Below are 72,089 nucleotides of genomic sequence, written 5' to 3' on the forward strand. Positions count from 1 at the left end.
TTTTCAAAAGTAGCCAGTCTGTGGCATTCTGTCCCATCAGCACTACATGGACTAGGACCAGGGGAAGCCCAGGGTTGGACAGGGAAGGACAACACACCTACAGTCACTCTGGGTGGGATAAAGGTGGGGATGGGCCCACCCTGCCCTCTCCTTGGTATCCACCCAGTGAGAGTCTGAGAAATGAATGACTGAAAAGCAAGTAGTGACTTAGGACTCATCAAACCCAATGGCATGGGACATGTCCTCAGAGACTGTCTGGCCACCCCTCCAGTCCATCTAGCCACATGCATATGGCTTGCTGGGCTGTGCACTCACCTGGCAGATGTCTGCTGCCCACATTTCCTGTGCAGACCACATCTACTCCTTTCCTGTCTCTGCTGTGCCCTTCACCTCACTGCAGCCTCTGCAGCTGCTCCCACTCCCCAGGCACAGCCTCATTCCCAGCCCTGCCCCATCCTCGAGGGGCACCCGGCCTCAGTCTACCTGGGTCTGAGCTCTTCAGGGAAGATACAGCTCAGTATTCCCCACAGGATCTCCTCAGATGACCCAGGGGACCCCCAGAGGCTATGCTCCTCACACACACACAAACCCTCAGACACACATGGACACATGAGCCCACATGTACAGCCTGAAAGCACAATGGAGAACTCCGAAGGATCTCAAGGGTGGCAGGGATCCCTTTGTTATGGCTCACACCAAGCTCACTTCAATTGATCATTTGATTATCCAGCTTTATTTTTTATTACAGATGTGATTCTATCCCTGTGGAAAGTCCTGTCAGTCATCTCATAAATAAACATTACACACTGGGGCTTTCACATGACTTTCCTAACTGGATTTAGAAAGTACAGTGATTTTGATTAGACTTTTTAAAAAAAATGAGAAATAGAACAAAATAAGGTACTACTGAACAGGATGGAAATATAGAGTGTACCACATACAGGCAGGATTCCTATGCACCAGTTATGATGGAAAATATATTCCTTTCAGTGTCTTTTAGTAATAAAAAATAAGTTCAAAAATACACTTGCTAGGGCTCATCCTACTGAAAGTTAAAGGGGTAAGAGGCAGCTTTCCATTGCTGTGATAAAATACCTGAGAGAAAGAACTTGCAAGGAGGAAAGATTTCAAAGGTTTTAGTCCATGGTTATTTGACCCTGCTGCTCTGGCCTGTGGCACCACAGCATATCATGGCTGAAGTGTGTGGCAGAGGGGGCCTGTCCACCTCATGGCATCTGGGAGGCAAACAGTCAGAGCAAGGGCCAGGTCCCCAAAGACCTGGCCGCCTCACAACAGGCCCCACCTCCTGAGGATTCCACCACCTCCACCTCCCCAAAGCGCCACTAACTGGAACCAACCTTCAACCCAGGGGCCTCTGGTGGACACTTATCTAGACCACAGCAGGGTGCAGGTAGTCTCCAGAAGCAGAGTGTGGAACTGCAGGAGCCCAGTCGTGGTTCACTGGTGTGCTGGGCAGGCACTAGTCTCTGGCCTGGATCATGGGATCAAATATCCCAAGGCCAGAGAGAGTTCCCAGCACAAATCCAGCTGATGCCAGCCTGGGGTGGTGTCACTCCAACTGAACCCCTCTCCTGCCCTTTTATAGTCTGAATGTTTGCCTGACCCCAAATTCAAATGGACTCCTCAAACTTAATGTGATGTTATAAGGAGGGAGGCCTCCTGACCTGCCTAGGTTAGGAGAATGGACTCCTTCATAAGGGCCTTAGACACCAGGCACAGTCAGCTCCCTACCCAGTCCCCCAGGTGATGTACAGTGGGAAGAGCAGACTCAAGATGTGCTGTGCCTTGATCCTGGTCTGCCAGACTCCAGAATCCTGAGCATAAATTTCTGTTGTTTATGAGCTACCCAGTTTGGTTTTTTTGTTGGCAAAGCCTGAATGAACTAAGACAACTAGTACCGAGAGCAGACAGGCTGTAGCAAATACTGTTATGAATAACTAATTAGAAAATAAAATAAAAATTAAAAATTATATTTTAAAAATAAAAAACAGGACACTCTCTTAAAATTCTCATATTTTCCATCTCAAATTGTAATAAATAAATAGTAGTAAAGCTAAACCCACAACTTGCCTTAGCATCGCCGACCTGGCCCAGGAGGTTTCCTTCCTGAACCGTCTGTCCTCTGGCCTGCGAGGTTTCCTTCCCGACGGTTGGGGGCGCGCGCGAGGTTTCCTTCGGAACCTTTAGGGGGCGCTAGGCAGCGGGGACGCGGCCACCCACCTCCCTGCTCCCCTCTGGACGCCGCGGAGGGCTTTCTGCGGGCGCCCGCTCAGGCTTCACAACGAGGCTGGGGTGCAAAAGGTCTTGTGCCACCAGCAAGAGATGGTTTCCTGCTCCCTCCCCCAGGATTCAGTCCCAGCAGGGCCCTAGCTTGATGGAATGCCTCTGCTCTTGAGCATGATCCTCCTGGCCATGCTTCTGATCCCAGCCTACTGGGGGAGGGTGAAGCAGGAGGATCTCAAGTTCCGGCCAGCCTGTGCAACTAATTGAGACTCTCTTTCAAAATAAAAAGTGGCTCAGTGGTAGGGCACCCCTGTAGGGGGGACGCTCTCCAAGCCTCGTGGCACACCTGGCCAATTCTTTCCATCCAGGAACCGGCCTTACCCTTGGCCAACTGTGAATGGGGTTTGAGATTGCCAGCTCGCACTGCCTGGCCAGGGAGACTGCACTAGGGAGGAACGGGAACAGGGACTGTCCCGCTAGGAGGCACTAGTGGTTGCTAGGGCAGTGACTCCAGCAAATGTCCCAAAGCAGTGTTACCTTTGCCCATGCAGAGATTCAGAAACTTGGAAATTGAGGGAGGTAATGCCTACGAGGACAGCCAGCCGGCCAGTGGGCCAGCAGTGCTTGCTAAGATGCCCTACCCTTCAAAGGGACAGTGACACTGTGCAGGGGTTGACAGGCAGGGAGGATGTGTGTGAAGGTGGGGGAAACACAAAGTCCTGTGGTCCATTTTCCAGAATTTAGTATTTAGCTAGCTAGTCTGGTGTAAGAGCCAATTGCACCCATTTTAACTGCAGCCCTTCCCTTTTCCTGCTCCAGTTTCAAAGTCAATCACATAGATGGTAGGCCCTGAGCACGTCTTATCAGAGCAAGGGGCAGTGCTGCCTTAGGGATAAAAAGAGGCAGCCTGCCCACCCAGGTTGCTTTCTCACTGAACTGTTCCTTCTGCAGAAGTAATGTCTGCCTTGCTGAGTAACTTGAGCAGTGCCTGATTTCTTGCAGCACAGGGTATTTCCAACAAGGGGCTCACCAGCCTGAAGGCCCAATGCAGCTGCAAGGCAGGCACTGCAGGGAGACTGGAACATGGGGTGGAGACACTGTGACTGAACCTGGAGCGTTTCCAGCTCAGACTCTTGCCCCACTGGCTGCAGGTGCATCTGAATGTCAGCTGCCCGACCCTCACCATGCACTCAGCACCCTGGCCTGAGTAGGGTGACAGAGCTGGGTTTTTATTACTGTTTACACGTTGTCTTGGTCTAATCTTGAGACTCCAGCTGGAGCTGGCCAGTATGGTCCTTGAGCAGCAGTTAAGTTCAGTCCCTAACCACTTCCCTTTTCCTGCTAACAGGAAGCTCTGCCCTAATAGCCTCAGGGCCCAGTACAGGACAACTAGGGGAAGTCCTATGCCCCTTTGTCCACCCAAATTGTTCAAATTAACCAATCAACAGAGAGCAGGAAAAACCTAGCTACCCCTACCCTGTGAGCCATTTTCAGCTCCCTATAGTTCCAGAGGGCCGTCACCCAGCCCCAGGGACACCCCCTGTGACCCTACCTGGCAGCTTCCTCTTGGTTAGAGCTCTGCCTTCCATCTCCCCAGGGTCACTCTGGGAGTCCACATTGAAAGACCCTTTAAGTCTTCTGTAACAGGGCTCTGGGCAGCCTCTGGCCCCAGCCCCAGGAGGATGAGGCAGGGTGATCCACAGGAAGATGCCCTGAGTGTGAGAAATAGAAAGTCTGATGCCTCTTTTTTACAGTCTGATATTCAGCCTTTATTGGATCCTAGGCAGCCCTTCCCTTTTGGTGGCCCTAATTTTAAAATTAGCCAACCATGTAGATTGTAACCCAAACTCTTCTGATGGGAGTAAAGGGTGTTGCTGCCTTAGGTTGGAGACCAGCTGATTGCCCACCAAGGCACACTTGCTGACCAGGTTCCATAGCAGCCCTCCACGAGAAGCAAAGTTTGCCTTGCCTGCCTACTTTTTGAGCATGCATTTTACTTCTTGCAGCACCTTGGTATTTCTAACGATTTTGGCAGCCAATGTGGGGCTTCACACACCAGTTGGGGTTCATGGGGACCCTCCTCTTTGGAAAAGATATGTCCGCTGCATTGTTGGGGTGATATCAGAGCAGGAGAGAGGAAACTACCCTCCCTGAGGCTGACAAAGGACCCCAAACCCAACAAAAATTGAAAGTGCATCAGAGACACAGGCAAAGGGCCCAGGCAAGTGCCCAGGTGGCCAAGTAATTCTATGCATAGACTAAGGTAGGAAAATCTATTCTCAGTTTTTAGGGAGAAGTGCTCCTTGGTGGTTGGCCCATCCTCAGAAGTTTGTGAGTGTGTGTGACTCACAAACTCAAGATTGTTACCAAGAACTCAGTCCTTGTCCCCAATGTCAACCCAATACGGAGGATGTAGTTTGAGAAAAAGGCAAAGAAATTTTATTTCTTTGGTTAACAAAGGACAAACACAGGGGACTCCTATCCCAGAGGCTGTGATTCTGCCCAACAAGGAAAACAGAGGGCTTTTTAAAGAAGCTGTTCAGTGGGTCCCGGTGCACCCTGATGGTGAGTTGAAATTCACTTGTCAATTGGAGAGACAGTCACTTCCCAGTTCTTCAAGTGACATCTCCTTCCTATGGAGGACAGATGAGTCTTTTACTCCACCCCCAGGTTAGGGAGGGAGAGAAAGGAGAAGAGGAAAAGAAAAACACATCCTTCTTAAAATAAGCAGCCAGTGCTATATGAAGGTGAAGTGGATCACTGTTAGAAGATCACACACAGAAAATCAGTATGGGAGAGTATTCAAGAAATCCCTAAATGAGATGGAGCATACAGGGACCTAAAATATGGAAGAAATCCCCAGAATAGGGGTTTGAATACATGATGAGGTCACAGGGTATGTAAGAAATCCCCAGTAAGGGGGATTGAATGGGGAGAGGGAAGGAGAAATTAAATGCACAGGAGGTAAGCCAAAATAAACTAAACTGGAACAGATCTTAACAGATTAGCAAGCAGTCTTTGTTCAGCAACAGCAGAATATCTAATTTTCAGTGGAGAATATGGCAACTGGTTACATGAGGGGTCTTTTTTTATAGGGTTTAATGAGAGTTAATCATAGCAGAAAGTTTAATGTGACTTAATAATTAGGTGCCATTGAGCAATCAGGAAACTAGTTGTATAGGTTTAAAATCTAACTCAGGAAAACAGTTGTAAAAGCTTGAAACTCATTTTTACTGGGATGAAAGTCCAGAGTCCAGTGGCTGTTGTTTGCCTCCTCCACCAAAGACCCAATGCCACTCAATGGGAAAGGACGAGCTCAGGGACCCATAGTTTGCCTTTCCTCCTTCCCCCCAGGATCACACTGTCCTCCTTTTCTTCCTGGGGACTGTCATTCCCCTTTTCTATTTTCCATATCCTTCACAGGGGGAAATTTAATTACAGGAATCTAACAAAAACAAGGAATAAAAATTGTAGAGCTAAATACGGGTAAGAACAATGGAAAGAACCCATATGTACAAAATCTTTTTTTTTTTTTTTTGCCTTTAAAGAGTTCTGAGCAAGAACATGAACAGTGATAACATGGAATAAGAATATCTTAGTTTTTTTCAAACATGGGAAGTACACCCGGAGGAGGCTAAGTGTAGACGTATTAATGAGCACCATCAAGGCATATTTCAAATGTAAATGACCTTGAGGCTCCCCTGTGGGAACTAACATCTCTAAACAACTCCTTTCTCCCAGAGGTGGAAATCTGAAGATGGAGGTGAACCCAGATGGAAGTTACAGGAAGAAAGTGGGGTGAACCCAGGGGGAAAGTAAGACTATGGCCTTGATAAGATGACTGTTTAACATACCTTTTGCTCCATGCTCTACCCAGAACCATGTATAAATTCCTAAGCTGGCACACCAAAGTGGGTTTCTCTGCTGTCAGGGCCCCTCCCACATGGCAAGATTTATCCCTTCTCCCTTAAGTAAATCTTGCTCCTTGTACTCTTCTCTTCCATGATTGTCTGTGGATTTTACTCTTCAAAATTTGGGAGACAAGAACCCAGAAGAAATTGGCGAAGTCCTCCATGAGGCCACAGGAAGCCACGCTCCTCCTGGGCACTGGAACCACCAGCTGACTGCTATCTTGACACTTCTCAATCTCAAGGACCTTGACTTATATGTAAGTCTCAGAGAGGTTCCTTGTCTGCCACAAGCTGTGGACACAGGGAACTTTGTCATCATGGTAATTGCCATTCGCCACCAGAGGGCAGGGTGGCAACAGCTCTGATCTCCATGATCCTGAGGGCCTGGCCCTGCAAAGGCACAGTCACCCTGGAATTGAGGGAGGAAGCATACACACACATGCCAGGTGCACATTATATAGGACAGAAGAGGCTAGACACCTGAAGACTTTTCAAGAAGCAGGTTTACTGACTGAGGGGTCCAGAGGGCTATCACCTAAACGATTCTCTGGACCCTGAGTCTGGAAATTCTTTGAACTTTATACTCAGTGGGAGGAGGGGTTTGAAGGTTTCCATGACAAGTGCTTTTTGTTCCATTTTTTAAAGACTAGACAGAGGTTTTACAAGCTTTTTCTTCTTCTTCTGCAAAGCGGTTATTTAAGTAAGAGAAAAGTACCAACCACAGTGCCCCCTGCAGATGTTTGTCTGATATCCTGTGTAAAAAGCTTTCTGAAAAAAAAGAGGAAATTATGTTACAAATAGGATGGAAATTTCAGGTTAATTATAGTAGGGGTTGTCAGGGTGAGGGGCATTGTGGAATGCTTCCCGCACACACCTCCTTACATATCACACAACACACACACAACCCAACACACATGTCACACACATTCACTCAACACACAGTACTACAACTCATAAGCCACAAAACACACCATCCTGTACAATCAACACATGACATGCACAACACCCTACTATCCAACACAAACATAGCACACACAGGGCAGGTACACATCACACACACACTTCACACACACTTCACACACACCGCATGTGTACACATTACACTACACACTCACACCATTCTTTGAATGCTATTGAAGTGTTTTTGTGGCTCATTATATGGTCAGTGTATGGACATGTGTCCCTATGTCCTGAGGCTTCAGATCATGGTCCCTGTGTCATGTGGGGTGGCCATGGGGAAACTGGGGTCTGGAGGAGGGCCTCACACTCCCCTGGGGCTCATCCTCCTGGGCCCTGTTGACCCCCACCCCCCACTCCAGCTGCCTCTGGTGATACTAAGGGATCAGGGCCCAGCCCTCTCACTGACCATCAGCTCAGGCCATACCTGGGAGCCCACGGGTTAGCAGCCATACCACACAACCCAGCATCCTCATGCTCTAGAGCTGTGGGCTCCCTCCACCCCTCACCCTCATAGCCTTTCCTTCTGCTGGCCCAGATGCCAAGGGCTTCAGCTCATGCAAGTTGCATGGTATCCTCCATTTTCTCTAGTGGGATGGACTCCAGCTGCTGCTTCCTGGAATGCAGAATGGGAAGGGGGCTATTAATCAGGGGGTGTGGCTCCAGGGTGGGGCTCAGAGACCCTCCTCTCTGAACTTTCCCTCTAGTCCTAACTGTGTGTAGCGACATACCCTGAAGCCCAGGAGTAGCTTGGGGTGGTCTGGGCAGGTGGGGGCTCCATGCCCTTAGGAGAACTTGCTCTGGGGGCCTGGCACAGGGGGAAAAGGGAAGAAAGGTGGGGAGTCCAGGAGGGAACTGAGGGGACTCTGGAAGCTAGAACACCACAGGCCCAGGCTGGTCATGGCCACCAGCTGTGTAGGGGACATGGACAGTGCCTCAGTGAGCAGCCTAGATTCAGCAGGCTGTGGACCCTTGGGAGTCCCAGAAGGGGAGCAGGCATTGGGGAAAACCTTTTCTATTCTTGGGGCCCAACAATCTGGAGTCTCTGCTGACTGTATTGGGGCATTCACCAGCATCAGAAATAAGAGAAGGCAATGTAAGAAGGAAACATGGATTTAATCTCAATTTGGCCAAAATGGAAGAAGAAGCTGATCTGCCTCCACCCGACCATAGAAGCACTGCGGTCTTCAGGAATGAAGCCAGGAGACACCAGGGAGAAGCTGATCTGCCTCTTCTGTCCCACAGAAGCACTGCTATCTATGGGAACGAAGTTGGGAGATGCAAATATGTAGTTGGATGGGGGCAGGGGCCCTGCTAGGCATTGTGGTGAGATCCATCCAGCCCTGAATTTTCCTAAGCCAGGGCTTTGGCCTGGCCAAAGCTTCCATCCTGGGCATGGGACAGTTCATCCTCAGGGAACTGGGATGTTGGCAGGAAATGACAGGGCCTGAGAAAAAAAGAAATTTGGAGCTTCTTTGAAAATTTCTGAATTTATTTGTGCCCCATCACAATTCCCTGTATTGTCCATCCTGCAGTCTTGAGGGATATGGGGCTCTTTATTGTGAAATTGGTGGTGAGATCCCCTTAAGGGCACAGAGAGCCTGAGGGTAAAAAGAGCCAAGTGCAAAGATTCCCACTGGCCTGACCTAGTGGAGGACTTGGGAACCCTCTTCCTAAGCCTTGGCAATGCCCGCTTTGGGTAGGGTTAGCATGTGCCCATCTTCATTATGACAATTCCCCCATCTCTGAATAAGTTTTTCTGAAGACATCATTGATTGTCCCACCAAGTGGTCTGGGCCCATGTCATTGGGATGGACTTGTCCCATCTTTTGGTCTGACCTGGTCCCTCCCTCATCAGAGGGGAAGTAACAGATTATTAAGAGTCAATGTCAAAAGATCCTTTTTAAGGCAAGTTTGAGAAAGAAAACAGACTTAGAAAGAGTGGTTCCCAGGCTAAGCTTTTACCAGAAGTCCTGAAGCACCTGCTGCCAGGTGCAGCACCAAGTGGGCTTGCAGTGGAGGTGCAGCCCTGGTCGGCATCTGCCCTCCAGCCCAGCTCCAGACTCCAGGTTCCCTGGCTGCAGTCACTGTCCTGTGCAAGTTCCCAGGGCCCCCTTTCACAGCATAGGACTCTACTTCTCTCCAGGGGTCTGTGAGTATCTACCATGAAGTCAGTGGAAATGCCTCTAAGGACGTCGGCCTCTTGTTGAAGATGCTATCCTTCCTCCATTGCATGCTTTTAGCCCCTTTATCAAATATAAGATAGTTGTAGTTTTGTGGATTAGTCTCTGTGTCCTCTATTCTATACCATTGGTCCACCCGCCTGTTTTGGTACCAGTACCATGCTGTTTTTGTTACTATTGCTCTGTAGTACAGTTTGAAATCTGGTATTGCTATACCTCCTGCTTAGAATTGATTTTGCTATTCTGGGTCTTTTATTTTTCCATATGAATTTCATGATTGCTTTATCTATTTCTACAAGAAATGCCGTTGGGATTTTGATTGGCATTGCATTAAACCTATAGAGAACTTTTGGTAATATCGCCATTTTGATGATGTTAGTTCTGCCTATCCATGAACAGGGTATATTTTTCCATCTTCTAAGATCTTCTTCTACTTCTCTCTTTAGGGTTCTGTAGTTTTCATTGTATAAATCTTTCACGTCTTTTGTTAGGTTGATTCCCAAGTATTTTATTTTTTTTGAGGATATTGTGAATGGAGTGTTTTTCCTCATTTCCGTTTCAGAAGTTTTGTCGCTGATATACAGAAATGCCTTTGATTTATGCGTGTTGATTTTATATCCTGCCACTTTGCTGAATTGGGAAAACTGGAAATCCATATGCAACAAAATGAAACTGAATCCCCTCCTCTCACCATGCACAAAAGTTAACTCAAAATGGATCAAGGAGCTTGATATCAAATCAGAGACTCTGCGTCTGATAGAAGAAATAGTTGGCTCCGATCTACATATTGTAGGGTCGGGCTCCAAATTCCTTAATAGGACACCCATAGCACAAGAGTTAATAACAAGAATCAACAAATGGGACTTACTTAAACTAATAAGTTTTTTCTCAGCAAGAGAGGTAAATAGGGAGCCTACATCATGGGAACAAATTTTTACTCCTCACACTTCAGATAGAGCCCTAATATCCAGAGTATACAAAGAACTCAAAAAATTAGACAATAAGATAACAAATAACCCAATCAACAAATGGGCCAAGGACCTGAACAGACACTTCTCAGAGAAGGACATACAATCAATCAACAAGTACATGAAAAAATGCTCACCATCTCTAGCAGTCAGAGAAATGCAAATCAAAACCACCCTAAGATACCATCTCACTCTAGTAAGATTGGCAGCCATTCTGAAGTCAAACAACAACAAGTGCTGGCGAGGATGTGGGGAAAAGGGTACTATTGTACATTGTTGGTGGGACTGCAAATTGGTGCGGCCAATTTGGAAAGCAGTATGGAGATTCCTGGGAAAGCTGGGAATGGAACCACCATTTGACCCAGCTATTGCCCTTCTCGGACTATTCCCTGAAGACCTTAAAAGAGCATACTACAGGGATACTGCCACATTGATGTTCATAGCAGCACAATTCACATTAGCTAGACTGTGGAACCAACCCAGATGCCCTTCAATAGATGAATGGATAAAAAAATGTGGCATTTATACACCATGGAGTATAACGCAACACTAAAAAATGACAAAATCATGGAATTTGCAGGGAAATGGATGGCACTAGAGCAGATTATGCTTAGTGAAGCTAGCCAATCCCTAAAAAACAAATACCAAATGTCTTCTTTGATATAATGAGAGCAACTAAGAACAGAGCAGGGAGGAAGAGCAGGAAGAAAAGATTAACATTAAACAGAGACATGAGGTGTGAGGGAAAGGGAGAGAAAAGGAAAATTGCATGGAAATTGGAGGGAGACCCTCATTGCTATACAAAATTATATATAAGAGGTTGTGAGGGGAATGGGAAAATAAACAAGGTGAGAAATGAATTACAGTAGATGGGGTACAGAGAGAAGTTGGGAGGGCAGGGGAGTGGGGATAGTAGGGGATAGGAAAGGTAGCAGAATACAACAGTTACTAATAGGGCATTATGTAAAATTGTGGATGTGTAACCGACGTGATTCTGCAATCTGTATTTGGGGTAAAAATGGGAGTTCATAATCCACTTGAATCTAATGTATGAAATATGATATGTCAAGAGCTTTGTAATGTTTTGAATAACCAATAAAAAAAAGGACGTGGGCCTCACAGCACATGCTTAGACTGACCTCCCATCTTATTACCCATCCTCCCAACCCTGTGTGCATGGATAACTTTGCTATTTGAGCCCCCTACACTCCCCTCATTCACCCTTGGGGTACATGCACCTGAGTGTAGTCCCCAAACCCAGACCCTTTCTTCAGTGGTACAGATAGGAGCTCCCACATCTCCTCTGCCTCATCTTCCACCTTCAAAAGTGTGGATCCTGCACATCTATCTGGGAGTCCATCTCTGATAGAGGACAGGTTCCCAGAGGACCCAGTAGTGAAGTCAATGTGGCATCATCACAGTGACCAGGTGATCCTGGATGTTAACTCACACTCAGGGTGGTTGGGAAAACATTCTATCTGCAATTAAATCCTTTCTTCATTTTGTTACAAAACAGCACACAGTGCTGTGGAAATCTTGGGGAAGGTGGAGAAGATCAGAGCAGGAGGAAGCAATGGCCCACATGGAGGAGCACTCCAGACCTTTACCTCTGAACCTCGGTGGTGTCTGAGTTCTGTGAGCAGGGAAATGGAAGCCATCAGAATCAGGGAAGTGTTGCACATTTGGCTGCCATAGCTGACCTGGAAGGCACTTGGTAGGTGCCTCCACTCCACCTGACCAGGGCTGGATGTGGCCATTGCCTTCTCTCCACTTGGCACGTATGAGCAAGGCCATCATCACAGAGAGTTGGGGACATCTGTGGTCTGGGTTTTCCAAAAGAGCCAATGCTCCCTTTGCATCTGGGAGATAGCATATATTTTTATTTACCTTTCCCTACAACCACTTCTTCCGTGCAGGGGCACAAGTGCCTCTCAGGTCAGTGTCATTCCTCCAGCCACAAGGGGCAGGTCCTTTTTCTAGTTCTGGGTTGGACTTGTCCCATCTTTTGGTCTGTCCCTTTCATCTATAAACTGGACCCATCATCTCAGGCCTGGTCAGGAGCACAATCTGCAGCCACATTCCCAGCCAAAGACAAAAACTACCCCAGCCCCCAGGGGCTAAAGACTCAGGAGGCTCCTAGAACCTGTCAGAAGTTCACTCCAGATGAGACCTCAGGACTCTCCCTACAGTGTGTACCACCCTGAGTGTGGTCACTGGGTTAAAACATCCATAGAGCCTGGTGCAGTGGCCACACCTGCAATGCCAGCTACCAGGAGGCTGAGGCAAGAGGAACACACATTTGATGCCAGCCTGGATGACTTCCTAAGATCCTGTGTTTAAAAAAAAAATTCTGGCAGAGTGCCCCTGGGACCCACACCTAGTACCACAAATCAACAAATACATATATGTTCTTTAAACATTCACACACTGATGTAACAAGAGCCAGCATCAGGGCCTAGGATGATTCCAGACCTGCCTGTGGCAGAAACAAATACCCGGCACCACCACACCTAGCCCTGCTGCCTGTCATAGCTATCAGCTGAGCTTGGCTTAGATATGTATAGGAAGGGATTGCTCTGGTCATTATCTTGGCATTTGGCCTTGTCTTCATCTGCCTCAGCCCTGGGCTTGGTCTGGGCTTTGATTTTAGTCTTGAACTGACCCTTGGCCCTGCACCTTACTCTGTTCTATATACACAGGCTTCTGTGTGCTTCTAGATTTAACTTAAATCTAGATATGTCCAAGTATCTGAAAGAGCCCACTAACCCGTGGGTGTCCTTTGGGGACAATTGTTGGTAGATCACACCTGTCATTTCATTGGAATACTGAGACAGAACAGCCTTAAAGGCAACATGACAGGAGCCAGCCCCTCCTTGACCAGCTCCTGTCTGCAACTTTCCTTGGAGGGTGATGTTAGTACCACACAGAGGATGGGCTTGGAGGTAGCTGGGCCTGGGTTCTGGAACCTGCTCTGCTTCTTGCTGCTTGGAAAAGTCACATCAAGTCCCTGAGATTCCTTTGCCATTTGGAAACTGAGGCAATCACTGCTCCCTTAGACCGGAGGCAGATGGTCAAGACATCAAGTGTGTTGAGCATCCTGCTAGACTCAAGGAATAAAAGATGCTGTCACTACATAAAAGCTGTGCCCTCCCCAGTCTTAGCAGCAGGGTGGAGCCGGGAGCTCCTCCTTCCTTCACACCCTCAAGTCAGCACCCTCACTGGGAACCTCCTCCCCAGCAGCCTGCAGTTCCTGTCCCCACACCCCCTACTTGCTCTGTGCTCACATTCTCTCCCTCTTCCTTCCAACCTCCACTACCCAGCTTCCCCTGTAGCCTCCAGAACACCCATAAGGAGTCTCAGTCCCATTGCTTGGGCTGGGTGATTGTGCAGAGGCCAGTCCGTCTCCCAGCTCAGGGAGGGCCCAGTCTGGCTAGGAGGGTGATGGTGCCAGCTCTGTGGCCATCCCTGCTTGAGGTTGGCACACAGGCCTGGCCAGGGCACTGCTAGGGATGGAGTTTTGCCAAAGAATGCTTCAGGGCTGCTGGGAGAAAGCCGCAGGGAGTGGCAGGCAGCAGTGCAGGGCTCTGGAGGCACAGGGCAAGTGTCAGAGCTGAGCCCTATGTGGGAAGGAATACTGTCCAGCTTCTAGCAGACCGACAGATGTTCAACAAAGACCCAGGTAATGAATGCAGACGGTATTCCATGAACACGTACCTATGGACAAGTGCACACAACCCATATGGTCAAAACTTCAGAAGCAGAAATGTGCAGAGCCGGGGGTACCTTGGCCTAAGTCCATCTAACAGGCTGATCCGTTCCCTTGGCCTTCTCTGCAGCTGCACCATGGCCCTGCCCACTTTGTCCAGCTTCACTGCTTCTTCACCTTCACTCTTTATCACCCAAGTGTTTCTTCCCTTGGTCTGAAAAATTTTTTTCATATCACATTGCACTGCACATTTCATGGGCTCATCCTGCCTTACTGGGTAAACACTCTCCTCCTCCCCCTTTCAAGTGCTTTACAATTTCTAGAAGTGGCCAAGTGAGCAGAGTTTTTTCTGATTGCTTCATCTGCATTATTGAGCCCTAGGCATGTAAGCTTGAGGCTGGGTTGTGTGCTGGTCCAGTTACCAACTTGCTTTCCAAATGCTTCCTACTGACTTGTTGGGCTTGTACTGTATTTGGAAAATTTCATTTCAAGTCATCTCATTGGCACTTGGTATTTTTATTTTAAGAAAGGTCACTGATCAAGAGGGTGAATTCTGACTTCTAGGCTTATGTTTCTGAGTGCTTGGTCCTAATGCCTCTCAAAGGTGCATGAATTTGCCCAGCCTCTTAACTCATGGTAGATTTTTTTTCTCCTGAAAGTCCCTGTTGATTGCTTTGAATGAATATAGATATGATTTCCTTAAACTCTGATTTCAGGTTCAGAGAGGCAGTACAGAGCCCAAGACCAGCTTTGAGCACCATTTAGGTTCCTCAATAGAGATACAGTGCAGGAGGCTCCAGGAGAAGTGAGATGTGGAGGGGCCTGAGGGACAGGAGAAGCCTGGGGATTTAGAGCAGCCCTGGATGCTGGAGGGGAGCAATGGAGGCAGTGAGATTGGAGGAGCCTCAGCAGTTGCCTCCAGAAGTGAGGTCACTTGACTTCTAAACTTTCTTGCATTGTCTCACGAGTTTTTGAGGGACACCATATATCTAAATCATAACATGTTTATTTATTTGTGTATGTTGAATCATCCTTGAACCTATGGGATATATCCCACTTGATCCATGGTGATAATCTTCATAGTGTGCTGTTGAATTTGATCTTTTAGTATTTAGTTGAGGAATTTTACGTCTATGTTTATCTAGAATATTGACCTGAGTTTTTCTTTCTTTTCCTTCTCCCCCCCCCCTCTAGTATTTTTTCCAGTTTGGGGGTCAAGGTAATTCTGGCCTCATAAAATATGTTTGGAAGAAATCTTTCCTCTTAATTTTTGGGAATAACATAAGGAATTGTTAAATGTTTTATGAAACTTGACAATGAAGTCATGGGGCCTGAGCTTTTTTCTTTGATGGAAGGGTTTTTATTACAAATTCAAATTTGCTACTTGTGCTGCTTGTTATTGTTCTCTTCAGGTTTTTATTTCTTCATGATTCAATAATAGTAAGGTGTATCCCTCCCCCCCCCTTTTTTTTTAGTTCATCAGAAGTATGACTTTTTACAAATTTTTTCTTTTCTGGTACTAGGGATTGAACACAGGGGCACTCAACCACTGAGCCACATCCCTTCCTTTTAAAAATTTTATCTAGAAACAGGGTGTGGCTAGGTTGCTTAGGGCTTCATTAAGTTGCTGAGGCTGGCTTTGAACTCCTGATACTTCTGCCTTAGCCTCCCCAGCCACGGGGATTACAGCATGTGCCATATACTGGTTAAGTGTGTCTCAGTTTAACAGCTTTTGAAGACGAATTTTGATATAATAAAAAACAATTGATTTAATATTCTACAATTTAGAACACCTGACTAGCATGCATAAGACCCTGGTTTGGGGGAGCTTGTGCCCCTCCTGTAGGTCCACGTCAGGACTCCACGCCCGCTGAGGCCACGCTGGCCGGGGTCGGGCGCTGGCACTCTCAAGGCTGGCACTAGCTCACCTCACCATCTCTGTATCTTAGCTCTAGCTCCTCTCTCCTCGCCGGCTGGCTGTCAGGCCACGGCGATGCTTTTGCTCCTCCCGCTGCCCACCGTGGCCCTGAGCTGCGCGGCGGTGAGGGCGGCGTATCTTCTTTGCTGGCCTGAAGGAGGGAGAAGAGCAAGCGGGGCATGTCGTCTGTCCCACTGCAGCCACTGGCTCAAGGCAACCTCGCCGGAGCCCAGGAGACCTGTATGGATGGGCATGGCTTGATAGCAGCGACTGCCTGCACCGCCGGGGTTGTACAGCAGGGTCCCCTAGGGCTTTGCCCACCGCCGCTGGCCCTGCTGCTACTGCTGCTGCTCAGCCTTGGACTTCTCCACGCAGGTGACTGCCATCAGCCGTCCTAATGTCGAATCCAGAAATGTACCACGGACTTTGTATCCCTTCGAAAGCCTGCCTTGGCAACCTGGTGTATCATTCTGCTGTGTTAGGGCTCAGTGACCTCCTGCGCTGGAGGAACTGTTCCAAGGATGGACCCACATCCTCTACCAACCTTGAAGTGACCCATGACCCTTGTAATTATCACAGCCACACAGAACCCAGAGAACATAGGGGAGGGGACCATAACCCTCCCCCAGTTACTTTTTTTGTGGCTTGTTCGGGGATCCTCACCTGAGAACTTTGAAGGATCACTTCCAAACTTATAAAGTGGAAGGGAACTGGACACTCAAAGATAATAACTAGCTTTCAGTTCAAGTGACAAATGTGCCTGCGGTCCCTGGATCCAGTGCCACTGCTACAAATAAGGTAAGTGTGCTTTCTTTTTTCCCCTCTTTCTACTCATAACTTCCAAATGTTTGATTCTTCGGACAACTTTCAAAATGTGGTATAAAAGGGTTATTTTAAAGGAATGTTTTTTAAAATTTTTTTAACATTTTTTTGAAATGCAATTAACAAGAATTGATAAAGGATTTAGTAAGGAACTTGCTCTGGAATATAAAGTGTGGGTCTAAATTTAAATAGATGAGCTGGGGATGTGGCTCAAGCAGTAGCTCGTTCACCTGGCATGCGTGCGGCCCGGGTTCGATCCTCAGCACCACATACCAACAAAGATGTTGTGTCTGCCGAAAACTAAAAAAAATAAATATTAAAAATTCTCTCTCTCCCTCTCTTCTCTCACTCTCTCTTTAAAAAATAAATTTAAATAGACAATGATATGAAAAATAAATAGTAAACTATGAAATGGCTTTCTCCTGGGAGAAAATGCAGGCCAATTTAATGAAGAAATGTGTGTGTGTGTTTTGTTTTGTTTTTCGGTGATGACTTTCGAGTGCATGTGTGTGTAATTCCTCTTGAAGAATTCCATATTCAGTTTTATCAGATGACTGAAGTGGACATTTTGAATAAAGAAAACTGTGAAGCTTGAGGCAGTGACCCATAAGGAAATACATTTTTAAAAAATATCTTCAGGGGCTTGGGATGTGGCTCAAGTGGTAGCGCGCTCGACTGGCATGCGTGCGGCCCGGGTTCGATCCTCAGCACCACATACCAACAAAGATGTTGTGTCCACCGAGAACTAAAAAATAAATATTAAAAATTCTCTCTCTCTCTCTCCCCCCCCACTCTCTCTTTATAAAAAAAAAATAAAAAATAAATAAAAAATATCTTCAGTTGTAGATGGACACAATATCTTTATTTTATTTATTTATTTTTATGTGATGCTGAGGATCGAACCCAGTGCCTCACACCTGCTAAGCAAGCGCTCTACCACTGAGCCTCAGCCCCAGCCCCATGGAAACACATTTTATTGGTGATTTGGAAGTTATAGTAAAATGCAATGACTATCAGCCAAACTTCCCAATGGAAAACCCATAATGGTATTTGTTCCTAAACTTTTGGTGACCAAGGAAGATACAAATTGGATATTGCATAAAGGGATATATAATCCCCATGTAATTTCGGGCCTTGGGTTAACAGTTTAAGTCAGAGCTAAGGGAAAAACTGGCAAAATTAAGTTAAGCTTACCCTGCCTGCTGTCCATTGTCTATAGCCCATGTTTGTTTATTTTGAAAACACTAGTACTGTTCAACAGCAACTTCCAGGCACCAGTGTCTTCCTACAAATAGGTAGAGAGGAGCTATCAATAGGGTTTCCAATTGCCAGTCAATGCTAGACAAAAAGGGTTTCTACTAAAAGAGCATCCCAAGTAAACCACTTCCTTCCCTATTATCCTAACCACAAAACCATACATATGGCTTTGTATGTAAAGCAAGACCATCTCATTTGCTTTAACTTCCTTTATTTATTGTATCTATTCATAAGCTGCTTCAGATTAAAATACAATTGGTGAGAATCAAGCTTTTGAGATACTTATGACTGTCTTTTGATTCTGGGTCACCTTCCCTTGCCTCCGGGACACCTTCCCTTGCCTCCAAACATATGTGGTATATTTTTAAAACAAATTTTAATCGTTTGACTTGGCATTTTATGGACGCAATTTTATAATACCTACATATATATCTGCATAACCCAGGGATTTGTATCGCACTGAGTTAATTCTAGCTCCTTACCTCTTTAGGAAAAATTTAATAGCACCCATCACCACCATGCTCCCAATTAGTCTTTATGTCAGATTACCTCGAAGCCGGCTTTTCCTTACCCTGAAATTGATCATGAAAACATAATTGATATTTATAATTCCTTCTTCTACACCTATTCCATGTTTCCTTTTTCATCACTTTAGCTAGACTCATCTTTCATTCCTAGGGAATCTGAATCCTCATTATGTTTCCCTTTATTGGGTTACTGAAATGGTTTCCCATTAACATTTACTTGTGACACCCCCCAACAATCTTCTGGATATCATAATGGTCTCTTCTTTCTCATGATGTAGAAAAAGGCAAATTTCCATTATTAATTGGAGTTGAATTGCCTCTGGCAATATAGTAACTCCCTTGTTTATTGTTCAGTGACATAAAGAACTGCCAACTGGTAGATTTGGTAGAATCATTCCTTTCTTGGAAATTGTATCAGATACTTCTTGTGTGCCACTGGAAATTCTCTCAGCCATTATCTTTTACATCAGACATGGCTGAAATAAGCAGTTCTTCACAGATTTTAACCACCAGCCTTGTGCATGTAGTTAGTCTGACAGCATTACCTCAGACATGTTCCACCTGCTTCTTGTGTCCTGCCATTGGGTCTCTCTGATTCCATGGAGGGAATATCATGGAAAACCAGCTCAACTCTCACACATGCAGAACTTGTAAGTACACGGAGTTAATGCCAATGATTCAGTTTTTACAGGTGCTGAGTGATTATGAATTTATGCCTCAGTCATCACAGAGCCAAGTTATAAAGTAGGGTAGTATATCTTGTTCCCTATTTAATATCCCTCTATTCCTTACTTCTCACAATCATATACAATTCTCAAATTACTTGCAAATAAGATTTTGTCTCAGCCTCTGTTTTTTTTTTAATTATTTACATCACAGGCTATGACAGAAAGTAAGATCTCTAATCTTCAAATCAACAAAGCCCAACACTATGGTTGTGGGAAGCAAAAATTCTGTGTTATTTGGCTTAATAATGAGAGATTTTCCTGCTACCATCCCATTGATTCCCAGACCTGTGAATCATGTCTATGGCAAAAACAGCACCAAAATGGATTTCTGGTTCAAATATATATCATATTCTATAAGAGACTACAATGACTTTTTTTTATTATTCTGTTTAGTACTTTGTTTCCAGCATTTGAAAAAAAAAAGCCTGACATAGAGTAGATTCTTAATAAATATTTGAAGCAGTGCTTTCTTTATGGCACACATCTAAAACTCAAATTGTCACCAGCTTGCCAGGCTGGCAAGATGAGCTGGGTTCAAAGGAGCTCGCTGTATCAATAACTAAGAAAATGGCTAAAAAATCCATGTAGCACATGAACACGAGTTTCTAAGATCGAAGGCAGGAGGGCTCAGTGACCCCAAAGGTCAGCTCCATGCTGTGCAGTGCTGGAAAGAGCAAGAGAGTGAGCATACCCGAAACTCCACTATTTATTGGGGAGAAGACATTCGATAGAACATTCCACCCAAATAAGGCAAGGGGTAGGGTTTCAAAAGGTGGAGTCTTGCCTGGTGATGTCTTGTGGTCAGCAGATTGATTGACATCTTGGCAAGTCACACCCATCTCAGTTGCTGTGTGAGATCACAGGCTGAGAGAAAGGAAAGGCACATTTTTGTCGCACAATGCCAGACCAGTCTTCTCATACATTCAAATGTGCATAGCTCACACACACAGCCCATGGATGGCTCGTGACACCAAATGATACAGAGAAGATAAGCATAGGCTCTGCACCAGATGACACACAAATGCATGAAGTGTTTCATATTTTTCTGAAGAGACAAACATGTCATTAAAATATAAAAAATAGTTTTGGGTTTTAAGTAATAAAATAGAGAAGCATTTTGGAATGAAAAATGGCAGGCAGGTTAGTATGGCTAAGGATTGTGACTAGTGAAAGAAGCTAAATACCTTGCACTAGAGTTCATACCTTGTTACCAGTTCTTAAAACATTTTAGAAGCTATCACTAGTCCATATCGCTTCATCTGTCTATTATCCCGTAGACCAAGGAGAGAGACCAATTGGGATATGACTGCAGTAGCCTGTCCGAAAAGCAGAAAGAGGATGGGAAAGAAGGAAGGAAAGTAACATAAAATAAATTAGAAGGAACAGAATTGAATGAAATAAACTGACACCAAGTAAAAGCAACACAGGATGTGTTACTTGCTATGTCTGTTGAACTGCGATTGAAGCTACGTAAGGTTAGATGCCTCCATAAAAATAATTGACTTTTATAGCTTAAAACTATATTAAGCAACCATCTTTCAAATCTTTGATTTAACTGTTTCCTAGTATTTTGTACACAAGAGGAACAGAATAAAATGTTGTTCTTTAAATTAAAAAAAAACGATGAAGTAATTAAATGAACCACATAAACCAGCAGTTCCAGAACAGCACTTAATAATAATACTGAAGAGGAATGGTACTGATAGTGAGAATGCTTTTAGTGATACCCACTTAAGTGAGACACTGGCTTTTGGGCTACTTCAGATATATTATTATCCCATGTTGAAGAAGCACCCATCTATTTCTATTATAGTGAGCATTTTTATCTGACATGGTCACTGAATTTTAACAAATGCATCCTATCTTTGAAAAACTATTTCCACATTTTCAAAAGGACTTAAATATTTTAATTCAAGAAGTGAAATACAGAAAGACAGTTGCTCCATAACTATACAAATGGTAAATTAAACAAGATAAGAAAATGTTTTAATTTATACTATTTAAATTTCATTCATTACTTTAGGATAATAACTCATCTCAACATCTACAATTTTAACAAGCATCTGGGAAGTTTGTTTAGTTGTTGTTCAGAAACAGATGTTGGCCTGATAGAAACACATTTGAAAACATTCTTGTTCTGGTCATAGTTTCCACTATACCTATGAACAATGCCTCTAATAAGTCTCAGAAGTTCTCCTGTTTTTCAAAACATAAATATTTTTTAAAAAAAGTATTACTTCACCTAAATTTTATATTTTAACAAATATACACCAGAATCACTCCAACGCTAAAGTTTCCTCACTTGAGTCAGTGCCCCACTGCTGACAAAGACTATGACAGTCATATATGGATGCCCTGTCACAGAGTAAAGACACGGACTTGGATAGGGCTTCTTACACGATAACAAGATGCTGCTTCTTAAATGTATTAATAATTCCTAATGTAATGGCACAAAAATTATCCACTCTCCTATCAAACTGTCAGAGTTCCACTTTCAGTATATGGCAGAACAGGTGATTCACATCAACTGACTCCCAGCTAAGAAATAGAATAGCTGGATAAAAAAAAAATTGTTTAAAATCCCCTGCATAGGCATCAGACATATCAAAGCAGTGAGGAGTTATATAAACCTCATCTGGGAGAGCATGGAAGTTCAAGTTGATTTGGGGGTGCATTCTCCCTTAAGATATCTGCCAACTACAGAAAGGTCCTTTACAAGGAGTGAGCAGAGGTTTTAACAGTCTTAGAGCTGGGAAAACAAAAAATGGAGTCTGATGACCTTAAAGAAAGAGATTTTAGCAAGCACTCACACCCCACCCCAGGTTTAGGATTGAAACCAAAACAAAGCTACACATTTAAGGGGACTAGTTATTCAGAATAAAAGACCAGAAATCTCCAAATCCCCTCAATCATGAATAAAACTGAATAATTCTGATATTTCTTTCACTAAAAGGTCATTAAAAGCACTTAAAATAGAGGAAAGGACTTATGATTTTTAAAAGGGACTACAATAAAATGAAGAATTTCCCTTCATCAAAAGCCACCAGTGAAAAAGCAGATCATGGAGTATGAGGAAAAATATCTGCAATAAATGTTAACAAAGAACTTGTACCTAGAACAACTTTCTTCAAAAAATTCCCATAAATCAATAAGAAAAAGACAAATAATGCAATAGGAAAAAAAGCAAGAGACTGAAACAGACTTTGAAAAAGAAGATATCTAAATGGCCAGTAGTTATATGAAATGGTGCTCAACAACACTTGTCACCAGGCAGAGAAGTAAGATAACACTAAACTTACTGAGGGAAGCTACAATAAAAAGAAAATACTAAGTGTTGATAAGAATGCTGAGAAACCATGACTATCCTACACTCCTTGTTGGTGTGTGAACTGATACAATCCTTGGAAAATCCTTTGACAATAACCACTGTATTAGCTCTGTAATGTGACAATTTTACTTCTACAGATAGACCAAACAGAAATGCATGCATATGCACAAGAAATATATACAAGAAAGTTCATATTCATTATGTTTATTATTCATAATGGCAAAAAACTCTTCAACTATCCCAATACCCATCAATAATAAAATGAAATTCTAAATTGTGGAATATTTGCACAACCAAATATCTACATAGCAGCATGAATGAATGAACAATAGCTACATGCAATAACATAGATGAATCCTACAAATATTGTTGAGTGATAACCATACATTTAAAAAAGGATATACCATATGATACTATTTATATAAAATTCAAAAGCAGGCATAATTAATTTATGACATTAAAAGTCAGAGTAGTAATTGCTTTTAGGTAAGAGGTAGTTAATGGGAAGAGGTTCAATGGGGCTTCAGAGGTGATGACAACATTTTGCTTATTAACATGGGAAGTGTTCACTTTGATGCTCTATTGAGGTATACAATTTGGGTTCATGAACTTTTCTGTATAAGTTATACTTCAGTAACAAGGTTTTAAAAAATGCTTAAACTGGAAAAAATAAACATTCAAGATATTAAAATAATTAATATGACAATTACTATTTCTTGATAACCTACTGTGTGTCAGGCACTGTGCATTTGTTTTATTGTTTCATTTCTACAACAGCCTTTCAAAGCAGGAATTCATCTCCCCATTGCAGATTTTTAAAAACCGGAAGCTCAAATAGTTTGAGCAGCTTACTTATGTCATAAGGCTGGTAAATGATGAAGCACACTAAACATTGGAAACCAAGTGTGATTTCAGAATTAAGGCCAATTTCAGAAAATAAAGTCAAGCCCTTTTACAAAACATGTAGGACTTATAAGGTCTCCAGCCTCCTTTGGGAACTATAGCCTTATTTTTCACCAAGCCTCTTGCTTATATCTCAGGCCACTCCTGCCATAACTTCAGAATCCCTATCCCCAACCCCTTCACTTACTAACTCCACACTCTGGTAATTATATACTACTTGCAGCTCCCCGAACAAGTCAGACTTTCTCATAGCTTCATGTCTTTGCATATGCTGCCCCCTCACTTTAAAATGCATCTTCTCCACCTCTTGCCCTACCAACACTTTGGCTGAGTTGGCTCTTATGGGTTCTTAAATATCTAAGGTAATATAAGTGATTATCTCCTTTGAAAGTCTTTCTCTGATCTGGCCCACCCTTCTTATCTACATGTGTAGCACCCTACTTGTACCTCTGTCATACCACAGTGTAACATTTATGTATCTGTCTTTCTATATGAAATTAGAAATTCTTGGAGAGAAGGAGCCATTTACCACTTATATTTACCTTTCACTAAAAGGTCATTAAAAACACTTAAAATAGAGGGAAGGACTTATGATTTTTAAAAAGAACTACAATAAAACAAGGAATTTCATTTTATTGAATGAAATTCTTAGTAAAATGAATTTCATTTTATTAAGAATTCAAGGATATATCCTTTGCACCCAGTGCAGTGCTTGACACACAGGAGGCTCTCCAGATTAGCTAAACAAATAAACTTGTTTAATATCTGAACTAAAAGCAAACAAAATGTTTCAAATACTAAACAAATGGAATTTCTATTGCCATGAAATTATTGTCTGCATTTTTGTTTTGTTGGCAGAGGCTTTGCAAAGAATCCTTTTAGAATTTCATTAAACACACAAGACAGAATATTTTTTCCGTCTCTCATAAGAAAACTCTTTGAATAATATGGTCCAGGTGTAAGAGCTGAATCAAGAACAGCTAAACCACATTGAAATAAGGGAAAAAATGTTGGAAATGCAAATAAAAAGTAACAAAGAAGATGATATTTGAATAACTTCCCACATCAACCTCTTATAGTTCTATTAACAGTGATAAAGAAGACAGTTTTTAAAAAGGAATGGTATTTCTGAAACAATATGGAAGAAAAATCCAAGCCCTTTCTTATTTAGAAAGAGATTACAAGTTCATACAAATGACAATGGTGGGCCATCTGAAGATTTTTTCCATAGACTGTGTTCTCTATAATAGTTAAATCCCCAGATGAGTCTACTGCATTATAATAGTAAGTACATTATTAATAATAACAAGCATGACAGCTTAACAGAAAAACATCGAATTATAATCAGAAGTCATGCATTCTAGTCCCAGTTCTTCAACTAACTAATATTTTGTAACTTCAAGAAAATTGGTTTTGAAATTTGTTTTTATCATATGTATTTAGGTTGTACAATAAGATATGTACATATATGGTATTGAAAAATGTGAAATAATTAGTACAGATAAGCAAATTAACATATCCATCACCTTCTATAGTTACCTTTTTGTATATGGTAGGAGCACCTAAGATATACTCTCTGCAGTTTTTCAACATATAATACATTAATATTAACTACAGCCCTCCAGCAATATATTAATTATATCTCTAGGCTTATTCATCCTACAACACTGAAAGTCTCCCCATTTCCTTCTCCTTGAGCAAATTATTCAACCTCTTTACCAAACTGTTTATCTATAAAATGCAAATCCTAATCCATGCTTATCTTCAGAAAATTTTATCAAATTACATTACTTATTCTTTCAATAACTATCTACTGAGTACTGGTAGTAGGCATTTGATATTTTGAGGTCTACTTACATTTATCTTAATAAGATCCAGATTTTTCTGTAGGAAATCTCTATTGGAAACCAGATCTATTCCATTCTTAGATTTGGATGAGCTTTCTCCCCACACCTAGATCCAGGGGTGACCTATGAGTCACTTAAGCCACTCAGCATATTCCATTCCCCAGATATACAGCTCAGGGTTTCAGTGATAGGGATGTTTCCAGTCAGAAATAACAATACATAAAAGTTCATTTGTTAATTTCTGGGAAAGAGCAACCAAAAGAAATTCATCTAAGAATGTGACAGTGTGGTGTAAGTCAAAATGGGTCAGGCAAGTCTGTGTTTCTTTTGAAAGCTTCTAGACACTGCATTCTTTGACTTCAGACTCCTTCCTCCATCTCAAAGGTAGCAGATATTATCTTGCAATCTCTCCCTCTCTGATCTTCTGACTTTGACCTTCCTGCTTCCCTTGTAATTATGTCAGGCCCACCCAGAAAATCCAAGATCATCTTTCCTCTGAGATACTTAATTTAACCATATGATCCAAGTCCCTTTCACCACATAAGCTAATATTCATAGTCTTTGGAAATTAGGACAGGCATCTTAGGGGCCAACACTTTAACTACCTTAGGCACTATTGCCGCAGTCTGGCTGGGCACAATTCAGGAGCCACTTGTCAAAAGAAACTAACTTTATTTTTAGAACTACAAACGCCAAACAAAACAGCTCCTCAGGGAAAAACCCCTCAGAGCCCAACTGCCACCACCGGCTTCCCACAAGCCTCTCACCCCCACACAACCCTCACCACCTCCCACAATCCTCCTGTTCTTGAGGCCGATTGGCTGGGTTGCGTGGGCGGAGCCAAAGAAGTCCCCCAATGAGCAGCTCCGTGGAGGAGCCAATCAGCTAGATGTTGCTGGGGCCGCTGTGAGCCAATCATCAGCTGGCAGTCTGAAGGGCAGGGAAACAGTCCAATGAACATCACCGCAGAGGAGCCAATCAGCTAGATGTTGCTGGGGCTGCTGTGAGCCAATCATCGGCCGGCAGCTAGTTGCTGGCAGCTGGAAGTTTGCTGGGGCCTCTTTGGCTGTGGCTCTCAACACACTATCATTAAAATTGCAATTCTTTGAAATACTTCAGGGAGCAGGAAAAATAAAACTTTCATTTCAGAGGAAAAGGACTAACAAGAGATGGAAGTTAAAAATGAAGAAACAACATGGCTAAATCTCAAAAACAATACTGGGTGAAAATGCAAGCTGTGTAGTTCTATAATACATAAGTAAAAAAAAATAAATTATTGGAATCAAATGTACATTATAAAACTATAAAAATCAGAGACATAAAGGATACTACAGTCATTATCTCTAGAGAAGCAAATGTATGGGGGCTTCAAATTTACCTCTGACATGGACATATGGATATGCATTAAATTCTCTGTACTTTTCCATATGTTGGGTTATTTCATAATTTAAGTTAAGTAGTATTTATTTAATTAAAATAATGGAAAAAATATGTTTTGGATCTCTACTTGTTTATCTCTTCATTCTAAGTAAGATCAAGCTCCAGAAACATTCCACAAGCTCTTCCACTTTTAAATGCTAATTTAGAAAACAGATTAATTATAGTGTGGTTATTCTTATTAGTAAAGTATTCTCAATATTCTTTCAGAGTATTTCAAATATGATTTAATTTATATTGGTATTAGCACACACATATACACCTACCCCAGGCCTTGCTCTAGCTAATTCCTGTGTTTCCTTCCAAATGCAACTCAACTCTCATTTTAGGTATGAAGCCTTCCTCTCTATCTGACTTAGTTGCCCCATTTGCCCATCCTTCCATCTATGCCATCTCAAGGACATTAACAGAGTTTTTTTTAGGATCTGCAATCTATTAAATGCCTAAGAAAGGTGAGTTGAATAAATGAGTGAGCCCAAATGCCCTTCTCTACCTAAACAACTCCACATTCCACCAATCTCCCTCCTTCCTTTTTCCTTCTTTCTCAGTCACTTCCTGGGTCTTCTCACCACCTCTCTTGAGTGAAACTCACTCCATCCCACACTCTTCAGACTGTTACTGTATCTCAAAGGACAGCAGGAGAAAAACAGTAGTAATAAAACACACTTTCAAGCCTACAATCCCATCAGATTAAACAGGGAAATGTTCCCACTCAGTAGTTCCCCCATGTGAGACATTTTGGTGGCTTCTACTTACCCTTGAAATGAAGTGTCAAAGCCTCACCTTGATGGGACAAGCCCTACATGCTCTGGGCATGGCCACCCCTCCAGCATCATCTCATGTCACTTGGCTCCTTGCTCCAGCAGTTGGGCCACACAGACTTGATTCTCCAGACCTCAGATGCACCAAGCTCCCTACTACCTGGGGGTTTTTGCCCATGTATTTTCACTTCTTGAAGTCTATCCCACCCTCTCATCCCTTGACCCAGAGGACACTTGTCCTCAGTGTGATCCAGCCTAGATTAGGCCCCTCTGTTATACAAACACACTAACTTTTATATCAGACTAGCACATACCACAACTGTAAAAGTATTAATTTATAAAACTGGAGTAAATGACAGTTAAATATCTGTTTACTTAAACTGCAAAAGCTCTAAGGGAGCAGGGAGAGTGTCTTGTTCTTTGAAGTATCCGTAACTTTGAACACATTGCTTACCACCTAGGAGTCGGTCAGTCTTGTTGCGTACATGAGATTGATCTGATGAGTGTAAAGCCACCCCAGAGGGCTTCCTCTGAAGGGCAGATTGACTCAGAGACCACAGAAGATGTGCCTGGAGAACACTAGATGCCACTGGGACAGGAATGGTGACCTACATACTGTTACTGCTCCAATAGGAAAAGCAAGTTGGAAGGGGCAGCGGGGAAACTCTGAAGACCGAGGTGACCAAGGCCATTGCACTGAGAGAGGAGCCTACAAGTCCTGGGTGCTCCAGGTGAACTGGACCAGGGCACATCTGCAAGGCCTGCATTTGCATACCCCAAGCAGGCACAGTCTGAAGGGAAGTGACTGCGTAGGGACTCCCCAAACCTTTTAATACCCTTGTATTTCCACATATATTGCCATCAAGAGACATATAACTTACCCATAGAGACCTTCTTTATACCCCCAACCCCAACACAGACACACAAAGTCCAGTGCTGGGCAGATAGGAGTTCCTTAACACATCAGATCAATGACTTGGAGGCTCTCTATGGAGTATTTCACCCAGGGTTGCCACATAAGGCTTCCTGGGTCACACAGTACACAACTCCAGGGACGCAGGGCTGTACTCACATACGACATAAAGTGAATGGTCAGCCCAGGGTTTTACACCCTATTAAACTGAAAAACAGAATTGGTATTGCCTCTCTTGGCTGAGAAAAAGAACAGGGACTTGATCAACTAATTTCAACCGCCCTCAAAAAAACTGGGGTCCAATAGAAGAATGCTATGATTATCATATAATTAATATGAAGTGAAAATTTAGAAAGAAAAATATTAGAGCCAAATTAGCTAAACATCATAAAATATTTTAAGATATTTAGTGTGACACAGGTTAGGTTAGGCCCTAAATATCATTTTAGGCCCTTTCGGTTAGACCCTAACGTTAATTTTAGAAAAGAGATCTGTTAAGTGGAGAAATAAATTTCACAATCATGAAATAGCATAAGAAATCTCAAGGAAGTAGAGAGTATCCCCTGACAGGATATTTCAATGCTGTGGGTATGAATACACATAACTTTGTAGGTTTGGTGGTCAAAAGTTGAAGGTGTTTCCATCTGATGGCTTCTATTTTCCCCACTAAGTAGGAGATTAAACTACCTATAGGTTTTTAAAGAGAAATGGGGTCAAGAATGACAGCTTTGAAATAACTACTGGAAAATATAACAGAATTGATGAAGGAACTAGAGTAACCACTGGGGTATTGTAAGGATTAAATGAGACTCTGTAGGTAAAATGCATGGCATGTTGTAGGCACTCAATGTTCACGTCCTTCCCCCTCCTTCCACCATTTTTAAGGAAAGAAGTTTCTCACTCATATTTGTCTCCTCTATCATTGGGCATATTGGATGTCTAATGTTTATTGAATTAGTTCTAAGTCCTCACACACAGCAGGTGAGATACATTTTTATAGAATTGCATTGTATCCCTTCCTTTCTGCGAAATGTTGCTGCATTGTCAGAGAAACGGCCTGGTACAGTTAAAAAAAAAAAAAAGTGGTCTCTCTTGATACCAGCCTAACTAAAGTTCATAGAACTTGGATCTTCAGGCCAGGAAAAATCATGACCTTTGCATCTCATGCCATTTATTCCAGGTCTCATTTTCCCCTCCTATTAAACTGGGATATAATATTGAACCTATAAAACTATCTTATTAAGATAACACACAAATGAAAGAGCTATAGGGGATAGCCTATTGTTTCAAAGGCTGAAAAAAACTGCTGTGACCATTTTGGCAGTTCATTTTTCACAGTATCATGTGCCATAAAAATGTTCATGACCATTGACCTAGGTGTCCCATTTCCAGAAATATATCCTCCAAGAAGGGTTTCCACCCTTTTTCTATCAGCCTACCCAGAATGTTCCCATGAATGGCCCATTCCTAGATCCTGAACTAAAACCTATTTACACTAAGATGCGATTGTGTACAGGAGCATCATTTTTTTTGTACCAGGAATTGAAACCATGGGTGCTTTACCACTGAGCCACATCCCTATGCCTTTTTTTTATATTTTATTTAGAGACAGGGTCTCACTGAGTTGCTTAGGGACTTGCTAAATTGCTGAGGCTGGCTTTGAACTCCCAATGCTCCCACCTCAGCCTCCTAAGCCACTGGGATTTCAGGTGTGCATCACTGTGCCTGGAAAAATAGCCTTTTCTTGGCCCCTCAATAAGACTTGCCTCAGTGAAGGAAGATATTCTGGGAATCATTTAAATCCAGTACACTAAATGCAGTATTTCACTTAATAAATTGGTCACACTTTCCACAAGATAAAGCAGTATGGGAAGAATCAAGTTGAAAATAATCATCTTTATGAAATAACTAATGAGAAGTTGTACTCTTTGTGTACAATGTCAAAATGCATTCTATTTTAATGCATAACTAATTATGACAGATTTTTAAAAGAATAAAAATGCTCACACATATGAGTTGGGCTGAGGGGCAATAAAGATAGTAACAGTAGCAGCTCTTTCATGCTCATTCTTCCATTGCCTCCTCATGAAAATTCTGTAAGTCAGATAGGAAGATTTGGACCTTTGGTCTCCTCATGGAACCGTGGGGTTATAGCCATGCAAAATAAGCTGAGAGCCAGCAGGGCCAGATGGGTAGAGCACTGCATGGGCATCTTGTGGCCTGAACCACTAACACCATCTGACTGTGAATCCTTTACTCAAGCTGCTTCCACCGTTGCTAAGGGGTTCAGATAGAATCCTGGACAGGCATGCACATTGAAGTGTAGACAGTATGTGAAGGTCACATGTCTTACAGCATGCTGGCCCTGAACTGGGACCAATAATGTTTTTGGTCCAAAAACTGGCCTTCCTCATATCCATTCCTGTTAAGCAATACTCCAGGATTTCTAGTCAGTCTTCACATTCACATACCAAGAATAAAATGTGGCCATAACAAGGCAAAATAAATATTTATTAGAAATCAAAAAGGCATTTCTTCAATGAGATTAAGATATTTCACTCTTTCTATGATCCCTTTCTCGAACATAGCTTCACACACACATTTAAAATAAAAAACATTAAGAATATAACTATAAATTACAACTTACAAGGGTTAGCACCACTGATGAGAATGGGGTGACAATTCTCTGTTTGGAACCAAGATCACAGGAAAAAAAAACAATTGATACAGACATCAAGTATGGCTTACAGGCCTGGTGGCCTGGATGACAGCCCATCCCCCTGGCCTCCACCCAGAGCAGAGGATACAGCTCACTCAGCCTTGAGGAAGGAAAGGAATGTCAATAATACTGCATTTTCCTTCCTTCCTTCCTTCCTTCCTTCCTTCCTTCCTTCCTTCGTTCCTTCCTTCCTTCCTTCCTTCCTTTCTTTCTTTCATCCTGTCTTTCTTTCGGCCAGGTGCCTTTAAGAGTTGAATGGCTTCACAGTACACCCTGGCACTCCTTATCCCACATTTATTAATATGTGGTGCTAATAATTAAACTCAGTGCCTCATGCATGCTAGGCAAGCGCTCACTACTGAGCCACAACCCTAGCCCGTGAAAGTCTTTTAATCTACCTCTCTATCTCCTCTATCTCACTGCAAGTTATTTGTCTGCTTAGGTTTTCTTTTTCCTCTTGATTCAGTTTTGGCAGATCTTTCTTCTGCATCCACACATTCCCAATCCTCAGAGCAACTTATTTAGAAATGTATCCACTTCTTCTAGGTTTTTTCAGTGTATTGGAGTAAAAGTTTTCAAAATAGTCCTTAATGATTGCTGGATCTCTGTGATATCTGTGGTGATTTCTCCTCTTTCATCCCTAATTTTATGAACATAGCTTTTTTTTTCTTTTTTTTTTTAGAAAGAGTGAGAGAGGGAGAGAGAGAGGGAGGGAGGGAGGGAGAGAGAGAGAGAGAGAGAGAGAGAGAGAGAGAGAGAGGGAGAGGGAGAATTTTGATGTTTATTTTATAGTTATCAGCAGACAGAACATCTTTGTTTTGTATGTGGTGCTGAGGATCGAACCCGGGCCACACGCATGCCAGGCGAGCGCACTACCGCTTGAGCCACATCCCCAGCCCCAGAACATAGCTTTTCTACGTTTTTCTCTTTGTTATGTTTGCATAGGGTCTTATCGATCTTGTTTATCTTCCAAGAAAAAATTCTGTTTTATTGATCCTTTATACTATTATTTTCTTAGGCTCAAGTTCATTATTTTGGCTCTGATCTTTTTTTAAATTTTTTTATTTGTTTTAATTAGTTACACATGACAGTACAATGACCTTGACATATCATACATTTGAATCAGATGGGATATAATTTCTCCTTTTTCTGAGTGTACAGGTTGCAGAACACATTGGTCATGCAGTCATGTATATACATACAGCAATAATAATGTCTATTTTATTCTGTTGTACTTCCTTTCCCTCCCCCTTCCTATCACTTCTCTCTACCCAATCTAATGTGACACACTTCTCTCTTTTTTTCCTCACATCGTCATGTTTATATTCTGTATAACGATGAGGGTCTCCTTCCATCTTCCATGCAATTCCCCTTCTCCCTCCCTTTTCCTCCCACCTCTCTTCCCTCTCTAGAAGTAGTCTTCTTCTCATGCTCTTCCTCCCTACCCCATTTTGAGTCACCCCCCTTATATAAGAGAAGACATTCGGCATTTTTTTGGAGGGGGGATTGGCTAACTTCACTTAGCATAATCTGCTCTAATGCCACCCATTTCCCTGCAAATGCCACGATCTTGTTATTTTTTAGTGCATTGTGTATAAATGCCACATTTTTTATATCCATTCATCTATTGATGGGCATCTAGGTTGGTTCCACAGTCTAGCTATTGTGAATTGTGCTGCTATTGATGTGGCTGTGTCCCTGTAGTATGCTGGTTTTAGGTCTTTTGGGTATAGTCCAAGAAGAGGAATAGCTGGGTCAAATGGTGATTCCATTCCCAGCTTTCCAAGGAATCTTCATACTGCTTTCCAAATTGGCTGCACCAATTTGCAGTCCCACCAGCAATGTAAGAGTGTACCTCCCCCACCCCCATCCTCGCCAGCACTTGTTGTTTGACTTCATAATGGCTGCCATTCTTACTGGAGTGAGATGGTATCTTAGAGTAGTTTTAATTTGCATTTCTCTGATTGCTAGAGATAGTAAGCATTTTTTTGTGTATTTGTTGATTGATAGTATATCCTCTTCTGAGAAGTATCTGTTCAGGTCCTTGGCCCATTTGTTGATTGGGTTATTTGTTTTTTTGTTGTTTAACATTTTGAGTTATTTGTATACCCTAGAAATTAGAGCTCTATCTGATGTGTGAGGAGTAAAAATTTGTTCCTAGGATGTAGGCTCCCTATTCACCTCACATATTATTTCTCTTGCTGAGAAAAAACTTTTTAGTTTGATTTTGTCCCATTTGTTGATTCTTGGTTTTAATTCTTGTGGTATAGGTGCATTATTAAGGAAATTGGTACCTAGCCCCCGTGACGGAAATTAGGGCCAACTTTTTCTTCTATTAGACTCAGAGTCTCTTGTTTGATTCCTAGATCCTTGATCAATTTTGAGTTAACTTTTATGCATGGTGAGAGATAGGGATTCAATTTCATTTTGTTGCGAATGGATTTCCAGTTCTCCTAGCACCATTTGTTGAAGATGCTATCCTTTCTCCATTGCATGCTTTTAGCACCTTTGTCTAATATAAGGTAGTTGTAATTTTATGGGTTGGTCTCTGTGTCCTCTATTCTGTACCAATTTTCTACCAGCCTGTTATGGTGCCAGTACCATGCTGTTTTTGTTACTATTGCTCTTCAGTATAGTTTAAGGTCTGGTATAGCGATACCACCTGTTTCACTCTTCCTGCTTAGAATTGCTTTAGCTATTCTGGGTCTCTTATTTTTCCAGATGAATTTCATGATTGCTTTTTCTATTTCTATGAGGAATTCCATTGGGATTTTGATCCCACCACTGGACTCTGGAGCTCTTCGTTGCTGCCACCAGACTCCATCATGGACGCAAGACAGTGATACTCAGCACTGGATGCTGACTTCACCCTCTGCAGTCAGACTCCTGTCAGCACTTCAGGATGAAACTGATCATGGCAACATCCCTCTGTTGTCACCACTGCTGCTTCTGGACTCTTCTTCTGCCACCACCACTGTGAGTATGCAGCAACGGATCTCCCAAACTGCAGCTGGATGCGAACACCTCCACAGATGCCACCCCACACGCCAATGCTCAAGTCCGGACCTCGGAGGCCTGATGCCCTATGCCTGAAGCAGTTACATGTTGCTGCTGCTGCCACCAGATGCTGCCACTCCACGATGCCCCTTCAGTGACTCTGTCCCACGGCTTCTGCTGTGCTGCCCAAGACCACAGAAGTTGGGAAGTTGGGCATCCTCCATCACAGTCACCTCACCAGAGTCCACGGCTTGCCACCTGCCTTTCTTCACCCAGGAACAGCCACCACTCCTTCTGGGTGCTTGAGGAGTTGTTGTGCTAACTCAGGGAACTCATCCAAGGAAAACAAGTGAGTACTTTAAATAAAGGCTGCAGTCCTCACAGCAGGCAGTGGGTGAGGCTAGGTGGGTCCAGCCTGCTGGTGAGGAGGCTGGGCAGAGCCTGGGGGCTGCTGGCCTGGTCTGGACATTGACCCTGTGGTGCAAGCTGGAGAGGGATCTCTGGCTTCTCTGGGAGCCCAGCCTGGAAGCAGCTTCCCACCCTCTGCCTTTCCCCCACCCTCACACTCCTCTCTGAAGGGGACTCTAGATTCCACAGACAGAGCCATCTGGGCTCTGGGCCTCTGGGTAGTGGTGTGAGGCCCTGGTACGTTGCAGCAGTCTGGTGACAGCCAGAATGGTCAGACTCCAGCCGCCTGGACTTGGGGAAAAACAGCCTCTTGGGAAAATACCCTCCTAGATCTACCAAAATTAGCCTGCCATTGGCTTCTTTCAAGAGATTATCAAGAAAGGAAAAATATCTTACCAAGTTTTGTCTTGCAAATGGTAGTGTGGGGAGAGGCAAAGACATCAGTGTTGGTACAGCTAGATTCAAATCCCTCTTAACTGGGTGACCTTGACCAGGGAACAGAACAAGTACAACCTTGGTTTTGAAGAAAACAGGGAGGATGATAAGCCATGGGTTAAATTAAGTTGTTCTGCACTACCTCCACTTGGGAACTAGGCAGGCATTCAGCATTATTTCCATGCAGAAATATACTCTCAGACTAAAGGTGACACACTTAGAAATGCACCTTTGGAAGACAACTGACCTCTGAGGTAGGGAGTTGAAACTTACTTCATGTTTTTATAATAATATATGGAAGATCATAAGCCAAAGCATGAAATGTTGGGTCAGGCTCATGAAATTATAAGCTGTTTTCAAATTTGTTTAAAGTTACATTGAGATAAATCTGTGTAATTCAAGCCCCCTGGGATATCCCCCTCCTCTGCCACACACACAAGGAGCACTGTCCACAATTTTGTACTCCGCTATACAGTGTCACCAATTATATCATTACATGTATATACACATACATAGATACATATTATGTAATATTTTTTTCCTTTTGGTTTGTTTTGGGACCTTCTGGAAATAGAATCTCATATACATTCTTTTGCACCCCCTCAGCTGACCATCAGGAAGAAGGAAACACCAGAGAAGCTTGAGGATCAGAAGGACACTAGCCCTGCTCTGGTCACCCTGGAAGCTGACTGGCCTGCACACACCGAAGCTTGAGGAAACAGCAGTCCTGCTTCAGCCACTTGGGGGCTGGCTGATTAACACAAGGTGGAAGATTAACTAACCAACAGACAAATGGACTGTTTCATCCTCTAAGAGGGCTCTCATACTGTGACAAATTGCCACCCTTACTTCTATCACATACATAGTCCTTTCCTTGGTCTTTAATACAGGACTGATAACAATCAATCAATCATATAGCTAACCCATAATGGGAAGGGGCAAGGGAAGACTGGGGGACTTTGGATTGGGCAGAGGGGAGTGAGGGGAGGGAAGGGGGTATGGGAGTGAGAAGGATGATGGAATGAGATGAATTTTATTACCCCATGTACATGTATAATTGCAGGAATGGTGTGACTCTATATATAACCAGAGAAATGAAAAGTTGGGCTCCATTTGTGTATAATAGTAAAAATGCATTCTGCTATAATTGAAAAAGAAAAGACAAATTCATAAAGCACTAAGGCTTAAAAGGAAGTCTGAGAACTTTTCTCATCATGAAAATATGTACACTTTTCTTGTATATAATTAAAACTTATTAATTAAATTGCTTAAAAAAAAAAACCCTAACCTAGCACATGTACAAGTTCAAACCTGAAAGGGCATTAGGGCATCAAGCTCACTATTTGGAGGCTGGTGTTCTATTCTTTTTTTTTTTTTTAAAGATAGAGTGGGAGAGGAGAGGGAGAGAGAGAGAGAGAGAGAGAGAGAGAGAGAGAGAGAGAGAGAGAGAGAGAATTTTTAATATTTATTTTTTTTTTAGTTCTCGGCAGACACAACATCTTTGTTGGTATGTGGTGCTGAGGATCGAACCCGGGCCGCACGCATGCCAGGCCAGCGCGCTACCGCTTGAGCCACATCCCCAGCCCTGGTGTTCTATTCTTGATATTTTCAAAAGTTTAATTGACATAGTATGAATTATGCTATTAACTTGTTTATTGCTTCCATGTTTGTCTCCCCTTTACATTGAAACTATTGAAGCAGCTGTTGAGAGAGAGAGAGAGAGAGAGAGAGAGAGAGATTAAGATTATGACATTATATAAAACTTTAAGCCAAGAAGATAAATGACGTTTTTTGATTTAAAGGAGTAAATAATGAGCTTCAAAGGAGTAATGATGTAATCCCCAAAGACTCCAAATGATGTAGTGCCCAAAAGACCCCACACCTTAATTGTAATATATAGCCTCTCTCCTAATCAACAAGATATTTATTTTTTTAAGTCAACAAGATTTCTAGAGAGCTCATTGTGGTCTGAGCTCCTCTTTTTTGTAAAGGTCAGGTTTCTCTTTCTTGTAGAAGTTAGGTCTGCAGGGCTGGGATTGTGGCTCTGTGATAGAATACTTGTCTCATAGGTGTGAGGCACTGGGTTTGATTCTCTACACCACATAAAAATAAATAAAATAAAAGTATTGTGCACATCTACAACTTTAATAAAAGTTATATCTGCAATCAAGCCTGTTGATGTGCAAAAGTTACTATTTCTCTTTTCTTAGTAAAAACTTGTGAAAACTCTGTTCAATCTAAGAGCATGGAAGAAAAAGTAACTGTTATGTTAACCTTTGTGTTGTGTAACCCACTGAGTAGAAATCTCAGAGAATTTTCATACCTGGGGCACAAACTTTTTGGCATTAGCCCCTCTGGATTAAATTGTTCTGCACTACCTCAACTTGGAGCTAGGTAGGTATTCAGCATTATTTCCATGCAGAAATATATTCTCAGACTAAAGGTGATTCTGGATTCCAGAGACAGAGCCATCTGGGTTCTGGGCCTCTGGGTAGTGGTGTGAACCCTGGCACATTTCAGCAGTCTGCAAATTCCTCAAGTGTCCATCTTCATCTGTCCTACATCAATACCTGCTTGAAATGCTAGAATGTCCCCATTCTAGAAGGGCACACAAAGACAGTCTGACTCTGCCACAGTATGAATTCTATGCAAAGTAATTAATCACACAAAACTAAGTGGAGATTACACTATGGTGACCTCCTGGAAGTGAATTCCATGTTGCATGATAAAACTTGTATACATATATATAATTGCTATGACATAACCCATAAGGATATAGAAATGATACATCTGAATAAACATGTTTTGTGAGAAATCTGAATGCCATGTTTGCATTTTGAGTTGTTTCTAATACTATGCTGTAACAATATTTAATAATGTGATCATATTTTTAAAATCTGAAAAAGACATCAGAATTTTGTACTGTAATATTGTTAGTAAAGGGGATAATTTGGTGACTAGAATTTATGCTTTCCAGTTTTTAAAGCTAATATGTTGAATTAAAGGTTTGCGGCAGACATCAACTCCATCAGAACCTCAGTCTGGTGAAGACACAGTGTGGTGCCTGACCAGGGAAGTCCCCGTTTGTGCCTGGCTCTTTGCCACTCAGTAGATAGGAGCCCTAACCCAGGGTGGTGGGACCTGCATTCCAGCCCCCTAACTTGCTCATGTTGGGGCATCGTGACTGCTGTGCTCTGCTTTAATTTCTCATCTGTGAGAACATTTGTGCAATCTGTCCACAGGGCTGTTAAGGATCAGTGATTAAATTTATCAAATTTAATGAAGTCTGGCTGGTCTACAGTGTGATGAGGGGCCCCCTGCCAAAGCTGCCTCTGTGACTGCCCTCTACCTTCTTTCCTGTGTCGTCCCTGTGGAAGGCAGGGGGACTCCTATTCATCAGCCATGCAGCCTGCCAGTTTCAAGGCAAAGGTATCCTGCTCTGACCTGTACCTGCCAAACCAAAGAAGGTCGTTGTCAGTTCTCTCAGGCGGTGGGAGATGTTAGGTAGCAGTGAGTAGCGAGAAGTGAAATGCAAACCAGTAACAGGGCAAGGTAATGGGTTTTCTTTAAGTTACTTTTAAGGGTTTCTTTAAATTAATTTTAAGGTGAGTGGGTAATTAGATAATGCATAAAACAACAAGTATACAAATAAAGAGAACAAAGGAGCCAATTAAGAAATACATAGAGAAGGTTTAATAAGGCTAACTCTTTACAGGGTCATTTGGAGGTCATTGTAAAGCTAGGTGTCTCAATATATATAGTGCCAGAGTACACAGGTAAATTCTATCTGATCATTGACCCCAATTCTCACATTAACATAGGATTGACTTATAAATACCCCCCCCCCCGCATAAGATGGCCACCATGATAGTTCTGGAAAGAACCAACTAGGGCCAAAAACTCTATTGCCTGACATGAAGGAGTCAAACACCTGATTGGTAAAGAGTGCTGAAGGTGGACCCCAGTTCTCAAGGCAAGCCCTAAAACACCAGTCCATTTGGAGACAGCACTGTTGTCATTCTCTGTTGGGAGATGACCCACTTTCTTAGGAGTGCTCTTTGTTTGAGCCTTACTTTACTTTTACTTATAATGAAGTTCTTTTGCATGGATTCTGGTGTCTGCCTTTAATTTTTCTGTCTTTAGAACACAAGCATTGAGGTTTAGAGCTTCAACTTCCCACTCTCCTGGAGTCCCTTGTCAACCCTAATGACCTGCATCTTGGTGTACCATTGCAGTAAGATGAGTTCCTTGTTTGGAGCTAAAGTTTTATGGCAATAAACAAGGCATCCTGTAAATCCACGAATAGTGATAGTAGCAGAAGCTTTATGAATAGAGAAAGACACTTATATTTGGAATATGAACCACCATGTCTCTACTGTTGTCTGTGAGCACACTGCCACCTCCAGGACTCTGTGTTAGTCTGTTCTCAACAGGAGAAACATGCACCAGTAGTATAGCTAGGTCGATTGAGGTTGGAAGCGGCCCATGTTCAATAGCCCCAGGTATGCACTCCCTTTCAAAAATGTGGGGTGATAACAAGATTCCAGAATGTGGCCCCCCAGTTATAGTCCATACCTTCAATGGTAACTTAAATCTCCCCATCCAGAAAACACTAGACTCAAGTGGTTTTGCCAGCAAGTTTTATCAAATGTTAAAAGAGAAAATAATTTCTTTTTTACACAAAATACTCCAGGGTACTGAAAAACGACATTCCTCATTTCACATGAACAATATGAGGGGAACATTCTAGGCCAGTCTAATAAACATGAATGCAAAAATTCTTCACTAAACATTAGCAAATCAAGTGCAGTGTAATAAATGTGTTCATTATCATTTCTCCCAGTAATACTATATATAATTCTCCCACAGGGTAAATACATACATACATAACATTAATCCTAGAATGCAAGGTTTAATGTGAAAATCAACGTGATCCTCTACCTCAATAGATTAAAGGAAAAATATTAAAAGGAAAAACATAGAGGCAGAAAAGCACTTCATGCTAAGTGACATGCAGGGCATTAGGACTAAAGAGCAACTTCCTTTTTCAGCTCAAGAGTAGTTTCAAAACTCCAACCACTCTTACGTAAGGCTGGGGATATTTTATGGGAGGCAGGTTGGGCAGGTCAAATGGTTCATTCTTGCAAATCCACACTTAATGGGTATCCCTTTGACCTCTCTGTTCAACTTCTGTTCACATAACTTGGAGGGAATCTGGAAACGTAATGAAATGTAGAGAAAAAGAAATGCTCCTGAAGGCTCAGGTGGGCCTCAGAGGAGAGTCAAAAGGAGAGTTGGAGCTGGTCCTGGGAAGGCATCGGCATCCACGGTATGAGCTGCTACAGCCCACTGGTCCCCCTGACAACCTGCAGCCTGGCCTTTGGACAGGGCCAGCTCGGCAGCATGGGCAGATCAGGAGGGCAGTGAGGCCAGGAGAGCTTCTCAAAGAACATGAACTCAGTCAAGGTCTCCATGGACAGGAGTGAGGTGGAGCAGAGAAGAACCAAGGCAGTTTCTTCTTCTTCCCCAAACCCAAATCCCAGCCCCCTTCCCTTGTGCCCTTTCCGACTTTTCCTGACCAGATCTTAATTGAATCCTGTCTCCTCCAGCGAAGCCACTGGAATCAACTCTCTTCATTGGTGGGAGTGGGAGGGTTGCTGCAAGCTGGGAAGCAGCACGAATCCTACGCTCCTGGAACACCATCAACACCACTTCCTGCCAGGCAGTAGTGTCCACGTTGTCACCCAAGGAAAGACTGGTGTCCCGCAGACCACACATTTCCTAGTCTCGGGTTCAATCTTCAGTTTCTCCAGTCCCAGCCCTTCCAAGTTCTGGGCCAGGTGTGTCTCTCCCAGCTGGTCCTGCAATGCTCACTGCCGCAGTCTTGGCTGGGCACAGAATCACGAGCCAATCAAGCAGGAACAAAACTTTATTTTGAAAAAGCCGCTAACACTCTCAGCGCCAGCAAGTCAAAAACCGGTCCTCCCACGAGGGTGTCCGACCGGAACCGCGCGCCGACCGGAACCCCGGGGTCCCCCGGACCTCCCCCGGAATTTCCTCCTACTATCCTTCCCCAACCAATGGGAACTCTCCAAGAGTCTGGTAACATGAGTCCGTAACATGAGTCCGGTAGCAGGCCAAGGTGAACAGCGGGAGTCCAATTTGCATATGAATGTAAATCTTAACATAATCATCTCAGTGGCTAGCTGGCGTCACTTTACAACCAAAGGTGCCATACATTGTATATTTGCTTGTGGCTCCTAGCATCTGCCCCCTTCTGTTTAATTAAGCAACAAGCAATGTGGCTAGGGACCGTGCCTGGTAGGTTGTCCAATTTAACATATGGTTCTTACCCGTCATGGGAGAACTGACCTTTAGGCGTCAGCTTCCTGTCTTAGGTTGAATCCACTGTAATCAGAGCAACCCGTCGCTGACTACCGGTCCAGCATTCAGCCATGCTCGTGGATAGGCCTATGCACCAGTGGGGGGGTGAGGTTCTTGCCTCACCTCTGTTGGCCCCCAAATTTAGCCTTGGTGCCAGTGGGGGGGTGAGGTTCTTTGCCTCACCTCTGTTGGCCCCCAAATTTAGACCATCACTAGTAGAAGGGAGGAGGATACAGAAATGCCACGACACCAAGCCAATTGACGGCTCCTTTGGAAAAATTGCGTCACTGGTGACACCATCAGCAAAGATATGCCAGTATTACCACAATAAACATGGGGTGAGCTGGCAAGGAAATTGCATCACTGGTGACACCATCAGCAAAAATATGCCAGCAGTACCACAATTCGGTGCACCAGATGATATTTCACAATGTATGCAACTGATATATAGTCCAGGCAAGTTCTGCAAGCAGTTCAAATTGGAGGAGTCTATCAATATGTCCATATCCTCCCAAAGTAAATCAAGTCCTTGATAGCATTACTTGTTGAGTTATATTCATTGATGCATCAGTTTATACAGTTTACTGTGATAGCTATCATAGAAGCTGTAGTTTGGTTTTATCTCAGTCTTCACTGGAATTGGGATGGAGATGGAAATTCTGGCAATGATGGTAAAGAGACATTATCCTGAACAGAATTATTAAATATAATAAAAAGAAAAGGTGAAAGTAAACAAACAGATCTGTTAAACTCCTTTAAAAACAATCCTTAACAGCCGTTTACCAAATTTAAATTAGTAAACAAACAGATCTGTTAACCATCTTTAACAACAATCATAAACAGCTGTTCACCTAATTTAAATTAAACCATATAAATCACGTGAATAAAGAAAAAATTCGGATCCATTTTTTCATGAGCGCTCCTCATATAAGAAATATGGACATACACACATACAGACATACAACACAAAACAGAAGTGTGCACACAACATACAACACATAAGACAATAGTAAATAAAGGCCTTGTAACTATACTTAGGTGAAATCTCCATTGCAATGTTTAAAAACTCCACAGTCAAAAAAAAAAAAATAAATAAATAAATAAATAAATAAATAAATAAAAAATAAAACACAGTCAAAAAATAAAACTGATCAGAAAAACATTAACCTAGGTTTGTATGAGCTCAAAAATAAAATAGAACTTTATGATGTGGAAAAATGCAATAATAAAATAGATACTGAAAAAAAAAACCTTGGTTAATCACTGTCGCAGATGTAAGAATAGCCAAGCTGGAGCTCTGGATGTCAGCTGTTATGGATTTGAGTCAAATCATCTTCTTTTTCTGTAGAAATTGTTTTAGTTAATCTCTCTGGAATCCAAATCGGTTGCTGTTCATCCTGTGGGAAAACACAGACAGCGCCCCGATTCCAGACTATCACTGGATCCGGGCCTTTCCATTGTCCTGTTAGAATATCTTTCCAAAGTACCTTAGGCTTATGTACATTTTTGGGGTACAAATGTCTTTCCGCAGCACTAAGTCCCGATGAATCTAAATTTAAAAAGTTTAGAGTAAAAAGGGTTATTTTAAGTTTATCTTTGGGGGATATATACCCCTTTCCAATTCCCTCCTTTTGTTTTAATAAGTACATTTTAATAGTTTGATGAGCTCTTTCAACTATGCCTTGTCCTTGTGGATTGTATGGAATTCCTGTTATGTGAGTAATACCAAATGATGAGCAAAATTGTTTAAAAGAGGAGGAAGTATAACCAGGACCGTTGTCCGTTTTTAACTGTTTTGGAACGCCCACAGTGGCAAAATTTTGTAAGCAATGAGCTATAACATCTTTAGTTTTTTCTCCGGCATGAAGGGAGCCCATCAAAAATCCGGAAGAGGTATCAACTGTAACATGTAAATATTTTAATTTTCCAAATTCTGGCAAGTGTGTGACGTCCATCTGCCAAATATGGTTAGGTATTAGTCCTCTAGGATTGACTCCAAGATTAACTTGTGGTAAAAATGTCACACAATTTTGACATTGTTTTATTATATGTCTGGCCTGTTCTTTAGTTATTTTAAAACGCTTTTGTAAAGTATTAGCATTGACATGGAACCTTTTATGAAAATTTATAGCTTCTTCTATTGTGGAGAAAATATGTATGTCATGTGTAGATTTATCTGCTAGTTCATTGCCCATACTAAGGGCTCCAGGCAATCCTGTATGTGCCCTGATATGACCTATGAAGAATGGATCTTTTCGGTCCCAGATTAGACTTTGTATAGCGGAAAACAAAGAGAAAACAGTAGAGGAAGGGGAAATCCTACCAGCATCTTCAAGGGAATTAATAGCATTAACTACATACTGACTATCAGAAAATAAATTAAATACAGAATCTTTAAACATCATAAAAGCTTGTAATACTGCATTAAGCTCTACCTTTTGAGCTGATTGTTTGGGTACTAAAAATGTAAAAGTTTGATCAGGAGTAACTACTGCTGCTGTACCATTGTTTGACCCATCAGTGAATATATTTGGAGCATTTATGATAGGGGTTTTTCTTGTCATTTTTGGAAAAACTACAGGATGCTTAGACCAAAAAGACAACAAAGGATTAGATGGTAAGTGATTATCAAATGAAACACTAGTTTTACACAGGATTATTGCCCAAGTATTTAACTCATTAGCTAACTCATCAATTTGATCCATAGTATATGGAGTAATAATTTTATTGGGAGAAATCCCAAACACTCCCTTAGCTGCTTTTATTCCTTTGAGTATTAATTGTCCTACAGCCTCAGGATATCTAGTAAGAATAGTGTTAGGGGAATAAGATAAATGTATCCACAATAATGGACCTTCTTGCCAAAATACTCCTGTAGGAATATTTTTTGTTGGTAGTACAATAAATAATAAAGGCAAACTTATATCAATTCTATCCAAATGCATATTTTCCATATATGTTTCAATGATTTTTAATACTTTTCTTGCTTCAGGCGTTAACATGCGGGGTGAATTTGGATCTGATGGACCTTTTAGAATATCAAATAAAGGTCCTAACTCTCCTGTTGGTATGCCTAGATAAGGCCTTATCCAATTTATGTCTCCCAATAACTTTTGAAAGTCATTAAGTGATTTGAGTTGATCTACTCGTATTTGAATTTTTGGTGGACGGACCATGGTTGAGGATAATAGAACTCCTAAATAATTAATTGGAAGATTTAATTGTACTTTATCTATTGCTATCTCTAGATTATAATTTTTCAATAAATTTGTAAGTGTGGCATAACATTCTAGTAATGTGTTTTTATCTTTATGTGCCAGTAACACATCATCCATATAGTGAAATATTTGTAGTTCAGGATTTTGGTTTCTAAGTGGCTGGATTGCTTTATTAACATAAATTTGACACATAGTTGGGCTGTTAGCCATCCCTTGAGGGAGTACTTTCCATTCATATCTCTGATCAGGACCTTCATGATTCAGTGCAGGGATAGTAAATGCAAAATGTGGACTATCCTCGGGATGAATTGGAATTGAAAAGAAACAATCTTTAATATCTATAACTAAAACATGCCAGGTTTTTGGTAAAGCAGACAATTGAGGAATCCCTGATTGAGCAGGTCCCATAATAACCATCTCATTATTAATGGCTCTTAAATCTTGTAATAATCTCCATTTACCAGATTTCTTTTTAATGACAAAAATGGGAGTATTATAGGGGGATACGGAAGGTTGTATATGTCCTTCCGCTAACTGTTGTCTGACCAAGTCATGGGCTACTTGTATCTTTTCTTTAGTCAAGGGCCACTGAGGAACCCACACTGGTCTTTCTGATTTCCAAGTAATTTTGATTGTCTCAGTGGCCCTTTCTGAAAACCCAATTCATGTCTATTTATTTCTTGATCTATTTGAATAGGTGCTGTCATACCTTGTTCTTGTTCTCTTAATCTTTTTTCTTTCCTAAAGCCTTGTTTAGCCCTAGTAGTGGGCGCGTTAGGATTGATGTTATTTGTTAATGTCAATCCTAATTGATCTAGGACATCTCGTCCCCATAAATTTACAGGAAGATGATCCAATACATAGGGCTGTATAGTTCCTTCACATCCTTCAGGATCCCTCCAATCTAATACCATAGCACTTCTATGGGGATTTGTTGCCACTCCTAGGCCTCGAAGCGTTTGAGTGGCTTGTTGTAATGGCCAATGTTTTGGCCATTCTTGACGAGATATGATGCTGAGGTCAGCTCCTGTGTCCAGCAGCCCATTAAAGTCATGTCCTTGAATTTTTAATTTTAGCATTGGGCGAGAATCTAAATTTAAAGACAGCATAGCCCAATCTACACCTGTGGAGCCTAATCCCTTGGAACCTCTTTCTACATTACAACTGGAAAATTTATCATGCAGGCTGGGTATTATTAATAACTGTGCTATTCTATCTCCTGGTGAAATTACTGATATACCTCTTGGAGAACTAGCTATAATTTTTATTTCACCTTCATAATCGGGATCAATTACCCCAGGACTTATCATAAGTCCTTTTAGTGTAGAAGAACTGCGTCCCAATAATAAGCCTACTGTTCCCTGGGGAAGAGGTCCTTTTACTCCTGTGGGAATGATTTGAATTCCCATCTCTGGGGTTAGTACTGCTCTGGCAGAGGCGCAGATGTCCAGCCCTGCGCTCCCTCTAGTTTGTCTGATGAGGGATTTAATGGATAATGCGTCCTGGGCACTACCTTGATGGGGCTGTTGGGTTCCTCCATTGCCCCATATATTTGTGGTTTGGGGCCCCGGGGCATTGGGCCCTCTAGTCCGTTTTTTGGCAATGGAGCTTGATACCTTTCTCCACGATATCGTGGGTAAACACTTGGTCCTTGTCCGTTTTTTGATAACGGAATACCCTCTATGGTGGTTTGAGAACGGCATTCATTAGCCCAATGTCTCCCTCTACGGCATCGTGGGCAAATACCTGGTATTCTATTCCTTTGATATCCAGCTTTGTTAAACCCTCCTCTTATGGGGCAACTCCTTTTAAAATGTCCTGTTTGATTACAATTATAGCATGTTCTTGGCCTGGCATCTAAAGCCTGTTGTACTGCTGCTAAGACTTGCCCCTGTTCATTAATGTCTCTACATAATTTAATATATGTGTTTAAATCCTCATGTCTCCATGGTCTAATGACCTCTCTGCAGCAACGATTTGCTTGGTCATAAGCCAGTTGTTTTATAAATGGCATTACCTGTTCTGTATTTCCAAATATCCTAGAGGCTGACTGAATAAGTCTATCTACAAATTCAGCATAAGGTTCATTAGTTCCTTGTATTACCTTAGATAATTGACCTTGTAAGTCTCCATGCCCCTGTAAAGTTTTCCATGCCCTAACTGCATCTACAGCAATTTGTGCGTACACACCAGGGTCATATTCAATTTGTTGTCTTTGACCCTCATAAGGTCCCTTCCCCAAAAGCATGTCCATATTTCTTTGAGGGTACCCAGCTTCTGCATTTCGCCTAGCTGTCTCCATGCAAAATTCCTCATTGGCAACCTTCCATAACAAATATTGTCCTCCGTTTAGCACAGATCGACACATGTTAGCCCAATCTGCTGGTGTCATGTCCAAGTTGGTAACAGATTCAACCATGCTTATTGTGAAGGGAGCTTGCGGCCCATAGGTCGTTACAGCCTCCTTTAATTGCTTTATTGTTTTGAAATCTAAAGCACGGTGAATTCGTTGCCCTCCTGCCTGCTCAAGTACAGGGCATGCTAATCTTTGGGGTCCTGCCTCAGAATTCCGTCCATCAACTACGGTAGTTGAGGGCCGCTCAGCGGTAGATGGAGCTGTTGGCTGAGTTACGCCCTCTGGTGATAGAACGGAGTTGGTAGCAACCTCCTGTTGTAATTCTCCACCTGATGGCTGCTTGTCCTCTAAGCTTGCTTTCTTTAAATTCTCCTCTGTCTGACTAGCTTGAGAGACCTTCTCTTTTGCTTGACCTAGCGTTTTTTCTACCATAGTCTGGACCTCTAACAATTTACTTAACAGTTTTTCGGTTTGTTTTTTATTGGATTCTAATCTACTATAACCTAACCCAATAAGGTAGGATAAAACAAAGCCGAAGCAGAATGAAACAAAGACGGAGCAGACAATGGTTGTATCAATTTTCTCTTTCTCAGGGCTGAATAACTTCAAACCTTGAGCCAACCATTTTTTCCAGTTCGCCTGAGAAAATTCTAGGGCTAGGGAGCTCGAAATGAAAACAAAATAAATCAAAACAAGAACACATTGTTTTCTGAGAAGGTCATCCATCCTGTCGCCTTCCCTCAGGGGCGAGCAATTTACTCACCTCTAAGCTTCAGGCGTTCCCCGCACGGGCCGCCAAATGCCGCAGTCTTGGCTGGGCACAGAATCACGAGCCAATCAAGCAGGAACAAAACTTTATTTTGAAAAAGCCGCTAACACTCTCAGCGCCAGCAAGTCAAAAACCGGTCCTCCCACGAGGGTGTCCGACCGGAACCGCGCGCCGACCGGAACCCCGGGGTCCCCCGGACCTCCCCCGGAATTTCCTCCTACTATCCTTCCCCAACCAATGGGAACTCTCCAAGAGTCTGGTAACATGAGTCCGTAACATGAGTCCGGTAGCAGGCCAAGGTGAACAGCGGGAGTCCAATTTGCATATGAATGTAAATCTTAACATAATCATCTCAGTGGCTAGCTGGCGTCACTTTACAACCAAAGGTGCCATACATTGTATATTTGCTTGTGGCTCCTAGCAGCTCACTGTGGAGCTAACCCATGTCCCGATCCTGGCCACACACCTGCTTCCTGTGTGCTCGATGCCTGTCTTCTCATCTGCAAATTGGAGGGAACAGCAACCCCTACGAGGCCAGGGAGCCTTGAGAAGCATGGAGTAACGTGTGGAGTGTGGCTGGCTTGAGCCCTGGACATGTGTGCTGTCCTTGCTGTGGTTATTTCCCAGATGCCAAGAGCTGCCCTCATGGGCTCTCCCTGTCTTCACTTCTCCCTCCTCCTGCTCTGGCTCTTCCCTCCTCACCACCTCTCCCTCTCTCTTCCCACTGTCCCTGCTGGACTTGGCCCTACAGAGTCCCTCCTCTCTCCCCACCCCATCGTGCCCCTTCCTGTGCCCTCTTGTCCTCCACTGTCCCTCCCAAGCTGTGTCCTGGGATCATCCCCTCCTGGATGTTGCCCAATCACCTTCTACCAAATGGTTGTGAATTTCTCCTGTTCCAAGCCTGCTCCTTCTCATCCTCCCAGTCACTTAACTATGCACCCGACATCTGCAGCAGCCTTCTGGTGCACCAGCCCCACAAGCTGCCACTGGTGAGCTGGTCCAACAGCACCCTACTGCCTCCCACCTGTCCAGCCCTCCATCCCAGCTGCCTGGACAAGGCCCTGCCATTTCCCCTCTGTCCTGCCCTCCGTCCTCCGGTCCTGGCTGCAGTGCACCTCTTACCTGGTCACTGCCCTGCTCTCCTACAGGGACTTTTTACCCAAGGAGTGCTCCTCTCTCCCACCAGTAGGAACCCAAACTCCTGGGTCCCCACTGAAGCTAAGAGGCCCTCTGAGACCCCTGACCCATTTCACTTTCTATCTTTGGACCTTTTTCTGAATGCTTTGCTGTCGCTGTTGTGTTTCTCACCGCTGAAAACAAAGAATAAAAACGAACAGTAAACACACAAAAGCTCTTACATGAACTTTTACACAGGGATATACCCCTGCAACCACTCTCCTGAAGTCCCTGTGCTACCCCTGCCCCATAACCACTGTTCTGATTTCTGTCGCCAGCTCACAGTCTTTTCTATTTTGGAAACATCCTCAAGTAGAATGCGGAGGTGAGGCTGCTCCATGCTGTGCCTGTGCACCATGGTCCTGTCCCCTCTGCTCTGTGCTGCTGAGTGATGTGCTGTTGACGAGTGTGTCACACTGGGTCCCTCTTTCTTTTGTTGATGGACAGACTGGGAATGAACAGTTGTAAGTCCCTGGGGATGCTGACTTTCATGCCTTCTGACTTGTGTGGCTGGGAAAGCAAGTGCTGGGGCACAGGGAGGCTGATGTGGAATGTGAGATTAGCTTTCCATTGCTGTAACACAATACCTGAGGAAGGGTTTATTTTGTCTGAAAGTTTAAAAGTTTTCCAATCAGGGCTGCTTTGGGGCCTGTGGTGAGACAACATATCATGGAGGAGACCATGGCAGAGCCAAATTCACAACTCACGTCTGGGACGCAAGAGAGAAAAGGGAAGAAACAGGGTGACTTGAATGAATCCTCCCACTAGGCCTGACCTCCTAAGTTCCACCACTTTGCAGAAGCACCATCTGGGGACTGGCCTTTAACATGTGGGCCTGTGGGGCACTCTGTCCTCCAGGCAGTCCTGCTGGGATCCATTCCTCTTGATGCATGAGACACACCTACACTAAACAATTATTCTTGTTCCTATGAAACCCAGATCCCACCAGTGCCCTTTCTGCTGAGGCAGGCCCAGGGCCTATGGGGTTGCCGATCTTCACCCTGTGGGGAAAGCATGAGGGCTGCCACTTCAGGGCAGGACAGAGCCACTGACATTTCCTGTTTCACTTGCCATCCCCATGGCTACCCCAGTGTCTGTCTCAGCCAGAGCCTTCCCTGCCTCCTGGATGGCATGGCCTCCCTCATCCACTTCACCCATCTGGTCTAGGCAATAGGTGACTCCAGGCCTTGGAAACAGCAGGAAAGGGCACAGAGCTCTCAGAGCAGATGGGGGGCAGAAGGGTGGCCCTCCTCTCTGGAATATCCCTCCAACTGTGCCCCCAGTGACTGTGCCCCAGTGACCCGCCCCAAAGCCCAGGAGCAGCTTGGGGCGGCCTGGGAAGGTGGAGCTCTGCCCTCAGGAGGACTTGCTGTGGGAGTCTGGCAGAGGAGGAGAAGGGAAGAAATGTGGGGAGTCCGAGAGGGGACAGAAGAGACCCTGGAAGCTCAGACACTGCAGGTCCAGGCTGCTCACGGCCACTGGATGTGCAGGTAACATGGACAGCACCTCAGTGAGGGGCCCAAGGTCAGTAGCCTGGGGACACTTGGGAGTCCCAGCAGGGTCATAGGCACAGGAGAAGAACTTTTGTCTTTCTGGGGCCCAAGAATCTGCAGTCCCTGCTGATTGACTGGGGTATTGGCCAACATCAGAACTAAGACAACGTAAAAAGGAAAAATGAATTTAATCACAATTTGGTCAAAACAGTGGAAGAAGCTGACCTGCATCTGCCTGTCCCACAGAAACACTGTCACCTACAGGAAGGAAGCCTGGGGGCACAGATGGGTAGGCCCTGGGGACCCTGCTAAGGAGCATGGTCAGTCCACTCCAGCCCTAGTTTTCTTCCTGAGCCAGGGCTTTGGCCTGGCAAATGCTTCCATCCTGGTCAAGGAACTCTAGCCTGCAGGGAGCTGGGACACCGCAGGAAATGGCAGGGACTGAGAAAAAAGTAACTAGGAGCTTTTCTTTGAAATTTTCTGATTTTAATTGAGCGGTGTCACTGTCCTCCGCCTTGTCCATCCCACAGTCCTGAGGGATGTCGGGCTCCATGTCATCTGGCCCTTTATTGAGGGGTTGATGCTGAGATCCCCTCAAGGGCACCCAAACTTTGTGAGTGAAAAAGCCAACCTGCAAAGACGTCCACTGGCTCCACCTAGTGGAGGACATGGGAACCCTGCTCCAAAGCCTTGACAACACCTGGTTTGGGCCATCTTCATTTTGACAATTCCCGCATCTCTGAATAATTTTTTCTGAAGACATTACTGATTGTCCATCAAGTGGTCTGAGCCCATGTCACCAGGATGGACTTGTCCTGTCATTTAGACTGATCTAAATGATCTTTTTAAAGGGGAAGTAACAGACTGTTAAGAGTCAGTGTCAAAAGATCAAATTTTTGCCAAATTTGAGCAACAAAACAGGCTTAGAAAGAGCGGTTCCCAGGATAAGCATTTACCTGAGTCCTGAAGCACCTGCCTGGGGTCTGCCAGGTGCAGCACCGGGAGGGCTTGCAGTGTGGAGCGAGCCTGGTCAGCATGTGCCCTCCTGCCCAGCCCCAGGCTCTCTAGCTGCAGTCACTGACCTGTGCAAGTTCCCAGGACCCTACTTTTCTCCAGGGCTCTGTGTGTGTCCACCATGAAGGTCACTGAGGAAGTCCGTGAGGACATGGGGCTCATAGCAGGTGCTCAGACCCACCTCCCATCTCATTCCCCATCCTCCCAACCCTGGGTGCATGGAGAACTTTGCCATCTGAGCCCTCACTCTCTCCTCATTCACCCTTTGGCTACCTACACCTGATTGTGATGCCAAAACCCAGACACTTTCTCTAATGGTAGAGCTCAGAGCGCTCTTGTACCTCCTGTGTCTCATCCTCCCCCTTAAAAGTGTGGATCCAGCGGCTCTAGCTGGGAGTCCATCTGTGATCAGGAACAGGCTCCCGGAGGCCCCAGATGTGGGGTCAATGAGGCATCAGCACAGTGACCCAGTGACCATGGCTACAAACTCACACTCAGGGTCTTTGGGAAAACATTTTATCTTCAATTAAATTCTATCTTTATTGTGTTACAAAACAGCACACGTCATTGGGGAAGGTGGAGAAGGTGAGAGCAGGAGGAAGTGGTGGGCTGCATGGAGACGCACAGGAGACCTCAGCCCCAGAGCCAGGTGGGCATCTCTGCGGTCTGTGAGCAGGGAGATGGAGGCCAGCAGAGCAGCCAAACCTTGAGCACTCTGCTGTTGAAGCTGATCAGGAGGCACTTGGTAGATGCCTCCACTCCACCTCTGACCAGGGCTGCATTGGCCTTTGCCTCCTTTCCACATGGCAGGGCTGAGCAAGGCCATTGTCTTAGAGGGCAGGGGACATCTGCAGTCAGATTTTCCAAAAGGGCCAAGGCTGCCTTTCCATGTGAAGATGGCTTGTGTTACCTGTCACTACAGCCACTTTTTCCCTGGAAGGGCAGAAATAAGAACCTCTCAGATCAGTGTCATCCCTCAAGCCATGTGGATCAGATCTTTTCTCTAGTTATAGTCCCCCCATCAGTCTGTCCCTTTCATCTATGGACTAGACCCTTCATCTCAGGCCTGGTCAGGAGCACAATCTGCATCCACACACTGATGTGCCAAGAGCCAGCATGAGGATCCAGGATGATCCCAGACCTGCCTGTGGAGGAAGCGAGTACCCAGCACACCACGCCTGTCCCTGCCTCCACATGCCTGGTCCTGATGCCTGTCCCCTGTCAGCTGAGCTTGGCTCAGGTGTGTCTAGGATGTGGTTGCCCTGGTCTTTATCTTGGCATTGGTTTTGTCTTGACCTGGCTCAGCTCAGCCTGGACTTGGTCTGGGATTTTAGTCTTGTATGGACCCTTGGCCTTGTGACTTATCCTACTCTGTTTACATAGGCTTCTGTGTGCTCCTAGATTTAACTTCAGTCTAGGTATGTCCAAGTCTCTGAATGAGCCCCCCAACCCATGGGGCTCCCCCAACCCTTGGGGACAGCTGCTTGGTAAAGCACCTGTCATCTCACTGGAACAGTCAGGCAGAACAGCCTCATAGGCCAAAGGACAGGACTCAGCCTCTCCTTAACCGGCCCCTGTCTGCATCCTTCCCTGGAAGGTGCTACTAGTACCACACAGAGCATGGGCCCGGTGGCAGATGGGCCTGGATTCTGGTACCTGCTCTGCCCCTCATTGCTTGGGTTCCACTGACAAAGTCACATCAATCCCCTGAGCACCTTTGCCGTTTGAAAACTGAGAGGATCCCTGCTCCTTTACAGACTTGAGGCAGGTGGTCTATGACATCAGGTGTGTCCAGCATCCTGCTGACTCAGGGCAGGAAAAAAGCTCTCAACTTAGGAAACCTCTTTACTCCCCGGTTTTACCCCAGGATGGAGCCAGAAGCTCTTCCTACCCTTGTGCCTTTTCAAGTCGGACCAGACCTATGAAGTCCCTTCCCAGTGCCCCTCAGTTCCTGCTCCCACACAGCCGACTTGCTCTGTGCTCACATCCTCTCCCTGTTCCCCTCCAATTCTACTGCCTCTCTCCTCCTACAAAAAGAGGCTCAGTCCCACGCCTTGAGCTTGGTGCTGGGGCAGAGGCCAGTCCTACAGCTCAAAAGAGGGCCCTGCTTATTCTGGAGGGTGATGGTGCTAGCTCTGTGGCTGTGCCCTTCTTGAGGATGGCCTGCAGGTCTGGCTGAGGGATGAAGCTTGCACAAGAATGCTCCTCTGGGGATGTGGCTCAAGCGGTGGCGCACTCGCCTGGCATGTGCAGGGCACTGGGTTCGATTCTCAGCACCACATAAAAATAAAAAAAAGATGTTGTGTCCACCAAAAACTAAAAAATAAATATTAAAAAATTCTCTCTCTCTCTCTCTCTCTCTCTCTCTCTCTCAAAAAAAAAAAAAAAAGAAAAAAAAAGAATGCTCCAGGGCGAGAGCTTCAGAGAGTGGCAGGCAGCAGTGCAGGGCTCTGGAGGCACAGGGCAAGCAGCCAGGGCAGAGGCCTGTGTGGGAAAGGCTGCTATATACCATCTAGTAGACAAATAGACCTTCCCCAAGACCAGCTAACGAATGCACACATCATATTCCACAGACATGTACCTGTGGACCAAGGCACACAACTCCAAGGGCAAAACTTCAGAACCAGAACTGTGCAGAGAGGGGGTGCCTTGTCCTGAGACCATCTGACAGCTGGGTCTGTTCCTGCTCCCTGTGGCCTTCTGTGCAGCTGCACCATGTTCTGCCCACTCTGTCCAGCTTTAAGCTCCTTCACCTTCACTCTTCATCACATGGAGTTTCCTCCCTTGGTCTGAAACAGAATTTTCTTATCACACTGCACTGCCCATTTCATGGGCACATCCTGCCTTACTGGATAAACACTTCCTCCTGCCCCTTTCAAGTGCTTTACAATTTCTAGAAGTGGACAAGTGAGCCAGAGTTCCTTCTGATTGTTCCATCTGCATTATTGAGCCCAAGGCATGTGTGCTGAGGCTGGGTTGTGTGCTGGTCCAGTTATGAACTTACTTTCCATATACTTCCTACTAGCTTCTTGGCCTGTAGTTTATTTGGAAATATCCATTTCAACTCATCCTCAGTGACACTTGATATTTTCATTTTAAGAAATATCTTTGCTCATCAGAAGGGTGGCTTTGCTTTTATTTATGTTTCTGAGTGCCAGATCCTAAAGCCCTATTAAGGTGGATGCGTTTGCCCAATCTCTCAGTTTTCAGCGGTATCTTTTTCTCCTGAAAGTCCCTGTTGGTTGCTCTGAATGAAGGTATATATGGTTTTCTTAAACTCTAACTTCAGATTCAGAGGAGCCCTGCAGAGCCCAAGCCAAGCTGTGATCTTTGGTTTGGGTTCTTCTAGAGGGAAGCAGTGGTGGAGGCTCCAGGAGGAGTCATTTGGAGGGACCAGAGGGCCAGGAGAAGCCTGGGGAGGGAGAGCAGCCCTGGAAGCTGGATGGAAGCAGGGGAGACAGCAAAAGGGTATTAGCCTTCACAGCTGGGCTCTAGGACAGAGCTGGCCTTGTGGCCCCAAACCCTGCCAGCTCTGCTGCATCCTCCCTCAATGCCATGTGCATGGGAACATGCATGTAGAAGCCATGCTCAGCCATGGCAGGGCTCATGCTTGGACATTTCAGCCCACCATATGCTGCTAGGACCAGACTCTGGGCCTCCTGTTCCCTGCTATTCTTATGGCTTACGACCTGGGGATCTCTCCACCGAGTCTTGCTATCACTTGAGTCTTTTTCAGTTGCAAACATGGCGTGCTCTACTCCAGGTCCCTTCCTAGCCATGCAGAGTACGGGTCGCATGAGGCATCTACAAAAGGAAAATCGGCAATCACCACCTGTTGCAGGCTGGTTTGGTGTTTTGATAATTGTCTCAATTTAATGATGAGATGGAGAAAAGGTTAATAATGCAGGAATGTTTATGTCTGTAGCTATTCCATTGTGAATAGCTACAAAAGTGTGTGGAACTACACTTCCAGTACTCAACACTAGCATCCATTCAACCAAAAACACCCCTTTGCCCTACACAAAGTAGTGCAATGCACATGAATGTTCTGCTTGCTTTGTTTTTGTCTTATGTATAAATGAAATTATCAACCAACATTCTTGTCAGAACTACACTCGACTATCAGGGCCTGTCCTGTCTCACATCTGGCCTCCTTGGCCAACTCTGTGAAGTTGTCAGGAGCCAGCGGTGAGCCACTACCTGCTTTCTCAGGAAAGGCCCCTCTGCAGAGCTTTCCTGGCATTTGGCAATCCTCACCTCAGTGGGTACCAAGAAAGACTGACTCTGTCCTTGGTAAATCCAAACAAGTGAGCCCACTGGGACTGGGACTGGGACTGGCTCTGGGTGCCTGGCTTCCTGGATCCCAAGTTCAGAGAGTTCCATCACCAAGGAAGTGAGGTGAGGTCACTTCCTTCAGGAACTGAATGAGGTCACTGCCTTGGCAACCACTGTGTCCTAACAGTTGCTTCCAAGGCTCCCATGAGATGGAGGCTGCCCCTCCTTCCTGTGACACTTTCACAAGTTAGAATGGAATATCAACCATAGGCACCAAGGAACAGCTCTCCACACAGGCCTGCTTTGGTCCATCTTGTCTACATTAAGAAGAGAGAGGCTCATTCAGACACATCCCTTCATCCTGACCAGGTTGTTTGCCATGGAAGATGACTTCTGCTCTCTCAGGTCCTTCATAGCTGCCTACATCTTCTCCAGGGATCATTTCTGCATGGACCTTTGAGGTTCTCAGCAGGTGGAAGATCCCCCACATTCCTGTATTGTAAGACCCACTCTGTCCCTGCTCTTCTGTAAAGTTAGATTGAGGGAACAGTGTATGGTTAGGGTTAAGAACCTGTTTGATGTGGCTTAGGAATCACTCTGCTGGATGAAGAATGGTATTGGGAACCTGGGATATTTATAATAATATATAGGTGAAATATATGTATGAAAACAGAAATCCAAGTAAGATTTGAAGGCCAGAAGGGCATTGGGCCCTTGATTGGGATACTTAGCTTTGAATGACTTTCTGCACAGATGTCTCAGATAAATCGGTACACAATGGCATAGGACCTTGTACCTTGGATGATTGAATGTAGAAGAGAACATCCAGTCAAAAAGGGATAATAGGTAGGATTAGGAAGATAGTTGGTAAGTTTTGGAAGAAGAGTGAGTATGCAATTTGGACCAAAAGTTCTTTAGCAATAGGGTGTCGGTTAGAGAGTGAATGTAAACGTCAGCACATGTGAAGAGTCAGTCACAATGATGAACTGGGGAACATATGTAGGAAAGCAGATATCAATAGAGACATTAGGAAATCAGGCAAAGTATAAAGTGAGTGAGTGGATTAGACATTTTCAACAGGGTTGAGGTTGAATATATCATCTTAGGAAGAAACAAATGTGTAGTCACCAATAGCATTGACATTTGAGAGCATTAGGCAACCTGGACAAGGATGTTTTTAGTAATCCATGCTCACTTTCCAATGAGGCGTTGGTGCAATCATAAGTGTGACCTTTGCATTTTGTGTCCAGAATATCACTGTGATAAAATGTATATGTAGATCAGGTGACATGAGTGTTTCTTCCACCATTTCTGGGAGTAATATGTTGAAGACATATAAATTAGCCTTTGGGGGTACAAATAGGTGTACCCTGGGTCTATGAATATAGAGATAATGCATGAATAGACCATACTGTGAATAAATAGTATAACAGGTTCCAATTTAAATAATGGATTGCATTGATATCTGAAAATATATAGGAAATCTAATATTGATACACAACCATTCATTCTAACCAGTTATACATCTAATGGTGATATTGGGGTTATGGTTTACCATGAAGGGGGTGTGAGTTTTGCTTCACAAGGGATTACGGAAATGGAAAAGAATGTGTTTGGAAAGAAGTCTCATGAAAAGACCAGTCAAGAAACGTGGAGGAATACATGTGTTCTGAAGCAGGAAGTGATTGAAAGGGAAATGAATGCCTAGAAATTTGTGAACTTGAGGATGAAATACATATCCTATGATGTGCATCAACTGAAGAAATAGTAATGTACCAGTGTTGAATAAAAATGAACGTCAAAATACACATCATGTCCCATAGGAATCTACTTGCATTCATGTTAAACTGGGTCAGTTACTGTAGAAATATTAGGATTTCAGCACTAGGAAACAAATATGTATTTCAGGTGGATGACTATTTCTGAGAATAATCTTGTGAAAAGTTGATTATAAATCCACATATATGAACATGAATGAATTTAGGGAGTATATAATATGACACATACATTTCATATTTTGAAAAATCTGGAGAGTGTGTGTATGTGTGTGTGTGTGTGTGTGTGTATATGTATATATATATATATATATATATATATATATATATATATATATATATATACACAAAAGAAAAACACACACACAAACACAGACATTAAAGAGTAGAAATATATATGCCAATCGAAATTCATCATGAAATATTTATCATCCACAGATCCAAAAATATTTATTTTACTGAACATGTATTTATGTATCATGTTGTTCATGTGGGAAGCTCACCTGGAGGTTGAATTTTCAGTTCCAACAGCGTTTAGGAGGAGTGATCTCTTCTCACAGTTTGTATCTGCCAAGTCAGCCACCTCACAAGAATGGACGTGGGATAGGAGGTAGGATTCTATATGTGCATGTAAAAATGCATGTTGCTGAATAGGCTACAGAGAAAGGGAGACAGGAATTCACATATTTGTTAACATTCAAAACACATGGAGAACTATTTCTACTAAATTGGACTAGATTTATAACACCTACCCTTTATAATGCCAAAGGCCAGTCCAACTATACACCAGGCCTCCTCTGAACTGCCTGTATTTCTATTCTGTTTGAGTTATTTTTCTCCATCATATTAGTATTCGTAGTCACAATCTAGTAGGGTATGGGTTAGTGTCAGGGATTCAGTATTTCGAACGGAAAATAGGAAAATGAATCCAATGTGTAGGCCAATATGTGCTACAAAAAAATCTTCCCACTCTCATCCAGAACATTGCCTTGACATTACCTTCACAATAAGTAAGACACAATTTGAGGAGAAGAGTTAGAAATGCTGTGAATACATATGTGGAATGGAAAATGCTCAGGAGTTCACAACCTTGGAGGTGGTAGACTACTTTCCATGAGTAAGGGACAGGGTAAACACTCCACAAACGTGGAGCTCTGCTGGCCTAAAGACTTCGTGAGAAACTGCTTCTGAGGTTGGGCACTTGAAATATATGTTGTTGTCAGGAGCTTTAGCTTCCTTTGTAGTGAGACCATCAAACCAGGTCTGCATCTATGTGACCTGGAGGACATGGTTTCTGATTTTCCAATGAACATGAGGCAGAAGTGCTGAATTCTCTCTTTGCAGGTAAACTGTGGCCACTGGGGTCTAAGTGTCTCCCTGTGTGGACTGTGAAGCCATTTGGTCATCCTCCACTTTTCGTGGTGTTTCTTGCTGCTGCACTGGGAGTTTGGAATTTGCTTCAGGAAATACAAGGAGTTCAACTGGGACACAGTGCTGGAGGGAGTTCTGTCACGTGTGGTGGGTCAAGGTCCTAGGAGAATGCACCAGCCAGGCTTCTATCCCACAGAGCTTGCCCCCTTGACCATAGCAACCTGATTCTGAACATTGCCCTGAAACCTCTCCATATAACAAGATGCCTTTACATAGAAGGGTCTGCTCGCTGCACCATGTCAGTCACAAGCCATTTGGAAGCCAATGGCAGATCCACATGGCCCCACCACAGATGTTCTATCACACACCTGCACACCACTGCTCTAGGCCCACTACTCAGCAGGCCCCAACTCACTGGCATCTCTGTTCTACACCATTTTCATGAAACCCAGTCAATCAAGGCACTGTCTGGTACACTCATGATCAGCAACAGGACATCCAAAGGTTCTCCAGTGCCACCTGGTCATGGGAATTTCAAAAATGTCATGGTATTTATCTAGCTAGCCATTTTTAAAGGATGTGGGTTTCCATTCCTTCAGGAACCATTAAATGGTGAGGAAGCTCATTTCAACGAAAGCTCTGGAGAACTCTCACAAACAAGGCTTCCCAAGGAGTGGCCAAAAGGTCACAGGAAGCCAGGCCCATTGAGGTCTACAATGTGAGGTCCACGTGTGTTTGGACTCTCCACGATGGCTGCCAGGTCTTTAAGAATAAAATCATGTGATATCCGGGCTGAGATTCCCAGTGCTCTGTGGAAAGCCAGCCTGGGCCTAGATCTCAGTTTCCAAGGGCGACTCTCATGCGTGGCCTCCTAACATCCCGACACAATTCACGGCAATACTTCTCTGAGGTCAGTTCCAGAACTCAGTCTCCAAGGGGAATCACACCAGAGTTCAAGCCCAGGTGGACCCAGTCATCTCTTCCCACTGCCACACCACAATTCAAACCAAAACACTGCCACATGGCCCTCATCTTCTTCCATACAGACACTCATCATGACCTCTGGCTGGAGGTTTCCATGAGGGGCACAGCCCAAGACAGTGTCCACAATAAGCTCCCTTGCCTCTCATTTGCCTAATGTCAGGGTGGCCTGGACACCCTTCCTTTGGACCTGGAGTGATCAAATAGGCCTGCCTTTAATACTGCTCTACTTCTCCAATTGGAGGCCTACTGACTGCCGGGTATAGATTCTTTGTGTGAACTGGAGTCATGAGAAAACCCAAGCACCTATGGGCTAGCCTCTGCATGGCTTTGAAGGACTCATTTGACACAAAGGATCCCTATTCTCACTTGATGGAGGTCAGGAACCTTACAGAGGAAGGCGAGAGACCTCATCCAGGATGACCGCTTTTGTGCCAATTTGGCCTTGGATGCACGCATGGGATCTTTCTTTGGATCCATCAGGTGCTGACAATGTAAGCCACAGCCTCACACAGGGCCAAGAGGCTGATTCAGACACATCCCTTTGCAAAGCAATTAAGCAAAGAGCCACAGGTGATGCCCATTCATTTCCATTTGAAAACTGTTTTCTTCAGGCTTCACAAAGGGGTGCCCTGAGGCAAAGGCCTTCCTGACATTCAGGGCCACAAAAGGATAGGTAAGCCAAAGGCCCAAAGCAGGGTTTCTCTAGGGAGACTTTACTGATCACACTGATATCTGAGTTTTCTGAGATGCTCACCATTTCTTTCAACTATCCAGTACATGGCCATGTCACCGAGCTTGGAGGTGGTACATATCTTGGACACAAAACCATGAGCCTATTCTGGAGAGTGGCCAGAATTCAGGAAGAAAACAGGAACTTAGGAAGATAGTAGGCGTTGCCCATCCATAAGGCAAGCCGCAGTCCATTCATAAATTGGGCAGGATGAATGCTGGGAAGCTTTCTACTAGACAGGACACATCCATTGATGCATTCTCTTTTCTAATGTCTACAACCAGGGACACAGTGGGATACACAAACATAGAAACACTCGCCTTGTCAAAAGCCTTACTAGAAACAGTCCACTCCAACCCAAACAAACCGCCTTTCCTACCTATTCTCAGAACATGAGACAAAACCACAAACTCACACCCACACCCACAAAGGCACCTCCTTCCAAGTTGGTCTGTGACTACCCGGAGTGTCGTCTGACTGGTGGGCCATACTATGTTCCCCCGAAAGGGCCTGTCCTGTCTCACATCTGGCCTCCTTGGCCAACTCTGTGAAGTTGTCAGGAGCCAGCGGTGAGCCACTACCTGCTTTCTCAGGAAAGGCCCCTCTGCAGAGCTTTCCTGGCATTTGGCAATCCTCACCTCAGTGGGTACCAAGAAAGACTGACTCTGTCCTTGGTAAATCCAAACAAGTGAGCCCACTGGGACTGGGACTGGGACTGGCTCTGGGTGCCTGGCTTCCTGGATCCCAAGTTCAGAGAGTTCCATCACCAAGGAAGTGAGGTGAGGTCACTTCCTTCAGGAACTGAATGAGGTCACTGCCTTGGCAACCACTGTGTCCTAACAGTTGCTTCCAAGGCTCCCATGAGATGGAGGCTGCCCCTCCTTCCTGTGACACTTTCACAAGTTAGAATGGAATATCAACCATAGGCACCAAGGAACAGCTCTCCACACAGGCCTGCTTTGGTCCATCTTGTCTACATTAAGAAGAGAGAGGCTCATTCAGACACATCCCTTCATCCTGACCAGGTTGTTTGCCATGGAAGATGACTTCTGCTCTCTCAGGTCCTTCATAGCTGCCTACATCTTCTCCAGGGATCATTTCTGCATGGACCTTTGAGGTTCTCAGCAGGTGGAAGATCCCCCACATTCCTGTATTGTAAGACCCACTCTGTCCCTGCTCTTCTGTAAAGTTAGATTGAGGGAACAGTGTATGGTTAGGGTTAAGAACCTGTTTGATGTGGCTTAGGAATCACTCTGCTGGATGAAGAATGGTATTGGGAACCTGGGATATTTATAATAATATATAGGTGAAATATATGTATGAAAACAGAAATCCAAGTAAGATTTGAAGGCCAGAAGGGCATTGGGCCCTTGATTGGGATACTTAGCTTTGAATGACTTTCTGCACAGATGTCTCAGATAAATCGGTACACAATGGCATAGGACCTTGTACCTTGGATGATTGAATGTAGAAGAGAACATCCAGTCAAAAAGGGATAGTAGGTAGGATTAGGAAGATAGTTGGTAAGTTTTGGAAGAAGAGTGAGTATGCAATTTGGACCAAAAGTTCTTTAGCAATAGGGTGTCGGTTAGAGAGTGAATGTAAACGTCAGCACATGTGAAGAGTCAGTCACAATGATGAACTGGGGAACATATGTAGGAAAGCAGATATCAATAGAGACATTAGGAAATCAGGCAAAGTATAAAGTGAGTGAGTGGATTAGACATTTTCAACAGGGTTGAGGTTGAATATATCATCTTAGGAAGAAACAAATGTGTAGTCACCAATAGCATTGACATTTGAGAGCATTAGGCAACCTGGACAAGGATGTTTTTAGTAATCCATGCTCACTTTCCAATGAGGCGTTGGTGCAATCATAAGTGTGACCTTTGCATTTTGTGTCCAGAATATCACTGTGATAAAATGTATATGTAGATCAGGTGACATGAGTGTTTCTTCCACCATTTCTGGGAGTAATATGTTGAAGACATATAAATTAGCCTTTGGGGGTACAAATAGGTGTACCCTGGGTCTATGAATATAGAGATAATGCATGAATAGACCATACTGTGAATAAATAGTATAACAGGTTCCAATTTAAATAATGGATTGCATTGATATCTGAAAATATATAGGAAATCTAATATTGATACACAACCATTCATTCTAACCAGTTATACATCTAATGGTGATATTGGGGTTATGGTTTACCATGAAGGGGGTGTGAGTTTTGCTTCACAAGGGATTATGGAAATGGAAAAGAATGTGTTTGGAAAGAAGTCTCATGAAAAGACCAGTCAAGAAACGTGGAGGAATACATGTGTTCTGAAGCAGGAAGTGGTTGAAAGGGAAATGAATGCCTAGAAATTTGTGAACTTGAGGATGAAATACATATCCTATGATGTGCATCAACTGAAGAAATAGTAATGTACCAGTGTTGAATAAAAATGAACGTCAAAATACACATCATGTCCCATAGGAATCTACTTGCATTCATGTTAAACTGGGTCAGTTACTGTAGAAATATTAGGATTTCAGCACTAGGAAACAAATATGTATTTCAGGTGGATGACTATTTCTGAGAATAATCTTGTGAAAAGTTGATTATAAATCCACATATATGAACATGAATGAATTTAGGGAGTATATAATATGACACATACATTTCATATTTTGAAAAATCTGGAGAGTGTGTGTATGTGTGTGTGTGTGTGTGTATATGTATATATATATATATATATATATATATATATATATATATACACACAAAAGAAAAACACACACACAAACACAGACATTAAAGAGTAGAAATATATATGCCAATCGAAATTCATCATGAAATATTTATCATCCACAGATCCAAAAATATTTATTTTACTGAACATGTATTTATGTATCATGTTGTTCATGTGGGAAGCTCACCTGGAGGTTGAATTTTCAGTTCCAACAGCGTTTAGGAGGAGTGATCTCTTCTCACAGTTTGTATCTGCCAAGTCAGCCACCTCACAAGAATGGACGTGGGATAGGAGGTAGGATTCTATATGTGCATGTAAAAATGCATGTTGCTGAATAGGCTACAGAGAAAGGGAGACAGGAATTCACATATTTGTTAACATTCAAAACACATGGAGAACTATTTCTACTAAATTGGACTAGATTTATAACACCTACCCTTTATAATGCCAAAGGCCAGTCCAACTATACACCAGGCCTCCTCTGAACTGCCTGTATTTCTATTCTGTTTGAGTTATTTTTCTCCATCATATTAGTATTCGTAGTCACAATCTAGTAGGGTATGGGTGAGTGTCAGGGATTCAGTATTTCGAACGGAAAATAGGAAAATGAATCCAATGTGTAGGCCAATATGTGCTACAAAAAAATCTTCCCACTCTCATCCAGAACATTGCCTTGACATTACCTTCACAATAAGTAAGACACAATTTGAGGAGAAGAGTTAGAAATGCTGTGAATACATATGTGGAATGGAAAATGCTCAGGAGTTCACAACCTTGGAGGTGGTAGACTACTTTCCATGAGTAAGGGACAGGGTAAACACTCCACAAACGTGGAGCTCTGCTGGCCTAAAGACTTCGTGAGAAACTGCTTCTGAGGTTGGGCACTTGAAATATATGTTGTTGTCAGGAGCTTTAGCTTCCTTTGTAGTGAGACCATCAAACCAGGTCTGCATCTATGTGACCTGGAGGACATGGTTTCTGATTTTCCAATGAACATGAGGCAGAAGTGCTGAATTCTCTCTTTGCAGGTAAACTGTGGCCACTGGGGTCTAAGTGTCTCCCTGTGTGGACTGTGAAGCCATTTGGTCATCCTCCACTTTTCGTGGTGTTTCTTGCTGCTGCACTGGGAGTTTGGAATTTGCTTCAGGAAATACAAGGAGTTCAACTGGGACACAGTGCTGGAGGGAGTTCTGTCACGTGTGGTGGGTCAAGGTCCTAGGAGAATGCACCAGCCAGGCTTCTATCCCACAGAGCTTGCCCCCTTGACCATAGCAACCTGATTCTGAACATTGCCCTGAAACCTCTCCATATAACAAGATGCCTTTACATAGAAGGGTCTGCTCGCTGCACCATGTCAGTCACAAGCCATTTGGAAGCCAATGGCAGATCCACATGGCCCCACCACAGATGTTCTATCACACACCTGCACACCACTGCTCTAGGCCCACTACTCAGCAGGCCCCAACTCACTGGCATCTCTGTTCTACACCATTTTCATGAAACCCAGTCAATCAAGGCACTGTCTGGTACACTCATGATCAGCAACAGGACATCCAAAGGTTCTCCAGTGCCACCTGGTCATGGGAATTTCAAAAATGTCATGGTATTTATCTAGCTAGCCATTTTTAAAGGATGAAGTTGGAGGCACTGTGGGTTTCCATTCCTTCAGGAACCATTAAATGGTGAGGAAGCTCATTTCAACGAAAGCTCTGGAGAACTCTCACAAACAAGGCTTCCCAAGGAGTGGCCAAAAGGTCACAGGAAGCCAGGCCCATTGAGGTCTACAATGTGAGGTCCACGTGTGTTTGGACTCTCCACGATGGCTGCCAGGTCTTTAAGAATAAAATCATGTGATATCCGGGCTGAGATTCCCAGTGCTCTGTGGAAAGCCAGCCTGGGCCTAGATCTCAGTTTCCAAGGGCGACTCTCATGCGTGGCCTCCTAACATCCCGACACAATTCACGGCAATACTTCTCTGAGGTCAGTTCCAGAACTCAGTCTCCAAGGGGAATCACACCAGAGTTCAAGCCCAGGTGGACCCAGTCATCTCTTCCCACTGCCACACCACAATTCAAACCAAAACACTGCCACATGGCCCTCATCTTCTTCCATACAGACACTCATCATGACCTCTGGCTGGAGGTTTCCATGAGGGGCACAGCCCAAGACAGTGTCCACAATAAGCTCCCTTGCCTCTCATTTGCCTAATGTCAGGGTGGCCTGGACACCCTTCCTTTGGACCTGGAGTGATCAAATAGGCCTGCCTTTAATACTGCTCTACTTCTCCAATTGGAGGCCTACTGACTGCCGGGTATAGATTCTTTGTGTGAACTGGAGTCATGAGAAAACCCAAGCACCTATGGGCTAGCCTCTGCATGGCTTTGAAGGACTCATTTGACACAAAGGATCCCTATTCTCACTTGATGGAGGTCAGGAACCTTACAGAGGAAGGCGAGAGACCTCATCCAGGATGACCGCTTTTGTGCCAATTTGGCCTTGGATGCACGCATGGGATCTTTCTTTGGATCCATCAGGTGCTGACAATGTAAGCCACAGCCTCACACAGGGCCAAGAGGCTGATTCAGACACATCCCTTTGCAAAGCAATTAAGCAAAGAGCCACAGGTGATGCCCATTCATTTCCATTTGAAAACTGTTTTCTTCAGGCTTCACAAAGGGGTGCCCTGAGGCAAAGGCCTTCCTGACATTCAGGGCCACAAAAGGATAGGTAAGCCAAAGGCCCAAAGCAGGGTTTCTCTAGGGAGACTTTACTGATCACACTGATATCTGAGTTTTCTGAGATGCTCACCATTTCTTTCAACTATCCAGTACATGGCCATGTCACCGAGCTTGGAGGTGGTACATATCTTGGACACAAAACCATGAGCCTATTCTGGAGAGTGGCCAGAATTCAGGAAGAAAACAGGAACTTAGGAAGATAGTAGGCGTTGCCCATCCATAAGGCAAGCCGCAGTCCATTCATAAATTGGGCAGGATGAATGCTGGGAAGCTTTCTACTAGACAGGACACATCCATTGATGCATTCTCTTTTCTAATGTCTACAACCAGGGACACAGTGGGATACACAAACATAGAAACACTCGCCTTGTCAAAAGCCTTACTAGAAACAGTCCACTCCAACCCAAACAAACCGCCTTTCCTACCTATTCTCAGAACATGAGACAAAACCACAAACTCACACCCACACCCACAAAGGCACCTCCTTCCAAGTTGGTCTGTGACTACCCGGAGTGTCGTCTGACTGGTGGGCCATACTATGTTCCCCCGAAAGGGCCTGTCCTGTCTCACATCTGGCCTCCTTGGCCAACTCTGTGAAGTTGTCAGGAGCCAGCGGTGAGCCACTACCTGCTTTCTCAGGAAAGGCCCCTCTGCAGAGCTTTCCTGGCATTTGGCAATCCTCACCTCAGTGGGTACCAAGAAAGACTGACTCTGTCCTTGGTAAATCCAAACAAGTGAGCCCACTGGGACTGGGACTGGGACTGGCTCTGGGTGCCTGGCTTCCTGGATCCCAAGTTCAGAGAGTTCCATCACCAAGGAAGTGAGGTGAGGTCACTTCCTTCAGGAACTGAATGAGGTCACTGCCTTGGCAACCACTGTGTCCTAACAGTTGCTTCCAAGGCTCCCATGAGATGGAGGCTGCCCCTCCTTCCTGTGACACTTTCACAAGTTAGAATGGAATATCAACCATAGGCACCAAGGAACAGCTCTCCACACAGGCCTGCTTTGGTCCATCTTGTCTACATTAAGAAGAGAGAGGCTCATTCAGACACATCCCTTCATCCTGACCAGGTTGTTTGCCATGGAAGATGACTTCTGCTCTCTCAGGTCCTTCATAGCTGCCTACATCTTCTCCAGGGATCATTTCTGCATGGACCTTTGAGGTTCTCAGCAGGTGGAAGATCCCCCACATTCCTGTATTGTAAGACCCACTCTGTCCCTGCTCTTCTGTAAAGTTAGATTGAGGGAACAGTGTATGGTTAGGGTTAAGAACCTGTTTGATGTGGCTTAGGAATCACTCTGCTGGATGAAGAATGGTATTGGGAACCTGGGATATTTATAATAATATATAGGTGAAATATATGTATGAAAACAGAAATCCAAGTAAGATTTGAAGGCCAGAAGGGCATTGGGCCCTTGATTGGGATACTTAGCTTTGAATGACTTTCTGCACAGATGTCTCAGATAAATCGGTACACAATGGCATAGGACCTTGTACCTTGGATGATTGAATGTAGAAGAGAACATCCAGTCAAAAAGGGATAGTAGGTAGGATTAGGAAGATAGTTGGTAAGTTTTGGAAGAAGAGTGAGTATGCAATTTGGACCAAAAGTTCTTTAGCAATAGGGTGTCGGTTAGAGAGTGAATGTAAACGTCAGCACATGTGAAGAGTCAGTCACAATGATGAACTGGGGAACATATGTAGGAAAGCAGATATCAATAGAGACATTAGGAAATCAGGCAAAGTATAAAGTGAGTGAGTGGATTAGACATTTTCAACAGGGTTGAGGTTGAATATATCATCTTAGGAAGAAACAAATGTGTAGTCACCAATAGCATTGACATTTGAGAGCATTAGGCAACCTGGACAAGGATGTTTTTAGTAATCCATGCTCACTTTCCAATGAGGCGTTGGTGCAATCATAAGTGTGACCTTTGCATTTTGTGTCCAGAATATCACTGTGATAAAATGTATATGTAGATCAGGTGACATGAGTGTTTCTTCCACCATTTCTGGGAGTAATATGTTGAAGACATATAAATTAGCCTTTGGGGGTACAAATAGGTGTACCCTGGGTCTATGAATATAGAGATAATGCATGAATAGACCATACTGTGAATAAATAGTATAACAGGTTCCAATTTAAATAATGGATTGCATTGATATCTGAAAATATATAGGAAATCTAATATTGATACACAACCATTCATTCTAACCAGTTATACATCTAATGGTGATATTGGGGTTATGGTTTACCATGAAGGGGGTGTGAGTTTTGCTTCACAAGGGATTACGGAAATGGAAAAGAATGTGTTTGGAAAGAAGTCTCATGAAAAGACCAGTCAAGAAACGTGGAGGAATACATGTGTTCTGAAGCAGGAAGTGATTGAAAGGGAAATGAATGCCTAGAAATTTGTGAACTTGAGGATGAAATACATATCCTATGATGTGCATCAACTGAAGAAATAGTAATGTACCAGTGTTGAATAAAAATGAACGTCAAAATACACATCATGTCCCATAGGAATCTACTTGCATTCATGTTAAACTGGGTCAGTTACTGTAGAAATATTAGGATTTCAGCACTAGGAAACAAATATGTATTTCAGGTGGATGACTATTTCTGAGAATAATCTTGTGAAAAGTTGATTATAAATCCACATATATGAACATGAATGAATTTAGGGAGTATATAATATGACACATACATTTCATATTTTGAAAAATCTGGAGAGTGTGTGTATGTGTGTGTGTGTGTGTGTGTGTATATGTATATATATATATATATATATATATATATATATATATATATATATATATACACAAAAGAAAAACACACACACAAACACAGACATTAAAGAGTAGAAATATATATGCCAATCGAAATTCATCATGAAATATTTATCATCCACAGATCCAAAAATATTTATTTTACTGAACATGTATTTATGTATCATGTTGTTCATGTGGGAAGCTCACCTGGAGGTTGAATTTTCAGTTCCAACAGCGTTTAGGAGGAGTGATCTCTTCTCACAGTTTGTATCTGCCAAGTCAGCCACCTCACAAGAATGGACGTGGGATAGGAGGTAGGATTCTATATGTGCATGTAAAAATGCATGTTGCTGAATAGGCTACAGAGAAAGGGAGACAGGAATTCACATATTTGTTAACATTCAAAACACATGGAGAACTATTTCTACTAAATTGGACTAGATTTATAACACCTACCCTTTATAATGCCAAAGGCCAGTCCAACTATACACCAGGCCTCCTCTGAACTGCCTGTATTTCTATTCTGTTTGAGTTATTTTTCTCCATCATATTAGTATTCGTAGTCACAATCTAGTAGGGTATGGGTTAGTGTCAGGGATTCAGTATTTCGAACGGAAAATAGGAAAATGAATCCAATGTGTAGGCCAATATGTGCTACAAAAAAATCTTCCCACTCTCATCCAGAACATTGCCTTGACATTACCTTCACAATAAGTAAGACACAATTTGAGGAGAAGAGTTAGAAATGCTGTGAATACATATGTGGAATGGAAAATGCTCAGGAGTTCACAACCTTGGAGGTGGTAGACTACTTTCCATGAGTAAGGGACAGGGTAAACACTCCACAAACGTGGAGCTCTGCTGGCCTAAAGACTTCGTGAGAAACTGCTTCTGAGGTTGGGCACTTGAAATATATGTTGTTGTCAGGAGCTTTAGCTTCCTTTGTAGTGAGACCATCAAACCAGGTCTGCATCTATGTGACCTGGAGGACATGGTTTCTGATTTTCCAATGAACATGAGGCAGAAGTGCTGAATTCTCTCTTTGCAGGTAAACTGTGGCCACTGGGGTCTAAGTGTCTCCCTGTGTGGACTGTGAAGCCATTTGGTCATCCTCCACTTTTCGTGGTGTTTCTTGCTGCTGCACTGGGAGTTTGGAATTTGCTTCAGGAAATACAAGGAGTTCAACTGGGACACAGTGCTGGAGGGAGTTCTGTCACGTGTGGTGGGTCAAGGTCCTAGGAGAATGCACCAGCCAGGCTTCTATCCCACAGAGCTTGCCCCCTTGACCATAGCAACCTGATTCTGAACATTGCCCTGAAACCTCTCCATATAACAAGATGCCTTTACATAGAAGGGTCTGCTCGCTGCACCATGTCAGTCACAAGCCATTTGGAAGCCAATGGCAGATCCACATGGCCCCACCACAGATGTTCTATCACACACCTGCACACCACTGCTCTAGGCCCACTACTCAGCAGGCCCCAACTCACTGGCATCTCTGTTCTACACCATTTTCATGAAACCCAGTCAATCAAGGCACTGTCTGGTACACTCATGATCAGCAACAGGACATCCAAAGGTTCTCCAGTGCCACCTGGTCATGGGAATTTCAAAAATGTCATGGTATTTATCTAGCTAGCCATTTTTAAAGGATGTGGGTTTCCATTCCTTCAGGAACCATTAAATGGTGAGGAAGCTCATTTCAACGAAAGCTCTGGAGAACTCTCACAAACAAGGCTTCCCAAGGAGTGGCCAAAAGGTCACAGGAAGCCAGGCCCATTGAGGTCTACAATGTGAGGTCCACGTGTGTTTGGACTCTCCACGATGGCTGCCAGGTCTTTAAGAATAAAATCATGTGATATCCGGGCTGAGATTCCCAGTGCTCTGTGGAAAGCCAGCCTGGGCCTAGATCTCAGTTTCCAAGGGCGACTCTCATGCGTGGCCTCCTAACATCCCGACACAATTCACGGCAATACTTCTCTGAGGTCAGTTCCAGAACTCAGTCTCCAAGGGGAATCACACCAGAGTTCAAGCCCAGGTGGACCCAGTCATCTCTTCCCACTGCCACACCACAATTCAAACCAAAACACTGCCACATGGCCCTCATCTTCTTCCATACAGACACTCATCATGACCTCTGGCTGGAGGTTTCCATGAGGGGCACAGCCCAAGACAGTGTCCACAATAAGCTCCCTTGCCTCTCATTTGCCTAATGTCAGGGTGGCCTGGACACCCTTCCTTTGGACCTGGAGTGATCAAATAGGCCTGCCTTTAATACTGCTCTACTTCTCCAATTGGAGGCCTACTGACTGCCGGGTATAGATTCTTTGTGTGAACTGGAGTCATGAGAAAACCCAAGCACCTATGGGCTAGCCTCTGCATGGCTTTGAAGGACTCATTTGACACAAAGGATCCCTATTCTCACTTGATGGAGGTCAGGAACCTTACAGAGGAAGGCGAGAGACCTCATCCAGGATGACCGCTTTTGTGCCAATTTGGCCTTGGATGCACGCATGGGATCTTTCTTTGGATCCATCAGGTGCTGACAATGTAAGCCACAGCCTCACACAGGGCCAAGAGGCTGATTCAGACACATCCCTTTGCAAAGCAATTAAGCAAAGAGCCACAGGTGATGCCCATTCATTTCCATTTGAAAACTGTTTTCTTCAGGCTTCACAAAGGGGTGCCCTGAGGCAAAGGCCTTCCTGACATTCAGGGCCACAAAAGGATAGGTAAGCCAAAGGCCCAAAGCAGGGTTTCTCTAGGGAGACTTTACTGATCACACTGATATCTGAGTTTTCTGAGATGCTCACCATTTCTTTCAACTATCCAGTACATGGCCATGTCACCGAGCTTGGAGGTGGTACATATCTTGGACACAAAACCATGAGCCTATTCTGGAGAGTGGCCAGAATTCAGGAAGAAAACAGGAACTTAGGAAGATAGTAGGCGTTGCCCATCCATAAGGCAAGCCGCAGTCCATTCATAAATTGGGCAGGATGAATGCTGGGAAGCTTTCTACTAGACAGGACACATCCATTGATGCATTCTCTTTTCTAATGTCTACAACCAGGGACACAGTGGGATACACAAACATAGAAACACTCGCCTTGTCAAAAGCCTTACTAGAAACAGTCCACTCCAACCCAAACAAACCGCCTTTCCTACCTATTCTCAGAACATGAGACAAAACCACAAACTCACACCCACACCCACAAAGGCACCTCCTTCCAAGTTGGTCTGTGACTACCCGGAGTGTCGTCTGACTGGTGGGCCATACTATGTTCCCCCGAAAGGGCCTGTCCTGTCTCACATCTGGCCTCCTTGGC

The 72,089-nt window shown here is 43.8% G+C and overlaps 1 pseudogene across 1 annotated transcript; it reads left to right on the forward strand.

The window, feature by feature from the left end:
- The first annotated feature begins 16,066 nt into the window (after window positions 1-16,066).
- LOC308635533 (repulsive guidance molecule B-like) lies at window positions 16,067-35,683 on the forward strand (annotated as a pseudogene). The gene is made up of 2 exons: window positions 16,067-16,685; window positions 35,576-35,683. The product of its transcript is annotated as a repulsive guidance molecule B-like (transcript).
- Window positions 35,684-72,089: the final 36,406 nt, after the last annotated feature.

The sequence above is a fragment of the Spermophilus citellus genome (assembly GCF_964194105.1).
Source record: "Spermophilus citellus genome assembly, chromosome: 17".
NCBI classification, from domain to species: Eukaryota; Metazoa; Chordata; class Mammalia; order Rodentia; family Sciuridae; genus Spermophilus; species Spermophilus citellus.